Source organism: Macaca nemestrina, chromosome X (genome assembly GCF_043159975.1).
Source record: "Macaca nemestrina isolate mMacNem1 chromosome X, mMacNem.hap1, whole genome shotgun sequence".
NCBI classification, from domain to species: domain Eukaryota; kingdom Metazoa; phylum Chordata; class Mammalia; order Primates; family Cercopithecidae; genus Macaca; species Macaca nemestrina.
Window position 1 is genome coordinate 113242914 of NC_092145.1, and position 57015 is coordinate 113299928.

General features: G+C 49.4%; 2 protein-coding genes and 1 pseudogene across 9 annotated transcripts; 2 read left to right on the plus strand and 1 right to left on the minus strand.

Moving 5' to 3' along the window:
• Positions 1–4064: 4064 nt before the first annotated feature.
• Positions 4065–45622, minus strand: LOC105463760 (RNA binding motif protein 10). Of its 8 annotated transcripts, none has more exons than XM_011711060.2 (24): positions 45490–45622; positions 43143–43284; positions 21373–21556; positions 19617–19847; positions 17703–17772; positions 15824–15897; positions 14326–14412; positions 11746–11806; positions 11415–11591; positions 10872–11029; positions 10600–10697; positions 10403–10490; positions 9509–9695; positions 9264–9403; positions 9044–9161; positions 8868–8959; positions 8575–8739; positions 5674–5823; positions 5511–5576; positions 5248–5436; positions 5086–5160; positions 4701–4807; positions 4491–4620; positions 4065–4404 (listed from the first exon to the last, which is right to left on the minus strand). In XM_011711060.2, the coding sequence occupies exons 2-24, from the start codon at positions 43157–43159 to the stop codon at positions 4279–4281; spliced, it is 2790 nt and encodes a 929-aa protein (XP_011709362.1). In that variant the 5' UTR covers positions 43160–43284; positions 45490–45622; the 3' UTR covers positions 4065–4278. The 8 variants fall into 8 exon arrangements, with proteins under 8 accessions (XP_011709362.1, XP_011709354.1, XP_011709342.1 ...); XM_011711052.2 differs by having other exon boundaries at positions 10869–11029; XM_011711040.2 differs by having other exon boundaries at positions 45459–45588.
• On the plus strand, positions 33081–33969 carry LOC105464078 (inositol-tetrakisphosphate 1-kinase pseudogene; annotated as a pseudogene).
• A 491-nt stretch (positions 45623–46113) lies between the features above and the next one.
• On the plus strand, positions 46114–48761 carry LOC105463793 (NADH:ubiquinone oxidoreductase subunit B11). The gene is made up of 3 exons (XM_011711099.2): positions 46114–46518; positions 48234–48364; positions 48537–48761. Exons 1-3 carry the CDS (start codon positions 46114–46116, stop codon positions 48658–48660), a joined length of 660 nt encoding a protein of 219 aa, XP_011709401.1. The 3' UTR covers positions 48661–48761.
• The last annotated feature ends 8254 nt before the right edge of the window (positions 48762–57015 follow it).

A 57015-nucleotide genomic window follows, 5' to 3' on the forward strand; every position in this document is an offset into this window, starting at 1 on the left:
TCCATGTTTACATATATTACTATAGTAGAGACAGGATTTCGCCATGTCCGCCAGATTGGACTCGAACTCCTGAGCTCAGGCGATACGGCTTGCTCGGCCTCCCAAAGTGCTGGGATTACAGGCGTGAGCCGCCGCACCCGGCAAAATTCTTCAGCCTTTTAATAAATGGAGTCTTGGCCGGGCGCGGTAGCTCACGCCTATAATCCCATCACTTTGGCAGGCCGAGGCAGGATGATTGCTTGAGCCCAGGAGTTCAAGACCAGCCTGGGCAACAAAGTGAGACACCCCCACCCCCCACCCCCTGCCACACACACCACCACCAGCACCACCACCACCACCAGAAAAATAGACAAAGGAGAGGGAGCGGGAGGGTGGAAGAGAGGGTTGTACTATTTTGCATTGCCTCCAGCAATGTATGAGAGTGCCTCTTCCTTCGCAGCTTCACCGAGGATATGGCTTTTTTTTTTTTTTTTTTTTTTTTTTTTTTTGAGACAGAGTCTCACTCTGTCGCCCAGGCTAGAGTGCAGTGGCACGATCTCAGCTCACTGCAACTTCCACTGCTTCCAAGCAATTCTCCTGCCTCAGCCTCCTGAGTAGCTGGAATTACAGATGCCCACCACCACGCCCAGCTAATTTTGTGTATTTTTAGTGGAGATGGGGTTTCACCATGTTGGCCAGGTTGGTCTCTAACTCCTGACCTCAGTTGATCCACCTGCCTCAGCCTCCCAAAGTGCTGAGATTACAGGCGTGGGCCACCGCGGGCAGCCTAACACTAGCTTCTTAAAATAGACATCTTTTCTTTTTTCTAATATCTAGAAAAACTTTAATAAGAAAGGAATTAACTTAAAGGAATCCTTGGGAGTTTGGTAGAATGCATTTAGAAAAACCATCTGGGCCAGGCAAGGTGGCTCACGCCTGTAATCCCAACACTTTGGGAGGCTAAGGCGGGTGGATCACCTGAGGTCAGGAGTTCAAGACCAGCTGGCCAACATAGTGAAACCCCATCTCTACTAAGAATACAAAAAATTCACTGGGTGTGGTGGTGCACACCTGTAGTCCCAGCTACTCAGGAGACTGAGGCAGAATTGCTTGAACCCAGAAGGTGGAGGTTGCAGTAAGCTGAGATCGCGCCACTGCACTCCAGCCTGGGTGACAGAGGGAGACTCCATGCAAAAAAAAAAGAAAGAAAGAAAGAGAGAGAGAGAGAGAGAGAGAGGGAGAGAAAGAAAGAAAGAAAGAAAGAGAAAGAAAGAAAGAAAGAAAGAAAGAAAGAAAGAAAGAAAGAAAGAAAGAAAGAAAGAAAGAAAGAAAGAAAGAAACACATCATCTGGGCCCTTTTTTTTTTTTTTTTTGGTGGGGAAAGGGAAGATCTTCACTACCATTTCAATTTCTATATTACTACTTGCTCCATTTGAGTAATCAGTTTCTCCATGGAACAGTTTTGGCATTTGGTATTTCTCTAGGAATATATTCATTTCATCTAGATTTTCAGATACATTCTTTATTTTTAAAACCTCTGTTGCATTTGCATCTTCTATCTTCTTCAATTGACCAGTCTTGCCACAAGTGTTTCCTCTTAATTTTTGTTTTCAGATTCTGCTTTTGGTTTCTATTAATCTGACATTTTTTGTTCTCTGTATCATCAATTTCTGTTCATTATTTCCTTCTTATTGAGGTTTGCTGTGGTGGTCTTTTTCCAACTTCTTGTATAGTTTACATATGATAAAACACTCAGATTTTAGTTATACAGCTTGTTGGACTTTTTTTTTTTTTTTTTTTTTTTTGAGACGGAGTCTCGCTCTGTCGCCCAGGCTGGAGTGCAGTGGCCGGATCTCAGCTCACTGCAAGCTCCGCCTCCCGGGTTCACGCCATTCTCCTGCCTCAGCCTCCCGAGTAGCTGGGACTACAGGCGCCCATAACCGCGCCCGGCTAATTTTTTGTATTTTTAGTAGAGACGGGGTTTCACCGTGGTCTCGATCTCCTGACCTTGTGATCCGCCCGCCTCGGCCTCCCAAAGTGCTGGGATTACAGGCGTGAGCCACCGCGCCCGGCCTGGACTTTTAAATAGGTATACACCCATGTGACCAGCACTGCAATCAAGACACACAAACTTTTCATGATTCCAGAAAGCTACCTTGTAACCCTTTCCAGTGACGCCCTCCCCACCCCAACCCTCTTCTACTATCACCATAAAATTGTTCTGCCTGACTTAGAACTTCATAAAAATGGAATGAAACATTATGTGCTTTTTGTGTGTCTGGCTTCTTTCACCATATGAACAATCTCACCATGTGAGGCTCATCCTTTGATATCTGTATCAGCATTTTGTTCCTTTTGATTGCTGAGCTGTAGTCTATCCTTTGAATATACCACACTGTATCCATTCTTCTCTAGTTGGACATTTGGGTTGTTCCCAGTTTTTGGCTATTAGGAATACAGCTGCTACAAATATACGTATGCAAGTCTTTTGTTGACATGTTTTCATGTATTTGGGCTAAATATCTAAGAGTAGAATTGCTGGGCCATAGGTTAAGCATACTTTAACTTTATAGGAAGCAGCCAGTTTTCCAGAGTGGCTGTACTATTTTGCACTCCTGCCAGTTGAGGTATGAGGGTTCCTTGTTGTGGGATTTTGGGAGCAGTGCTCTGGGGTGGGAAGAGGGAAGGGAACGTGGAGGCATCTCTGCTAAGACACACCCATCCTGAGACTAGGGCAGCCTCTTTTTTTCAAGACGGTTTCACTCTTGTCCCCCAAACCGGGGTGCAGGGGCGCGATCTCAGCTCGCTGCAACCTCCACCTCCCAGGCTCAAGCAATCTTCCCACTACAGCTTCCCGAGTAGCTGGGATTACAGGTGTGCGCCACTACAGCTGGCTATATTTTTGTACATTTTTTTTGTAGACGGGGTTTCACCATATTGCCCAGGCTGGTCTCAAACTCCTGAGCTCAAGTGATCCATCTGCCTCGGCCTCCCAAAATGCTGGAATTACAGGCGTGAAATCACTGTGCCCAGACTTTTTTTTTTTTTTTGGAGACAGGGTCTGGCTATGTTGTCCAGGCTGGTCTTGAACCCCTGAGCTCAAGTGATCTGCGTGCCTCAGCCTCCTAAAAGTGCTGGGATTACTTACAGGTGCAATTCACTGTGCCCAGGCCCAAGAGGCCTCTTTTTATTCGTTTCCTTCACCCCTTTTTTCTCCCATCCCCTTCCTTCATCGGGCAACACCCGCCACCCCAGATCAGCACCATCCTACCTCTAGGGGTCCCTTCTTTCTAACCCCACCTCCCATGACTGGTGCAGGGTGGTGTCACAATGTATATTAATAAATGGGGGAGGGGCTTTGCACCAACTGGTCTTCTAGCACCATCCCCCTTTCACACTGTGGCCCTCTGAGGCCTGGAAGAGGGCAGCCCCAGCATCACAGTCCACTGTACCCAGAACCTCTGCTGAGAGCACAAGCACATACTTGGGAATCATGCGTTGCAGTGACTAGAGGGGTGGGGTGCTGTGGTAACAACAGAGAAGGTAGGCCTGAATCGTTCTCAAGGGGCATCCCTGGGACCTGGCCTTGGATTTGCAGGCCAAGCTCCACTTCCCCCACTCTGAAGTCATCAGCATGTTGAGGGCTCTGGGCCAACTGGTGCCTGAGTACCTGCTGTCTTCTACTTGGAAATGCCTGAGGGCATTATCCCCAGATCTAGGGACACAAATTGCAGTTTAGCCTTGGGACTGAAGGCTAAGTACAGCTGGGGGGCAGCAAGGACAGGGGATGGGGATTCCCAGTCCTAGCTCTGATCGGGGGGTTTCATGCGTGGTGATACTGGATTTCCTGGTACAGCATAACCTGCTGGACCCAACAAGGGAAAGGGGTCACAAGCAGGATATCATGGGTTGGGGTACAGGTCAGAACCCCATGTTCTAGTAGCCACTATGTTCCAGACACTGTGAGTGCCACCACTGCCATCCACCTTGGCCTGATATAAGGGCCCCTGTCCATCTGCTTGGGTCCCCGTGTCTTTATAAACTACACAACTGGGCTAGAGCACGAGAAAGAGGAGAGGCCAATGTGCAGGCTTTTCAGCTTTTATTACAAAAAAGGACATGATGCCAGCCCAATTTTCCAACAAAAGTCACCACCTCAGTTTGATTTGGTCAAGCCCTCTCTGGCTGGGGAGTGGGCTGGCCGACAAGAGCAAGGCTCCGTCCCAGCCATCCAACACTCTGTCCTTCCCTGCCCCAGGATGGACACCCGACATGTGGAGAAGTTGCTCTTGAAGCTGCTCACTGGGCCTCGTTGAAGCGGGTCACCATTGTCTTGTGCAGTGTCTCCTTGTAGGACTCGGTTGAGGTGACCCCGTAGGAGCTGCCCCGTGCACCCAGGCCGGAGCCCCGCACCCGTGTTTGGGCCTGTGTGAGGGAGGCAGGCTCTGTCAGGCTGGTGAGGGATGCTGTGAGGGGTGCTGGGGGATGGGACAGGACTGCCTGAGACTCACCTCGATGGGCGTTACAATGCCCTGCTTCTTGCGGCCCAGGCCGCTGCCCTCTTTCCAGCCCATGGCCTGGAGCATGCGACTGCCAATGTTGTCACTGCCCAGCCCGTCCCGAGTAGGCTGCTCGAAGTCTCTGCAGGGGCGGTGCACAGCATGAGTGGTTGGCCTGCCAGCCCCAGGCCCCAGACCCCCTCACCTGGTCCAGCCACTCACACGGAGGCTGTGGATATGCCGCCGTACTTCCTCCTCTTGGGCTCTGGCGGCTCGGGGATGCCATACTTCTCTCTGCGTTCAGCTGCACGGTCCCGGTACTTCATTTGCTGAAAGTTTGTGTGTGTGTGTGTGTGAATGTTGGGGAGCTAGTCTCTTTTCTCAGGCAACACAGGCATGGGGAGTGGGGTCCCACAGGGTGTGCCATCTGGCTAATGAGGCTCAGGTCCTGAGGGTCAGGCCATCACGGGCACAAGCAGCCGAGGTAGGAGAATGGGGAAGAAGGCTCATGGGGTTACCACGTGAGAAACTGAACTCCAGCTGCCTGAGGTGATGGGGACTTGGAAGGGACAGAGGGGAGGGAGCCCAGGGGCAGGTCACACCTCACCTCCATGTCATTCTTCTCTAGTGCTTCTAGCTCGTTTTCTGACAAGTGGGCTCGCCGGTGAATCTCAAGGTTTTGCTGTAAGGGGGACAGGATAAGAAATGAAGAGGTTGAGCCTCAGTGGGCCAAGCCCCAGCATGCCCGGCCAATCATCCACTCAGTTACCTTGTGGAGCCCTGAGAGCTGCTGGTGCCGGATGAGCGCCTCTTTGCTGGGGAACTGGCGTCGGCAGAGCAGACAGGCCAGCTTCTGCCAGTCGGTGAGCTTCTCCTCCCGCTCGGGGCCCCCACGCTCCTGCTCCTCCTCACTGTCACTCTCCCCGCTGTAGGCTGCCACCAGCCCTCTCGGAGGGCTCTATAGAGGGTGAGGGTGGGCGGTCAGGCCTGGCCAGATCAGAGCCCCCGCCCCTCTCTGCCTTAGGCACTCACTGGGCGGTCGTCACTGGCCAATTTCGGGAGATCCATGCTGGTGTGCTGTCTCTCGGCTAGTGCTCCCTGGGGTGGAGGGACACAGAAATTCAGGGACTCCGCAGAGGGCCCAAAGGAAGGACAAGATTGTGGGGCAGGGTGCAAGGGGGTGGCCCCAACACACCTTCTTCTCGAGGATGGCATAGCCAGCATCTGCAGTGGCCGACTCCCGCCTCTCGTCATCTCGCAGGGAGCTGATAGGCTGGAAACTATTTTTGAAGTTTTCTTTTTGTTTGTTGAGACTGCGGGCCCAGCGTTCCATGTCCTTGGCAATCTGGGGGTGAGAGTGGAGGTGAGGTTCCCAGAACGCTTATGCCCCTGGGGCTACCAACTATCCGCTGACCCACTGCCCTGCATCCTCAAACACAGGCTGGCCACTATCCCTAGTCTGAACCACTGCAGAAGGCTTCATCTGGCCTCTGGGCTATGGCTCCTGACCCCTTCTCCCAGTAGAGCACTCTTTTACGAAGTATAAGCCACTCCCACCCCAAATACAATGTCCTTAAAACCCTTCCTTCGCCTCCCACCACACCAAGAAAAAACCCAAACACTAGCAACCACAGCCTGCAAGGCACTCGGCACCTGGCTACTCCTGACCTCATCACTGAACACACCCCGTGCCCCTACCCCCACTGGTCTATAATGGTGAGGTGGCAGAAGCAGTGTGGACAGGGTGGCGGGTCCATCTGGGAGGCAGATGAGGGGAAGCTGAGGCAGAACAAGCAGAAGGTGAGGGACATAGTAGTACAAGTTCCTATTTTCCGTCACCAGTCACCAGTGCTTGTTGTCAAGCCCCTCTCTGGCTGTGTTCTCTGCTATGGTTTTTGTCCCTCAAAGTTCATGTGTCAGAAATGTAATCCCTAATGCAACAGCGTTGACAGGTGAGCCTTTATCTCGGCTGGGTGCAGTGGCTCACACCTGTAATCCCAGCACTTTGGGAGGCCGAGGCGGGTGGATCATTTGAGGTCAGGAGTTCGAGACCAGCCTGGCTAACATAGTGAAATCCCAGCTCTATTAATAAAAGTACAAAATTAGCTGGGCGTGGTGGCGGATGTCTGTAATCCCAGCTACTCGGAAGGCTGAGGCAGGAGAATTGCTTGAACCTGGGAGGCAGAAGTTGCAGTGCACTAAGATTGCACCATCGCACTCCAGCCTGGGCAACAAGGATGAAACTCTGTCTCAAAAAATAAATTTAATCCCTAATGCAACAGTGTTGACAGGCAGGGCCTTTCAGAGGTGATTAGGTCACGAAGGCTCTGCCCTCCTCAAGAGATCACGGCTGCTTTTTAAAAAAATTGTCCAAGTTTATGGGGTAACAAGTGCTTTTGTAGCTGGGCGCCGTGGCTCATGTCTGTAATCCCAGCACTTTGGGAGGCCGAGACGGGCACATCATCTGAGGTCAGGAGTTCGAGACCAGCCTGGTCAACATGGTGAAACCCCGTCTCTACAAAAATTACAAAAAAATTAGCCGGGCATGGTGGCGGATGCCTGTGATCCCAGCTACTCGGGAGGCTGAAGCAGGAGAATTGCTTGAACCCAGGAGGTGGAGGCTGCAGTGATCCAAGATTGCGCCACTGCACTCCAGCCTGGGCGATAAGAGTGAAACGCCATCTCAAAAAAATAAAAAAATAAATAAATAAAATAAACAAGTGCTTTTGTTACATGCACAGATTGTATAGCGCTGAAGTCAGGGTTCTTAGAGCATACATCAGCCAAATAATGTACATCATACCCATTAAGTAATTTCTCATCCTTCACCCTCTCCCACCTCCTCCACCTTTATATATATATATATATGAATCATATATATATGATTCGAGAAGGAATCTCGCTTTTGTCGCCCAGGCTGGAGTACAATGGCATGATCTCAGCTCACTGCAACCTCCGCCTCCTGGGTTCAAGCGATTCTCCTGCCTCAGCTTCCTGAGTAGCTGGGATTACAGGCGCCTGCCACCATGCCCGGCTAATTTTTGTACTTTTAGTAGAGACGGGGTTTCGCCACGTGGCCAGGCTGGTCTCGAACTCCTGACCTCAGGTGATCTGCCTGCCTCGGCCTCCCAAAGTGCTGGGATTACAGGTGTGAACCACCAATCCCGGCCCCCCTCCACCTTTTGAGTCTCCATTTAATGCCATCACTGAGAGTGGGTTCCAGATAAAAAGGGGGAGTTTGGCCCAATTTTCTCTTGCTCTAATGCATGCTCTCTTGCCCTTTGCGCATGTTATGATGCAGCAAGAAGGCCCTCACCAGATGCCAACACCACTGGGCTTCCCTGCCTACAGAACTGTGAGCCAAATCAATCTCTTTTCCTTATAAATTACCCAGTCTGTGGTATTGTTATAGAGCAGCAAATGGATGAAGACACTCCTCTTCCCCTCACACATACCCACGCTGTCACATTTGTTGTGCATTTCCATTTTATCATTTTAAAATGCATAGGAATGTTTATCTGTGTATAATTTGAATTTATATGCATGACACAATGCCACATTCTATATTTCCATGTTTCCCCCGCCAGCACAGCACCATTTTTAGAATTCACCAGGTTGCTGAGGGAACACTTTGTGCTTGCTTGTAAATGCTACACTCACAGTGTCACACCCTTTCTCCACAGACAGACACTGAGGTGCCCTCCATTTGCCCACTCCCACAAAACACTGCAGGGCTTTTTTCCTGCCCACCCCTTTATGGGCCTGTGAGAATTTCTCTGGCATATATATACATATCCACCAGCAGCATGTGAGGGTCCCCACCATGGGACAGAAGACACCTGACAGGGCTTACTCGGATGGCACAAGCCACCTCCTGGAGTTGGGCAACCCTGTCACGCACTGAGGAGACTGCTCTGGCTCAAGGCCATTCAGCAAAGAGCAGAGCTGGAGCAGGAGCATGGTCTGCTAAGCAGTCACCGCCCACATCCACACCCGCCTGCCATCTCCCTCGGCAGGAGAGGGCGAGAGCTGACAGAGTGCCGCTGCTGGAAGACACCACACAGTCAGCCAGTGACTGCTGGACCCCGGTGTTCACCTGTTGAGCTGTCTTGGTCTTGTGCTTCTCCTTCTTCTCTTTGCCCTCCTTCGAGGGTGCCCCCGTCTCCTTATGCCCATCGGCCGACTGCTCCAGGGCGGGAACATAGGTCCGCCTCTCCCCATCCCAGTACAGGTACTGCTGGCTTTGAGCATTGTAGTAATACTGAGGGAGGAGGAGTGAAGAAGGGATGTGAGGGAAGACCTTGTGAAGGGAACCTGCAGGGCCAGCTGCCCCCGATGCGACCTGACCCGACCCCATCCCTCTCTGCCCTCTCTGGGCTGCCCTATCACCTGGGAGTTGGGGTCATAGTAGAGGCCGGTCTGGGGGTCATAGTAGTAGCCGGAGGTCTCATCGTACTGGTAGGTGGAGACATCGGGAACAGCTAGGGGGTGAGGGGAGCGGGGTCACACTCTTCCCTGCTTTATTAAGAACTCCCCATCCCTACCCACAGGCTGTGGGTACTCACGGTACTGGCTGTAGGATTCCTGGGCAGTGGGGCTGGTGGCCGGTGGGAGAGCAGAACTAGGATGGGTAGGGCTCTGGAGCTCAGATTTGAGCACAGCGGGTGACATGATGGTATACGACTGGTCATGGGGCCAGACAGGAGAACAGGGCTCAGTGTCTGCCCATGCCACCCCTGCCACCTGCCTGCCTCCCTGGGATACATACCCACAGGGCTCACTCACCTGGCTGTTGGCAGCAGTGCCCTGGCTGCTGCTTGCCTCGGCTGATTGTTGGTAGATGCCAGGGGCAGCACCAGGCTGGGCGCGAGAGAAAGCCTGCATCGACACAGAGTCAGCCCCAGGCTCTAGGGAGGCCTCAGGACCTGTAAGGAAGGACAGGGAAGGGAGAATGCCTGTGAATAATGGGGCCGGGGACTCTATGCCTGCTGGCCCCCACCACAGCTGCAGAGAGAGATGCTGGGGCTCACCCGCTCCGGTGGGGTCCCCTTTGGTTCCAGTGATGCCAGGGCCCTTGGTGCCCTTGAGGTAGCCATGGGCATAGAGGGAAGACTCTGTGCCCTGGCTGTTGCCATAGCCCTCATCCTGTTGGTAGTAGCTGTAGTCGACCGGCGGCTCCTCGGAGGTGGCCCAGGCACCCTCCCCACCTTGGGAGGCCTGAAGGGCAGGTGGGAGGGGTTCATTAGAACAGGAAGGTGTGGGGATGGGGAGGTGGGGAACCTGCTAGAAGCATCTGTCCCACACGTGGGGCTAGTGTTTCTACCTGACAGAAAAGCATGCAGCCTAAGACAAGTGGAAAGCAAGGGTTGCCTGGCCACAAGAGAACAAATAGGCCAGTGGCAAACACAAGACATAAAAACAGACGAACGCCAAAATGTTCCAGGGCTGATTCTGCTGATTCTGCTGTGTGTGGTGTGTGTGTTGGGTGTCAGGCCAAGGAAGACACCATCTTCTCACTTCTTTATTCTCTTCTCCCAATTTTCTCTCAACCACTTATACATTATTTTTATTCGGGAACATATGATATGTGTATATCATATATGTATATATTACATATAAGGATATGTGTATATCATACCAATTCAGGACAATAAAAACCCCACCAAACAGAACAGAATGCCAGGCACAATGGCGTCGTACATGAGCGCATGGGAGGCAATTGGGAAGAAAGCTACGGTGATGATGAAGGGGAATGTCCCAGGGGGTCTAGAGAGCCAGGAGCAAGGTAGAATGGCCATGCCAGCTACTGGGAGAGGGTTTTGCATCCATGGATAGCAAGCCAGCCTTCCTGCTTCAGAGAGGGTGCAGGAGGGTTGAGAAAGCCCAGGTCTCAGGACGCTGGGAGGCACAAGGGGTCTGAGTACCTGTGAGATGGCCCACTGGGCCGCAGCAATGGCAGTGCTGGCCACAGAGGCAGCACTGATGCGACTGCCTTCATTGGAGGCCATGTCCCTGAGGAGGATGTTAGAGACTGGGAGTGAGATGGGAGGCCCCAAGCGGTGGGGGGGAGTGGGAGGGTGGGGAGGGGAAGGGTGGGAAGGCACATAGGTGGGGCCCTGACCTCTTAGAACCCTTGGCAAACTCAACATTGATGGTCTTGCCGTCGATGGTGAGTGGTGGGTGCAGGGCTTGCAGGATCTGCAGCAGCTGGGCTGCCTCCTGTGGGAGGAGGTGAGGCAGGGACAGAAGGGTCAGGCCCGGGGAGGCCCCCGGCTCCATTGCCCGGTTTCCAGGCTGGGGGCCGCGGTAGGAGGCTGGGGAAAGGGACCCTCCTCCCCACCCTGGGGGCCGGGACCCTGGCTGCCCGGCCCCCAACTGTGCCGCCCTCACCACGATGGTGGAGAGCTGGATGAAGGCAAAGCCGCGGTTCAGTTGGGTCTGCTTGTCCTTTATGACGCGCACGTTGGAGGAGGACAGCACTGCGTAGGGTGCCAGGGCCCCCAGGATAGAATCCATGGTGCTGTGTGGGTTCAGGTTGCGCAAAATGATGGCTGTGGGAAGGGGCCCAGTGTTAGAGGACGCCCCCGGCACTCTTGCCAGCCCTGCCCTTCAATGCCCCCCACCGCTCCCTTTCCTCTGCCCCCACCCCCCCATGCCTCTGCAACTGCCGCTTCCCTCACTGCTTCCTCCGGGATCAACTCTGCTTGGCAGTCCAGGTGCCAGGCTGGCTGCCTGTCTACTGAGAACCTTCCCGACACACCCCCAAAGTCAGGTAGGATATTGCCACTCCCTCTGCTCTCCCTACATCAAATGTCTATCCCCGCACCAAGTGGAGATTCCATGAGGATGAGGTCCTGCTCACTGCCATTTCTCTGGTCTTGGTGAGCCCAGCCCAGACACCCTAGGGCACAGAGGAAGAAGGAACAACTGACTCACTGTCATTGGCGTTCTCTGAGCTTGGCTCTGAGCCTTGTGACAGGGCTTGGGAGGCCAGGACTCCCTGGGCCTGGTAGGGCTGCGGCAGGGGAAGCAGGCCCTGGCTCAGCTCCCGGCCACCCAGTGGCAGTGTCTGCTGATCCAGTCTCGTGCCGAGGGGCAGCTTCTGCTCTGCCTCTGTCAGGGGCGGTGGGAGACAGGCTGGTGATAAGGGGGAGGCTCCATGACTGGTCACCCTCCTCCCTATACCAAGCCTTGAGCACAGACCCCTCACCTTCCCTTCTCCCCAATTGCCCCGCCCTGGGGAGTGCGAGGGGTAGGTGGGCCTCACCTGACTTGGGCACGCCACATTTGAAGCACTTCTCTCGGCGTTTGAAGTTCTGGACGCCACACTGTGAGGCACAGGCCAGGCCGTCAGAGGGAGCAGGGATTTCCCACTGCACCCTCCAAACTTGGATGCAGAGATCTCCCAGGGACCCCGCAGTGCCCCAGGAAGGAAAGTCCCCAGGCAAGGGTGGCAGGTGCCTTCTGAACCTTCTGATGTGGTTCTCAGTACTGTGCATCTTCCCTTTCCAGACTCTCATTTGTTCTCTGTGCCAGCCCGCTCAGCTCAGGAATGAACAACTCCCCCCTTGTTACAACAACTCCCTCCTCTCCTTCCTCTGCCTTCTTAAGGCCACCAACTCCCAGGACTGTTCCCCGCCTCACGTATTCAATCCCTTTATTAGGTTCCTCTCCCTGAAACTTGCTTCTCTATTCAGAAACCTTTCAGCGTTTCAGCCCTAGAAGTCAGTAGCCTCTGGCCAGACCTGCACCCCTCCTCTTAGCTCTAGGACTGGGTTGGATCCTGCTTTGCTTGAGAAATTTTCCTTGAATGTTCCAGCATCTGGATACCCAGCTTCTACTACATTCCATCTCTATTCCAGACTCAGGTACTAAGCACCAGTCCTGGGCCAGATCCTGCTGCACATGGCCAGAACATGGTCTCTACCCTCATGGCCTAATAGCACGGGGGCAGATGCAGCATGAAGAGGGGCAGGTCGGTCTGTGTGGACCATCCAGCAGGGGCTCGGGGAGGGAAACGGGCTGGGGGTGGGGTGCCACTTACTTGGCAGGGACAGTCCCTGCACAGAAGCAGGGACGTCTGACCTGGGATGCCCAGAAGTTTCATTTTGTTAAGCCTTGCTGGGGAGGAATTGTTATCGGAGGGAACACTGGACTTTCCAAAACTGGTGTGGGAGAGTAAGGGGAGAAGCAAAAGCCAAGGCCAGGGAAGGAAGTCAGTTAGGTAATGGAGGATCTTATGCTTAAGCTGAGCTGGGGCTGGTTAAGCAGAGGATGGGCGTGGGTGGTCAGAGGTGGTTTTGAGGAATGTTCCAGGTGAGGGCATGGGAGAAAGAGGACAAGAGGCCGGCATACCAGAGAGGGCTCCATAGCGAGCGGGTAAGAGCGTGACGATTGGCATGAGCAGCGGGAATGGTGAGGGAGGGAAGGTGGCGTTTCTGTGATAGAAGTGACAGGACCTGGTGGCCAACAGGATGCAGGGGAGGGGAAGGAGTTCATGAGAATTCCCTGGTTTGGGGCTGGGCGTGGTGGCTTATGCCTGTAATCCCAGCACTTTGGGATGCCGAGGCGGGAGGACTGCTTGAGCTCAGAAGTTCAAGACCAGCCTGGCAAACATGACGGAACCCTCTCTACCAAAAAAAAAACAGGCAAAAATTAGTGGGCATGGTGGCATGCGCCTATGGTCCCAGCTACTCTGGAGGCTGATGGCTTGAGCCCTGGAGACAGAGGTTGCAGTGAGCCCAGATTGCTGCACTCTAGCCTTGGTGACAGAGCCAGATCCTGTCTCAAAAAAAAAAAAAAAAAAAAAAAAAAAGAGAATTCCCTGGTTTTGAGGCTATCTGGAAATACAGGAAGGCGTTCCACTGTCACTTTGTCTTTCTCTCTCCAGAAGCGTTGAGCACCAATCCTCTGATAGGCCTTTTTTTAAAAAAAAAAAAAACAGATGCGCCACTCTCCCTGACTAGGCAGAGTACTTCCTGGGGAGAGGGTTGGGGCCTCTACAAACTGTAGAATCACAATGCTGGCCCCAGGGCAGACCTGAAGCCACTGTGGCATCCAAGTTCCTGTGATCAGGAGCAAGGCACAGGGCACAGCTAAAGGTTCACCCATAGTTCCACCTCTCTGAGCCTCAACTTCCCCTTAGGGAAGACAGAGGTGACTACAAAACCATAGCCTCCAGTTTCAGTTTTGACGTGGCCTGGTCAGAGTGGCCTTCAGGCTTGAGCTACCTGATATGGGCTCTCAGAACGCTCTGTGCTTTGCTTTCATGATTAGTTAACAATTCGACTGTGTTAACTGTGGGCCAGGTGCTGTTCTGAGTGTTACCCTCTCATTAACAGAGCTGAATCCTCCCAACCACCTTTTGGGAGAGGTGTCATTAATATTCACATTTTAGAGATGGGGAAAGTGAGGCAAAGAGAGGCTAAGCACCTTGGCCAAAATCAAGGCCAATCTAGGATAGTCTCATTTCAGCCAGTCTGGCTCTGAAGCCCACATTCTCCACAACACCACTTCAAGCCTACACTGTCACTAATTCATCATCCACGTATATATTTCCTTAAAGTCTACTGGAACTCCAGGCAAGACTGCATTTTAGGAGGACAGAGCCTGCATCAAGTGAACGCTCACTACACATTTGTATATGGCTGGCTAGGAATGGTGACTACTCAAGCTGAGCGATCAAGGGATAGAGAATGAGAGAGAGAGGGAGGGAGGGAAAGGAGAGAGATTGGGGGAGAGGGAGAGATGGGGGGAGAAAGAGTGGGAGAGGGAGGGAGGGAGGGATCGCCGCCACTGCTGTGTTGCTGTCTCTGTCCATGACAACTGCTGCCCACCGCCCCTGTACCTTATTGCACAGCCAGTCCTCATTGATCTTGGGCTTGGGGTCGCTGTAGTGCATCGACACCTTCTGGCCCAGGATGTTGAGGGAGTGCTGCAGGAAAAAGCAGAGCACAGTGAGGCCCAGGCAGCAGTGCCCCACGCACCGTTTCAGCACAGGAGAAGAGAGTGAGCGAGCCCTTCAGCTGGATGGATGAGGGACAGGGAGCGGAGGGAGGTCGGAGAGCGGATGGAGGGAAGAAGGGAAGTAGGGAGGGAAAGCGCCACAGCTCTCGGGCGCAGCTGTTTGCTGCTCTGCCGGGCACACGCACGCACACATGTGAACACACACCACCAGGCACACAGTGTTCGGCTGACCGACGCTTGCCGGACAGTGGGAGAAACCCCCACTCGGCCCTGACACTGCCAGGCCACACCCAGGGCCAGGACTACACAGGTTACACTTGGGGGGTAAGGGGAGACAGGGAGGGGGAGGGAGAGGGCAGAGAAAGAGAAAGAGAGCGCAGGTGCGCTAGTGCTGGAGAAGGGGAAAAAGAAAGAGCCATTTCGAACAGATGGAAGTTTCTGCCGTGAGGCCGTCTTCCCATGGATGGCTGGGTCCTGGGCCCGTGGCACTAGCCTACCGACCCTGAGGAGACGGCCTCAGGGCCGCCTCTGCCGGGATCCCCCATTCTACCACCTCTGCCCCTTCCTCCCCTGAAACTTCTCTCCAGTGCCCTACACCAGGGATCTGGGCAGGGGTGGGTGTCCAGGCAGATCTTTGGGTTTCGGAGGTCCCAAAGCTGCTGAGTTGGGATCCCGAGGCAGGCTTGGGGAAGAGGCTCCCCCGGGGGCTGACTGTGCACGGGTCCTTGCCGAGAAGACGGAGCTGCCTGAGGTAGTACCTCCTGTGAGCGTGGAGATGTGATAGGAAGGGTAGGGGCGGCGAAGTGAGGCCAGGGTGTCGATAAAACTATCATACTCGACAGGAACTTGAGATCAACAGAGCAGTGCTGTCCCCTTGCATGAAAATCAAAGGGCCAAATTCACATGCAGGGAGGGGGCTGACAAAATGAGTCTTGCTAGTGACTGTGCCAATAGCTAAGCTCCTCACTGGCAGGACTTCCAGTGGTCCTGAGGGTAGAATGAGGTCCTGGCTCTGGCTAACCCCAGAGAGGGGTGCCCCACCCCCACCCCCGCCCGGGGGGAGTGGGAAGCTAGGTGAAAGAACCCACCCTGGCAGCTGTTTCTCTGAACGGTCAGCTGGGAGAGGTGAAGGGGCAGCGCTAGTGCCTGGTGGTAGGAAGGGGCCAGTGGTGAGTGTGGGCTCTGGATGGGAAGCCCAGTGGGGTAGCGAGAGATGGGAAGAGGAGATAGTGAGGGTCAGGAAGGGAAGAGAGGGGGCAGGGGGAATGGGACACAGGGCCACAGGGCAGGGAACTGTGTCCATAAGAATCAGGCGATGGGGAGCGCTCGATTACAAAGTAGTATTTGTTTGGGGGGGGGTTCAAGTGCGGCAAAGCAACCTGATTGGCTTCCATCCATCGTGTAGCGTCCTGCAAGTGACTAAACTCGACGAAGGCGAAGCCCCGGCTCTGACCTGGAGACAGCATTCAGATACAGACGCAGTGGGTTAGTCAACAGCTTTGGACACACGGCGTTCCCGGGGGCGGGACCCGAGGGGAGAGGACGGGGGCAGAGAGAGGGAAAGGGGAAGAGGAGAAAGGAAGAAAGAGAAAGAGGCAATCAGAGAGAGAAAGACTAGCAGGTGTGGGGGGCAAGGTAGATGGCCAGGTGGGGCAGGGAAGGCGGAGGGAGAAAAACAGAGACCAGAGGTCGGTAGTGGGAGAGACACACACACCAACTGGGAAGAGAGAAAGAGATGGGGCTCGGGCAGACCTGCCGAGCCAGCCTGGGGTGACAGAGACGGAGAGAAGCAGCCGGGAGGGAAAGAATACGAGAGATCTGCCTCCAGAGAAGGAGGTAGGGGACGGTGGGCAGGCTGCTGGCTCCACACAAGCCACAATACGTAACTCCAGGGCGGACCCGGCTCGAGGCCAGGGGCACCCAGGAGGGGTCCTGTAACAGGTGTTGAATCACAGGAGCAAAAGAGAAGCTGGGCCAGGCTGCTCTGTGAGGCTAGGAAGGCTCTTGGCCCATTGAGAACCAGGGGCGGTTAAAGACACGACCTCATCTCAGCCTCACCGCAGCGCAGGGGAGGCGGGCCTCGCTAGGGAGCCACCTCAGGGCCACAGGGTGGAGACTACAGCCACAAACAGTCCAGGTTCCCCTGGACAAAAGGAGAATGGTGGCCAGGATTGGCCAGGAGGACCTTAGAGGTAAGAATCAATGGGTGCCTGGGAGAAGCGCCCAGGGCCATCGAGGGGTCTGCACCTGTAACACCTTGGGGAGAGAGAGACCCAGAAGCTGTCCATGTGTGGTGTAGTTGGGGTGATGCAGAGCAAGACCTACATGCAACCAAGACTCCAGGCTTAGGAAAGGGATTCAGGGTTGAGGCCTCAGGATAGCATGTCCTTTAGAGGCAGATACACGGGGAGGGCTTGGATGAGAGGGGCTTGGGGGGGGCATGCTTAATGTTCAAAAGAATAACCGTTAGGATGCATAGGAGGATGGAATGAATAATATAAGTGGGGGGGGCAGAGAGAGAAAGAGAGAGAGGGAGAAAGGGAGAGAGAGAGAGAAAGAGAGAGAGAGAGATGGAGGTGTGGGGAGGAGAGACTGAGAGATGGAGAGAGAAGCCCAGGCAGAGTGAGGCCCCACTGTGCCTGCCTTGGGGAGCCTGGGCAGAGGTCCTGTAGAGACAACTCCCCCCACCACCACCCTGCTAACCTCAGGCCAGCTCCAAGCAGCCTGCAAGAGGGAGGGAGGGAACAGGCGAGGCCAGGAAGTCCTGGCTGTTCCTTGGGATGTGTCCTTGGATAAGAGCCATCCCCTGCTTCCCCCTTGGGACACACACGTGGGACCACCACGTCAGAGCTACTTTCTGGTCAGAGGCTGTTACCAAAAAATGTAGGGGAAAGTGAGGGGCAGAGGAAGAAGAAAGGAGAGGGAAGGGAGTGTATGGGAGGGGGTTACCATCTCAGATACTCAAGAGTCCCAGAGAGGAGATGCCTGGGAGCCTGGCCCTGGCCGTGACCCCGGGGAGCACCCAGCTCAGCTCAGAGCTGCACCCCTGCCCCGACAGCCCCATTGAAGAGGCTTTTGGCTGGAGCTGTGAGGAGAGTGTGGGGAAGGGGAGAGAAGAGAGGGCACCCCCCACACTGCCCATTCCCAGCTGTGGCAGGAAGGTGGTGGAGGGAGTCGGGGAGAAGGCAGAGGTAGGAGGGAGATTCCGAGGCTGAGGCTGGCCACTGGAAGGGGAGGGCACTGGGAACAAAAGCTCACCTGAAGATTTGTTCCGCATCAGCCGAACCTCCCGTGCTTGCACGCCGTGGGACTGCAGCTGGCCACGGATCTATATGGGGAGATACAGAGTGGGGCAGGCTCAGCACAATGGGGCCGCTGGGTACCTGAGGCTGGCTGGAGGCCTCTGGATCCCAAGGGGTCATCCGTGATGTGCACACAGTCTCCTCTGCCTCTTTCGCAGCTTTTCCCTGAGTGACAACAGCCCTAGGCCCACACCAGTTCACAGTCTTGACTTTCAGCCCCAGACTTGCAGAAAGTGAATCAAATGAAGAAATGGGCACAGAGCAAGGTAAAGCATGGCAGCAGGACGACCCTCAGGGACACAGAGAACAAGAAAGCAAGTGAGCCAGCCATTTAAGAACGGTGGGCAGGGTGATCTGACAAAGGGCTCAGTGGCAGCCACGAAGTAAGGAAACCTGGGAAGTAATTCTTGCCCTTGGCAAGGGGATAACCCACGCCCCCGCCCCTGCCCCGCTGACCTGCAGCTTGCGTCAAAAGAGATCCATGACATAAATGCCAAACTGGGGAGGACAGGAGTCTGAGCAAATCCCAGCCATGTACCCTAGACCATGACTGCAGCAATAACTTAGGGTGGAGACAAAAAGCAAAAAGATATAGTCCTGGGGATTGCTTCCTGGATGGAGTAGGCCAGAGCGAGACTGCAGAGGCAATTCAGGATTTGGAACAGGTGAGGCAGGGTCTCTAGGCCAGTGAGGTCTCTCACAGAGGACCAGGAGCCTATGCCAACCATTCTTGGGAAGGAGTCTTCATGTCTCTGGGCCTCAGTTTCCCCACCAGGTTAAACAAGACAGGAGATTAGACTTACACACACCCATACACAGGATGAAAAGGAAAAACACACAGAAGAGCTTATCAGGACTCCAAACTCAGGGAAGGCTGAGGAAGCAGCAAAAAGTGCGCTCTGGGGTCCAGCTGCCTGGGTTCAGACTCCAGCTCCACTCCACCATTCACTGGCTGTAAGACCTCAGGCAAGTCACATTCCCACTCAGTACCTTCCCTGTTGGGATGCCATGGGGACTGAATCACACCTAACACATGGCCCATCCTGAGATACATTCTCAACAAATGTCAGTAACCAGCTACTGTCTGACCCTGGACAGGGCAGGTGGGCCAGACCTTAGAAACCCTCAAATACACAAGTGGAATTTTCTCTGCTACAAAATGAGCAGCTAGCAGATTTCAGAGGAGGGCTAGGGGGTGAGGGAATTTCAGAGAATTCATGGGGGTGGGGGGTGAGGGGCGGCAGAGTGGACTAAGAAGGACCAGGATCAGGGAGACTATTCTTGGAAGTTATTCTGGTAGGCCTCATGGGGCTTCAGTGTGGCTGTCATGAGAAGTATGTATGAAAAGGAAACGCGAGGAAAGGGAGGCAGGCGGGGAGGCTGTTAACAGCCACCCAAGGCTCTGAGGCCAGGCCAGGCTGCTGACAAAAGAGGATGGGGAAAAAGGAGAAGGAAATTTCAGAAAATCCCACCCCTCCCCCAATGGTTGCAGGGCCCCAGTGTCATCTCTGCTACCAGCAATAGCCAGCACTGGCCCGGTGAGTATCTGGCCCTTGATGCACACATGCAAAATGGCTGGACGACCAGTGGAATGTGCAGGACTGCTCTTCTCCCGCCCAAACCCACCACTGCCGGATACCCACAGCCGCTGCCCCTTGGCCAAGCCGGCCTCTCTGACACTCCTCCCTCCAGACCGGGGGGCCAATGGGACCTGCCCACAGAGGACGGATCAGTGCTGGGGGATAGTAGCTGGAGGGGGAGAAGGGATGAAAGGCACTGAGGTTGCGGGTGAGGGAGGGGTGGGGAAAAGTTGAGGGCCCTGTAGGAGACCCAGCCTGGCCTCCTGCCCGGGGCCATGGGGGGCACGTACGTCATCCTCAGTGGCTGCCTGTGGCAGCATCCTCAGCATGACGATGTTACTGGCCTTCTCCTCCTCCTCCTCATCCTCCTCCTCCTCATCCTCCTCCCCTTGCTCGGTCCGATAGTCCTGGTCCCGATAGTCGCCGTCTCGGGGGAAGCCTGGCGGGCCGGTGGGGCTGTGCCTGTGCCGCCGCCGCCGCCTACGCTGAGTCTCGGAGCCCGGGGAGGCCTCGTAGGAATCCTGGCCGACAGAATGAGATGAGTGACACCAGACGGGCAGTCAGTCTGGGCAGGCCTAGGAGCTGGCCGCTGGCTCTGTGAGGCGGGCAGGCTCTGAAAGCCAGGGATGTGCGGGCTCCGGCTAAAGGCTCAGGCAGGCAGGGTGGGCAGGCCCTGGCCTGCAATCCTTCTGGGGCTGGAAATTCTCCATGGGGTCCTTTTGGGGACTGCCTTCAGGGGGTGGGGAGAGGTAGGTGGCAGTATTGGTGTTGGGGGGGATCTCTCAAAGGTAGCTGACAAAACATAGCTTAAACCTCCTTGAGGCAAGACGGCCTGGGGTCAGCACACCAGACCCCACCCTTGATTTCCCCCTCCTCTCTGGCCAGCTCAGGGGGTGTGCTCAATTGCTCACTGTACCACCGAAGGCTGTGTGTCTCCTATGGTTCCACCCTGCAACTAAGCTAGGGGCATAAGAACAGCTTCAGATCTCAGCCAGAGCCAGCCAGCAAGAGCTGGTAGAGGTGGTGTGAGGGCTGCAGACACTTCCTCCTCAGTCCCTGATCCTCAGCCTTGGCCAGTCCTCCACCACACACCACGCTCAAAATGGTATGGCTGCTGGGCTCTGGGTTGTTGCCCATTCATCTATTCCAGGACTAAGCAGACCAGGCCTCGGGCCAAAGCCCTCCTACCCACAGTGGGGAAGCGCCAGATAACTTAGTGCTCCATTCTTACCCTGGCCAGGGCCCAGTGCTCCTGGAGACGTCTGGGCACAGCTTGACAGCTGCCACTGGAGAAGCCAGGCAGTCCACCAAAGGAGTTTTGGCCCTGGACCCTCCAGAGGGCAGTGGGCAGCTCACAGCCTGCCCCCTAGGGCTGGGCTTGCAAGAACACCCTTCCCAGTCTGCTGGACAGGAGAGCTGCCTGCTCGTGTGGACCAGGGCCCTGACTGCCCCTCCAACTGGGATTCCCCTAAGGCAAGCCTGTTTGTTCCCCTCGGGTAGGGGCTCCTGATGGTGTAAACATCATGCCTCATCCCTTAGGCTAGGGTGAACTACCCAACATGGCACTGGCTTTTCCAGAAGTATCCTTCCCTTCTGTCTAGGGGCTCTGTCACCACTGGGAATGTCCATGGCTGGCCTCCCAGAGCTCCTCAGCTTGGTAGTCTGCATTCCCCTGGTTGTCCTCCCAACCCCAGACGCCGGGTCCCACGGAAGAGGCTCTTCAAGTGCTCAAGTTGGCTGGGAGTGGGCAGTATAGGGTTCACAGTGAGCCATGGGCCCGAACTGAACAACAGGGAGAAGGAAAGAGTGGTGGCCAGGGGCCCTCAGAAGTACAGAGCCAAGCATGTGGAAGCCAGGGAGACCCAGGTTGGGAGAGGAGCCCTCAGAGAGGGGAGTGGGAACAGGCCCTCCAGGTGAGGCAAAGCCACCGAGCACAGTCTGAAGGCATGGGAGTGGAGAGCCGCCTGCACACGGTGCTGCAGCCAGACACAGAGGGCCCTCGGGAGCCCATCCCAGTCAGGCCTGGCGCAGCTCGCCCCTCCTCACCTCCGCACTCTGCTCCTCAGATGAGTCGTCATAGTCGTGCTTGCCCTCCTGGCTGCCGTACTCGCGGGGATATGAACGGTAGTCCATGTCCCGGTAGTCGTGGTCTCGGCTGCGGTTCTCCCCACCATCATCCTGCGAGCGGTCAGTGGCTCCATAGCGCCCAGTCCTGTCACCACGACCACCACTAGTGGAGGAAGAAGGATGGGGAGGGATCAGAAGGTTGCCCTTTCTAAAAGGTGCAAGAGGCCCAGGTGACGTGTTCTCATGGTTATAGGGTTTCGTTGTTTTGGAGGAGCATACAACAGAAGTGAGGTGCCCTTCTGATCCTATCAGATAAGGAAGTACATGCTACCACCATGACTTAGCTCTGGTGATGTTAACCTTGGTCGTCTGGTTAAGGCAGTGTCTGCCAGGTTTCTCCCCTGTAAACTTTCATTTTCCCTCCCTCTCCTCTATTCTTTGGAAGCCCTCAGGCCTGCCCCTGAACAGGGATTCCTAAATATCTACTCCACATCTCTGAAGTGCAACCCGCCTCTCTCTGGTCCTATGTCACTCTCCGGTCCATGCCGCTGGCTTCTCTCATGAGCACCTTGGTTGTGGCCTGGCTGGTCTCCTCACTTCTACCTGGACCTCCCCAGTTCAGTCTCTACATCCCAAATCCCAAATATGAGTGCTCTCTAAGGCAAAGCCACTCAAACCCATCTCAGTCCCTTCAGTGGTTCCCCCTCAGTCTCAGGATCAAACACCAAAATGCTCACCAAGGTCCCATGCAGTTTGCAGGATCCCCAAGGGTGAGGGCCCTCCTCCCTGTCTTGCACCACGTCCCCTACCCCTGCTTCACTGTCACCTTGCCGACACTAGCAGCTCTTTCATTAACATTTCTCCTACCGCAATAACTGTAAAATAATTATCTCAAAGCTGATTTCATCTGCATTTTTCTTTTCTCTTTTTTTGAGAATGGATCTGGCACTGGTGCCCAGGCTGGAGGGCAGTGGCATGATCAGGGCTCACTGCAGCCTCAACTTCCCAGACTCAAGCCATCCTCCCAACTCAGCCTCCTGAGTAGCTGGGACCACAGGCACGTGCCACCACACCCAGCTCATTTTTGTATTTTTTGTAGAGATGGGGTTTTACCACATTGCCAGGTTGGTCTCAAATTCCTAGGCTTAAGTGATCCACCCACCTCAGCCTTCAAAGTGCTGGGATTACAGGCCTCCACCACTGTGCATGGCCTAATCTGTGTTTCTTTGATGAGTTAAAAAATTACTAGAATATGGGCTCCAGGAAATGAGGGGACCTTGGCTCACTGCCATATTCCCTAGCACTCAGTAGGTGCTCAACAATTATTTTGAACAAATAATGACTAAAAAAGCATTCTAAAAGCAACCAATATATGTTTACTTAAAATAGAAAAAACTAGATGACATAGAAGAATGCTACTATACTAACAGGATTCCAATTCTGGTTGGGAACAACATGAGAATGTCCGTTATCAACAGCATTCTTAACATTATTCTAAAGACACTAGCTAAAACAATTAAACAGGGAAGGAAGAAAAAAGGTTAAAAGCTGGAAAGAAGAAGGTAAAATTACCATTATTTGTAAATGATAAGAGAATATACCTGCAAAGCCTAAGAGAATCAACTGAAAAAACTGTTATAAATAATAAATCAGTAAGGATGCTGGGTACAAATTAATGTAACCACTGTTTAGAAAATAGAAAGGTCCCAAGTACAATTCATCAAAAAGGTTAAATACCTAGACATGTGCAAGATATTATGACTATATTTCACATATATACCAGTATATATTTCAAACAGATCAAAGATTTAAATATAAGAAATGAAACCACAGGCCAGGCGTGGGCGGCACTCTGGGAGGCTGAGGTGGGCAGATCACTTGTGGTCAGGAATTCGAGATCAGCCTGGCCAACATGGTGAAACCCCATCTCTACTAAAAATACAAAAATTAGCCGGGTGTGGTGACACGCGCCTGTAATCCCAGCTACTTGGGAGGCTGAGGCAGGAGAATCCCTTGAACCCGGGAGGCAGAGGCGGCAGTGAGCCAAGATCAAGCCACTGAACTCCAGTCTGGATGACAGAGTAAGACTCTGTCTTTAAAACAAACAAACAAAAAAAAAAAAACAAAGAAAGAAATGAAATCATAAAAGTAAAAGAAGAAAATATAGAATAATTGAATAATTTCTTTATAATCTTGAAATGGGGAAACCTATAATCCAAATCCAGAAGCCACAGAAGAAAAGATTACTAAATTCAACTACATAAAAATAAAATACTTTTGCTTGGACAGAAAAACAGAAAAACAAAAAACATCATTAACCAAGTCAAAAGACAATAAACTAGGAAAAACTACGGGGAAAGGAAGTGAACAGAATTCACAGATAAAAATATAAACTATGTGTATCTGAAAACATGCTCTATCTCACTTACAATGAAAGATGAAAATTTTGCTAGGTGAGATGGCTCATCCTGTAATCCCAGCACTTTGCAGGGCCAAAGTGGGAGGATGGATCGCTTGAGGCCAAGACCAGCCTGGACAACATAGCAAGATCCCGTCTTTACAAAACCACCATCAATCACCACCACAACGTATTAGTTGGGCATGGTAGTGCACATCTATAGTCCCAGCTACTCAGGAGGCTGAGGCGAGAGGACTGCTTGAGCCTAGGACTTCTAGGTTACAGTGAGCTATGAGTGTACCACTGCACTCCAGCCTGAATGACAGAGTGAGACTCCATCTCAAGAGAAAGATGATAATTAAAACTACATTGGATAGACTGTTTTAAAATAAACTTTATTTTACTTATGACAAGGTCTCGGTCTGCTGCCCAGGCTGAGTGCAGTAGTGCAACTATAGCTTACTGTAGCCTCTACCTCCTGGGCTTAAGCAATCCTCCCATCTCAGCCCCAACTAGCTGGGACTACAGGAATGCACCACCACATCCAGCTAATTTTCAAATTTTTTATAGATACAGGATCTCACTGTGTTGCCCAGCATGATCTTGAACTTTTGGACTAAAGTGATCCTCTCGCCTCAGTCTCCCAAAGTGCTGAGATTACAGACGTGAGCCACTGCACATGGCCTAAAATAAACTTAAAATTTTAATTTCTGTATATTTTTTCTAGATTTTTTTTTTATTGTGGTAAAATATACATTTACCATTTAACCATCCTTTTATTTTATTTTATTTTTTTTTGAGATGGAGTCTTGCTCTGTCACCCAGGCTGGAGTGCAGTGGCACAATCTCGGTTCGCTGCAACCTCTGCCTCCCAGGTTCAAGCGATTCTTTTTTTTTTTTTGGTGACGAGTTTTGCTCTGTTGTCCAGGCTGGAGTGCAGTGGCACAATCTCAGCTCATTGCAGCCTCGGCCTCCCGAGTAGCTAGGACTATAGGCGTGTACCACCACGCCCGGATAATTTTTGTATTTTCAGTAGAGACAGGGTTTCACTACGTTGGTCAGGCTGGTCTCGAACTCCTGACCTCGTGATCCGCCTGCCTCGGCCTCCCAAAATAATGGGATTACAGGCGTGAGCCACTGTGCCTGGCCTCAAGCAATTCTTGTGCCTCAACCTCCCGAGTAGCTGGGACTACACGTGTGTGCCACCATGCCTAGCTAATTTTTGTATTTTTAGTAGAGATGGGGTTTCACCATGTTGGCCAGGCTGGTCTCGAACACCTGACTTCAGGTCATCCACCTGCCTTGGCCTCCCAAAGTGCTGGGATTACAGGTGTGAGCCACTGCGCCCAGACTTTTTTTTTTGTTTGAGACAAGTTTCACTCTTGTTGACCAGGCTGGAGTCCAATGGCGCAATCTCGGCTCACCGCAACCTCCACCTCCCGGGTTCAAGCGATTCTCCTGCCTCAGCCTCCCGAGTAGCTGGGATTACAGACCTGCACCACCACTGGCTAATTTTGTATTTTTAGTAGAGACAGGGTTTCTCCATATTGGTCAGGCTGGTCTCGAACTCCTGACCTCAGGTGATCCACCTGTATCAGCCTCCCAAAGTGCTGGGATTACAGGCATGAGCCACCGCGCCCAGCCAACCATTCTTAATTATCTAATTCAGTGGCATTAAGTATACTAACAATGTTATGCAATCATCACCTTTTCCAGGAATTTTTCATCATCCCAAACAAAACCTTTGTACCAATTAAACAATTCTCACCCCACCCCACAGCCTCCATTCTACTTTCTGTCTCAATGAATTTGCCTATTCTAGGTACTTCATATAACTGGAATCATATAATATTTGTCCCTATGTGTCTAGCTTATTTCACCTGGCATGTTTTCAAGGTTCATCCACAAGGCAATATGTTAGAATTTCCTTCCTTTGTATGGCAGAATAATACTCTTCTACTGTAGTATGCACACATCACATTTTGTTCATTCATCTCTTTATACACAGATGGGTTGCTTCCACCCCTTTGTTATTTTGGACATTGTGAATAATGCTGCTATGAATACTGGTGTCCAAGTATCTGTTTGAATTATTTCTTTCAATTCTTTTGGGTATGTACCTAGGAGTGGAATTGCTGGATCACATGGTAATCCTATGTTTAACTTTTTCTGGAACTGCCAAACTGTTTTCCACAGCAGCTGTACCATTTTACATTACATTTTACATTACATACAACCCAGTGTTGCACAAGGGTTCCAATTTCCCCACATCCTTACCAACACTTGTTATTTTGCATCTTTTCATGTGCTTACTGGCCATTTGTATATCTTTATTGGAGAAATGTCTATTCAAGTCCTTTGCCCATTTTTTTTTTGTTTTGTTTTGAGATGGAGTCCGACTCTGTCACCCAGGTTGGAGTGCAGTGGCATGATCTCAGCTCACTGCAACCTCCGCCTCCCAGGTTCAGCTTCCCGAGTAGCTGTGATTACAGGCGCCTGCCACCACACCCGGCTGATGTTTTGTATTTTTAGTAGAGACAGGGGTTTCACCATGTTGGTCAGGCTGGTCATGAACCCTTTGCCCATTTTTAAATTGGGTAATTTTGTTGTTGTAAGAGTTCTTATATTCTGGATGTTAATCCCTTACCAGGTATATGATTTACAAATATGTTTTCCCATTGTGGGTTGTCTTTTCACTTTCTTGATAGTGTCTTTGGAAGTACAAAAGTTTCTCATCTCTTGTTGTTGTTACTAGCAGTCCCTGAACTAGAATAGGTTCAGAGAAACTTCCAAAAGTTTCTAATCTTGGCCAGGCATGGTGGACTCACACCTGTAATCCCAGCACTTTGGGAGGCCAAGACGGGCGGATCACATGAACCCAAGAGTTTGAGACCAGCCTGGGCAACATAGCGGAACCTCATTGCTATAAAACAAATAAAAATAAACAAAAGTTTCTAATTTTGATGAAGTCAAACTTCTTATTTTGAAATAATTTTACATGTACAGAAAAGTTCAAAGAATCCCTGTATACCCTTCACCCAGCTTCCCCTAATATTAACAAAACTAGGGCAAATTTGTCAAAACTAAGGAATTAACTAAACTACAGATTATATTAGGATTCCACCAATTTTCTCGCTAATACCCTTTTTCTGATCCAAGATTTAATCCTAAATATCACATTACATGTAGTTGTCACATTCCCTCAGTCTCCTCTGGCCTGTGAAGGTTTATCAGTCTGTCCTTGTTTGTTTTTAACAACCTTAACAGTTTTGAACAGCACTGGCCAGGTATTTTGTAGAATGCCCTTTAACTGGTTTTGTTTGATGTGTTCTGATGATTAGACTTGAGATTATGGATTTTTTTTTTTTTTTTTTGGAGAAGCATACAACAGAAGGGAGATAGTGAGATGCCCTTCTGATCATATCACAAAAGAGAGTACATGATAACAACATGACTTATCTCTGGTGATGTTAACCATGATCACCTAGTTAAGGTGGTGTCTGCCAGGTTTCTTCCCTGTAAAATTTCTCTATTTCTCTTTCCATACTCTATTCTTTTTTTTTTCTTTTTTTTGAGATGGAGTCTCGCTCTGTTGCCAGGCTGGAGTACAGTGGCACCATCTCAGCTCACTGCAACCTCTGACTCCCGGGTTCAAGCAATTCTCCTGCTTCAGTCTCCCGAGTAGCTGGGACTACAGGCACCCGCTACCACCCCCAGCCAATTTTTGCGTTTTTAGTAGAGATGGGGTTTCACCATGTTGGCCAGGCTGGCCTCAATCTCCTGACCTCACAAACCACCCCCCTCGCCCTCCCAAAGTGCTGGGATTAAGGCATAAGCCACCGCGCCCGGCCTCCATACTCTATTCTTTAGAGGTGAGTCTCCCAAGACCAGCCCAGTCAAAAGGAGGGTAATTGTGTTCTACCTCCTGGAGGGAGTATCTACATTATTTGGAATTACATAAAAATTATTATTTATAATAACTATTAAATACTATATTGTACTATACAATAATCACTATTATTTAGAATTCTTCTGTAAGGAAGATTTGATAGAACATTTTTATTTTAACAGATTTACAACAGTCCAATGTTTGAAAACAAACAGCAAGGCTGTGTGGAAAACAGGCACTTTCATATTGCTGGTAGGAGTTAAAAATGGAATAATACTTATGGAGGAGAATTTTGCAACAGCTGACAAAACTAAAAATCTACATACCCTTTGACCCACAGTTCTACTTCTGGGAATTTAAAGTATACATATACTTGCACATGTACAAAAAAGTTACTGTAGCACTGTTTAAAAAAACAAAGGATAGGCTGGGGGCAGCGACTCACGCCTGTAATCTCAGTACTATGAGAGGCCAAGGTGGGCGGATCACGAGGTCAGGAGATGGAGACCAGTCTGGCCAACGTGGTGAAACCCCGTCTCTACAAAAAATACAAAAATTAGCTGGGTGTGGTGGCGCGTGCCTGTAATCCCAGCTACTCAGGAGGCTGAGGCAGGAGAATCTCTCGAACCCAGGAAGCGAAGATTGCAGTGAGCTGAGATCGCGCCATTGCACTACAGCCTGGCAACAGAGTGAGACTCCGTCTCCAAACAAACAAACAAAATAAAAAAACAAAGGATAAGCCAGGGGCAGTGGGTCATGCCCCTAATCCCAGCACTTTGGGAGGATGAGGTGGACGGATCGCTTGAGCCCGGGAGTTCAAGACCAGCCTGGGTGACATAGCAAAACCTCATATCTACAAAAAAATACAAAAATTAGTTAGGCATGGTGGTGTGTGTTTGTATCCCCAGCTACTTGGGAGGCTGAGGCAGGAGAATCACTTGAGGCCAGGAGGTCAAGGATGCAGTGAGCCATGATCGCACCACTGTACCTGGGTGACAAAGCCAGACCCCTCTGTCTCTCTCTCTTTCTCAAAAAAACAAAAACAAAAACAAAAAACATCATAAAGGTAAATGAATTAAAACATGAATAGACAGATCAGTGACATAGAATCTACAGCATACAAAAACACACATGGAAGTTCAGTATAAGCCAAAGGTTATATTTCAAACTAACAAGGGGAAAATGAATTAGTCAATAAATAATAGTTACAATAAATATCTGGCCTAGGGATCAGCAAACTATAGCCAGTGGACCAAATCCGGTCTCCTTAAATAAAGTTTTAGTAAAGGCCAGGTGTAGTGGCTCACATATGTAATCCCAGTACTTTGGAAGGCCAAGGCAGGAGTAACCCTTGAGTTCCAGACCCAGCCTGGGTAACACAATAGTCAGACCTTATCTCTACTAGAAAAAGAAAAGAAAAGAAAAAAAAAAAAAAGAAGAAGAAGAAAGAAAGAAAAAAAGAAATTAGCAGTGTGTGAGGCTGAGGTAGGAGAATCCCCTGAGCCAGGGAGACAGAGGCTGCAGTGAGCTCTGATCGCGTCACTGCACTCCAGCCAGTCAGGGCAACACAGCGAGATCCTGTTTCAAAAAATAAATTAATTAAATAAATAAAGTTTTACTGGAACACAGCTATATTCATTCATTCATTCATAAATTGTCCGTGACTGCTTTCAGTTTAGTTGCAACAGAGATGGTCTTGCAATGCAATGCCAAAAATATTTACCATCTGATCCTTTACAGAAAAGTGTTGCCTACTAAGAAAACAAAGTTGTTTACTTCTTATGCCAGATAAACTCTGGATGGGTGAAAACTTAAATCCCCAAATAGAAACCATAAAAATATTAAAGAAATCTCTCTCTCCAAAAAAAAAAAAAAAAAAAAAAAAAAAAAAAAATCTCAAAACTGCTTTCTCCCATGGCTGAACTAGTTTGCATTCCCACCAATAGTATATAAGCATTCTTTTCTTTGCAGCTTCACCAATTTTTTTTTTTTTTTACTTTTTAATAATTGTCATCTGACTGGAATGAGATGGTGTCTCATTGTGGTTTTGATTTGCATTTCTCTGATGATTAGTGATGATAAGCATTTTTTCATGTTTGTTGTCCACCTGTATGTTATCCTTTGAGAAGTATCTGTTCATGTTCTTTGCCCATTTTTTAACTGGAACTTTTGCTTTTTGCTTGTTGATTTAACTTCCTTGTAGATTCTAGATATTAGACCTTTTTCAGATGCGTAGTTTGTGAACGTTTTCTCCCATTCTCTAGGCTGTCCATTTACTCTGTTGGTAGTTTCTGTTGTTGTGCAGAAGCTCTTTAATTAGGTCCAACTTGTCAATTTTTGGTTTTGTTGCAACTGCTTTTGGGGGCTTAGCCATAAATTCTTTGTCAAACCCTGTATCAAGAAGGGCATTTCTTAGGTTTTCTTCTAGGATTTTTTTTTTTTTTTAGGCAGAGTTTCACTCTTGTTGCCCAGGCTGAAGTGCAATGGTGCAATCTTGGCTCACCGCAGGTTCAAGTGATTCCCAGGTTCAAGTGATTCTCCTGCCTGAGCCTCCCAAGCAGCTGGGATTACAGGCATGCACCACCATGCCTGGCTAATTCTGTATTTTTAGTAGAGACAAGATTTCTCCATGTTGGTTAGGCTTGTCTTGAACTCTCAGCCTCCCAAAGTGCTGGGATTACAGGCATGAGTCACCGCACCTGGCCTTCTAGGACTTTTATAGTCTGAAGTCTTACATTTAAATCTTTTTTTTTTTTTTTTTTTTTGAGACGGAGTCTCGCTCTGTCACCCAGGCTGGAGTGCAGTGGCTGGATCTCAGCTCACTGCAAGCTCCGCCTCCCGGGTTCACGCCATTCTCCTGCCTCAGCCTCCCGAGTAGCTGGGACTACAGGCGCCCGCCACCTCGCCCGGCTAGTTTTTTGTATTTTTTAGTAGAGACGGGGTTTCACCGTGTTAACCAGGATGGTCTCGATCTCCTGACCTCGTGATCCGCCCGTCTCGGCCTCCCAAAGTGCTGGGATTACAGGCTTGAGCCACCGCGCCCGGCCTTAAATCTTTAATCTATCTTAATTTTTGTATATGGTGAGAGGTAAGGGTCCGGTTTCATTCTTCTGAATATGGCTAGCCACCTATCCCAGCACCACTTATTGAACAGGGAGTCCTTTCCCTCTTGCTTACTTTTGTTGATTTTGTCAAAGATCAGATGGTTCTATGTGTGCGGGTTTATTTCTGCATTCTCTACTCTGTTCCACTGGTTTATGTGTCTGTTTTTGCACAGGACCATGCTATTTTGATTACTGTAGCCTTATAGAATAGTTTGAAGTTGGACAATGTGATGCCTCTGGCTTTGTTCTTTTTGCTTAGGATTGCTTTGGCTATTCGACCCAGTAATCTTGCTACTGGGTATATACCCAAAGGAAAATAATTCATTCTATCACATGCACCCATATGTTCAATGCGGCACTTTTTTTCTTTTCTTTTTCTTTTGAGACGGAGTTTCGCTCTTGTTGCCCAGGTTGGAGTGCCATGGTGCAATCTTGGCTTACTGCAACCTCCACCTCCTGGTTCAAAAGGTTCTCCTGCCTCAGCCTTCCAAGTAGCTGTGATTACAGGCACACGCCACAACGCCTGGCTAATTTTGTATTTTTAGTAGAGATGGCATTTCTCCATGTTGGTCAGGCTGGTCTTGAACTACCAACCTCAGGTGATCCGCCCACCTTGGCCTCCCAAAGTGCTGAGATTACTAGCATGGGCCACTGCGCCTGGCCGTTGCAGCACTATTCACAACAGCAAGGACATGGAATCTGCCTGAATGCCAATCAATACTGGAAAAGATAAAGAAAAATGTGGTACATATACACCATGGAATACTATGCAGCCATAAAAAAGACAAAATCATGTCTGTCACAGTCATATGGATGGAGCAGGAGGTTGTTATCCTAAGCCACCTACCACAAAAACAGAAAACCAAGTACTGCATGTTCTCACTTACAAATGGGAGTTAAATGTTGAATGTACATGAATGTAAATATTGGAACATCAGACATTGGGGATCACTAGACCGGGAAGGTGGGAAGGTGGGCATGGGCTGAAGGACCATCTGTTGGGAACTAAGCTTACTGCTTGAGTGATGGGATCAACAGGGCCTCAGGCTTCAGTGTCACGCAATTTACTCATGTAAAAAACCTGTACGGGTCAGGTGCGGTGGCTCATGCCTGTAATCCTAGCACTTTGGGAGGCCGAGGGGGCAGGATCATTGAGGTCAGGAGTTTGAGACCAGCCTGGGCAACATGGTGAAACTGTCTCTACTAAAAAATACCAAAATTAGCTGGGTGTGGTGGTGCACACCTGTAGTCCCAGCTACTGTGCAGGTTGAGGGACAAGAATTGCTTGAACCAGGGAGGCAGAGGTTACAGTGAGCCGATCGCCCTACTGCACTCCAGCCTGGGCGACAGAGTGAAACTGCATATGAAAAAAAGAACAACCACCACCTGTATGTGGGCCGCGAGCTCCAGCCGGGGGTCAGGGCCACCCCGGCCTGGGGCAGGGGCGGGGAGGGGGATGGTAGAGAATGTGACACCAGGTGGCCCTAATCCCACACCCCAGCCCTTTCCACATCCCTGCCACCAGGGGGTACCCGCATACTCCCAGTGCTCACTGGCCAACAGACTCGGCTTATGGGCGATTTCCTCAGGACCCAGGCTCCTTGCCCAAGGAGGAAGATGGCAGACCTTTCTGAAAGGGAAGAAAGTTGGCTACTGGCTGCGTGAGAAGAAAATCAAGAAGCTCAATTTCCAGGCCTTGGCGGAGCTGTGCAGGAAGCGAGGGACAGAAGTGCAGCTGAGGCCAGGAGCGGCGGCTCACGCCTATAATCCCAGCACTTTGGGAGGCCGAGGCGGGTGGATCACCTGAGGTCGAGAGTTCGAGACCAGCCTGGCCAACATGGTGAAACTCTGTCTCTACTAAAAATAGAAAAATTAGCCATGCCCAGTGGCAAGCGCCTGTAATCCCAGCTACTCGGGAGGCTGAGGGAGGAGAATCGCTTGAACCCAGGGGGCAGAGGTTACAAGGAGCCGAGATCACGCCACTGCACTTCAGCCTGGGCGACAGAGTGAGCCTCATCTCAAAAAAATAAAAAATAAAAAAAAAGAAGTCATGCAGCTGAACCTCAGCCAGCCGCCAACTGAGGAACAGGGACCCCTGGAATTCATCATTCACAAGTTGACCAGTGTCATCCTTGAAGCCGACCAGAATGACAGCCAGTCCCTGGAGCTGGTGCACAGGTTTCAGGAGTACATCGATGCCCACCCTGAAACCATCGTCCTGGACTCCTCCCCTGCCATCAGAACCCTGCTTGACCGCTCCAAGTCCTGCAAGCTCATCTGGAAGATTGAGGTCTACATGGAAGATAGCAGGATCTACTCACTGCCCTTCATGGAGGGGCCTGTGCGGGGATGACACCATGTGGCTACTGGAGAAGAATGGCCTGGCTTTCCTGTTTATTTGCAAAACCAGACTGGCTCACAGCACCAACTCTCACAAGATGGCTATTGCATTCAATCAGGAGAGCCTGAACGGCATCCAGTCACCCTGTGTGGTCTAGAATTTCATCAACCACAACACCGTTCTGTACAAGGTGTTCATGGTCGGCGAGTCCTACACTGTGGTCCAGAGACCCTTGCTCAAGAACTCCACGGACACAATGTGACCGCGAATCCATCTTCCTCAATAGCCACGAGGAGTCAAAGCCGGAGTCATCATTGGTCCTGACGGAGGTGGACAAGATTGAGGGGTCTGGTCTGTTCAAGAGCAGCCGAGCAAAAAGATCATCTGGGAACTCCCCCAGGCCCTGTGGCAGGTGCTGGGAATATTGCTGCTCGGCACCGACATCATCATCAACAACCAGATGGGGCAGCATGCCGTCATCGACATCAGCGCCTTCACAGGCTACAAGGGTGTGAGCGAGTTCTTCAAAGACCTCCGGAACCACATCACCACCATTTTGCAAGACCAGAGCACAGCCACAGCAGCCATGGGGGATGTGGCCCTGCTGAGGCACAGCAAGCTCCTGGCTAAGCCGGTGGGCAGCCTAGCAGGCGAGCAGACATGCAGCGCCAGCCCCGGCTGCTGCAGCAGCATGATGGGCCAGGACGCACCCTGGAAGGCCAACGCCTATGCAGGTGGTACCTCCAAGCTGCCGCACCCAAGACTTGGCTGCACTGCTAGCATGTCGCCCAGCTTCTAGCAGCACTGCGTGGCCTCCCTGGCCAACAAGACCTCCTCCCAGTAGCCATGGAGCCAAGATCCAGAGGGGTGGCATGGGGCATACCCGCTGGGCTAGCAGCTCCCAACGGCACTGCTACTACTGAGAATCCCCAATGATCTGACTATTCTTTTTCTTAACTTTTAACCTGATTTTCTGACGTCATGATCTAAATGAGGGTTGAGGGAAGATGGAAGAGAACATCAAATAGTCCAGCGTTGGGGAAAAGGGCCATCCCACCTGATTCCTGCTGTGCAGACTTCTTCACTGAGTTAAAAAAACAAAACAAAACAAAACAAAACCTGTATGTGCATCCTTTAATCTATAATAAAAGTTGAACTTTAAAAAAAAGAAAATAAATATTAGAAAGAAATCATAAGAAAAAAATGTATCTTTTAAAGAGTGGGGTAGGTCTTCCTCAGCAAGCCACATCCCAGCAGTCATAAAAGGAAAATGAATAAATCTGGCTTTGTAAAAATTATAAATCTCTATAGAGTGTAAAAAATACGAGAAACTTAGAAATAAATATGTAATAAAGCAAGTATGGTAAAACGTTCATAGTAGAATCTAGTGGGCCGGGCATGGTGGCTCACGCCTGTAATCCCAGCACTTTGGGAGGCCGAGGCAGGCGGATCACCTGAGGTCAGGAGTTTGAGACCAGCCTGACCAACATGGAGAAACCCCGTCTCTACTAAAAATACAAAATTAGCCAAGTGTGGTGGCGCATGCCTGTAATCCTAGCAACTTGGGAGGCTGAGGCAGGAGAATCACTTGAACCCGGGAGGTGGAAGTTGCTGTGAGGTGAGATTGTGCCATTGCACTCCAGCCTGGGCAGTAAGAGTGAAACTTCATCTCAAAAAAAAAAAAAAAGAAGAGGAAAAAAAAAGAATCTAGTGGATGGGTATATATGGTGTTCATTGTAAAATTCTTTAAACTTTGCTACATGCTTGAAATTTCACACTAAAATATGGAAAACACCATAAAGATAAGTAACAAATGTGGCAAATATCCATTAAACATGTTTCCAAACATTTTGGTTGATTTCCTTTTTTTTTTTTTTTTTTTCAAATTCCACCTCAAGTTTATTTTTAAGGATTAGTTGAGCAAGTTTGGAGTTAGAAGTGAGAGAATCGTGTTTAAAGGAAAGGGTAGGTCATCCACAGAACAGCGTTCGGTCATTACGAAAAAAAAAATACTTCTTGCTTTTATAGTACCATCTTCCTCCATTAGGCCTACCTGCATACTATGCTTCATCAACTCTAAGATCACCTCACAACTGTACCATTATTTTAGGCACCACTAAAAGACAATGTATGGCTAACAAAACTATGACAAACCATTGATAATATATCCAGATTTCAGATATGTTACAGTGCATCTTAGTTGATGAAACAAAAATATACAAAACATGAGACACAGTAAAAATGAAAACTACCACTTCATTATACCTTTTCACAAGCAAATAGTGCTCAAAAATGTGAACAGCCAGACACAGTAGCCCACACATGCAATCCCAGATACTCTGGAGACTGAGGCAGAGGATCACTTGAGCCCAGGAGTTTGAGACCAGCTTGGGAAACACGGCGAGACCCCACAGAAAAAATTAAAGCCAGATGTTATGGCACACACCTGTAGTTCCAGCTACTGGGGAAGCTGAGGCAGGAGGGACGGCTTGAACCCAGGAACTGGAGGATGCAGTGAGCTATGATCACACCACTGGACACTGTCTCTTTAAAAAAATGTGGATTTCCATTTTTTTAAACAATTACTTGTTCATGTATTCATTCAAGAAATATTAACCCAACATTTGCTATACGATAAGTACTGTTCTAGGTGATAGGGATACTGCTGTGAACAAAATGAAGTCACTGTTCCAATGAACTCAGCTTGGAACCCAAATTGTTTCCTTTTTTCTTGAGATGGAGTCTCACTCTGTCGCCCAGGCTAGAGTGCAGTGGCACGATCTCAGCTTACTGCAACCTCCACCTCCTGGGTTCAAGCAATTCTCCTGCCTCAGCCTCCCGAGTAGCTGTGATTACAGGCGCCCACCACCACGCCCAGCTAATTTTTTATATTTTTAGTAGAGATGGGGTTTCACCATGTTGGCCAGGGTGGTCTCAAACTCCTGACCTCATGATTCACCTGCCTCCGCCTCCCAAAGTGCTGGGATTACAGGCGTGAGCCACAGCACCTGGCCCCAAATTGTTTCCTTACAGTAAATGCCTGGAGAAGAAATCACTGTTAGTGGTATGAGTAGTTTTAAGGTTCTTGATACAATCGATTTGAACTGTAGTCATCAAAATTCAAGAACTGGGGCCAGCACAGTGGCTCACGCCTGTAATCCCAGCACTTCAGGAGGCTGAGGCGAGTGGATCACCTGAGGTAGGGAGTTCGAGACCAGCCTGGCAAACATGGTGAAACTCTGTCACTACTAAAATACAAAAATTAGCCGGGCGTGGTGGTGGGCGCCTGTAATTCCTGCTACTGAGGAGGCTGAGGCACAAGAATCCCTTGAGCCTGGAAAGCAGAGGTTGCAGTGAGCCAAGATCATGCCACTGCACTCCAGCCTGGAAGACAGAGTGAGACTATCTCCAAAAACAAAAACAAAAAAAAGGAAAAAAAAAAATCAAGAACTGAACAGATACGAATAAATTTATAAATTTTCAGATGAAATTATCCTGAACTCTCTTGACATCCAATATCCAAACTAAATAAATTCAGGTATTGAACTCTTGCTATCTAAACTCAGGAAGGGAACATATTTGGATAGAAAGGAATACTTTTAATTGGCCACCAGAGCACTCTGAACAAACACCTTCCAAAGGCATACCCCTTTTATAAAGCATTTCTAGGATGCTGGACTGAATCGTCATATATGAGGATCTTCACAAAATGAGTATTTCTAGAAAATATAAAATGCTAAAATTGGCAGAAGAGATGAAATGGTAATCAAAAACCAGCTCATCAGATGATTTTACATTTTTTGAGACAGGGTCTCACTCTGTCACTGAGGCTGGAGTGCAGTGGCATGATCACGGCTTACCACAGCCTCAACCTCACAGGCTCAGGTGATCCTCCTGCCTCAGCCTCCTGAGTAGCTAGAACTATAGGCACCTGCCACCATGCCCAGTTAATTTTTGTATTTTTTGTAGAGACAGAGTTTTGCCATGTTGCCCAGGATGGTTTCAAACTCCTGGGTTCAAGTGATCCAACTGCCTTGGCCCACTGCGCCCAGCCTCCAGATGCTTTTAAAGGTAAGTTCTACCAAGTTTTTCAAGGTACAGATAATTCTTCTACAAGTTTCTCCAATAAAGAGAGAATAACAAAGGCTGCCCAACTCATGTCATAAGGCTACCTTGATTCCAATGCCAGATAAATACTGAAAATAAAATTATTGGACTACTTCACTGATAAATACAGGTGTAGATATCCTAGATGATACAACAGCTAATAAAATCTAACAAGGTTTTAAAAATATACATAAATCACTAACATTTCTGCCAAAAACTCATGAGTAAGCATAAAAAAATCCAAACTGAGAGACATTCTACAAAACAACTAACCTTAAAACATGCTTTCAATATAATCCATAGGTTCAGGAAAAAAAAATGACAAGGTCATAAAAGACAAAGATAGAATAACTGTTTCAGATTAAAGGAGACAAGGAGCTCAATGCAATACATGATCTTGGACAGGATCCTGGGTTGGGGAAAACCGCTATAAAGGACATTACTGAGAAGAGTGATAACATCTGAATATGGGCTTTATATACGATAAAAGTACTATATAATTGTTAAATGTCCTGATATTGATAAGTATATTGTGGTTATGGAAGAGAACACCTTTGTTCTTAGGACATACATGCTGCCAGACTTAAAAGGTCATGTCAGACTGGACGCGGTGGCTCACGCCTGTAATTCCAACACTTTGGGAGGCTGAGGCGGGCGGATCACCTGAAGTCGGGAGTTTGAGACCAGCCTGGGCAACATGGAAAAACTCTGTCTCTACTAAAAATACAAAATTAGCCGGGCGTGGTGGTGCATGCCTGTAATCTCAGCTACTTGGGAGACTGAGGCAGGAGAATTGCTTGAACCCAGGAGGCAGAGGTTGCAGTGGGCCGAGATTGCACCATTGCACTCCAGCCTGGGCAACAAGAGTGAAACTCTGACTCAAAAAAAAAAAAAAAAAGGCATGTCTGCCACCAACTCAAACGATTAAAAAAAAAATTGTGTGTGCATGTGTGTGTGTGTCTATGTAAAGATACAGCGCTATAGGGTGGGCCAGGTGCGGCAGCTCACGCCTGTAATTCCAGCACTTTGGGAGGCTGAGGCAGGCAGATCACCTGAGGTCAGGAGATCGAGACCAACCTGACCAACATGGTGAAACCTCGTCTCTACTAAAAATACAAAAATTAGCCAAGCGTAGTGGCGGGCGCCTGTAATCCCAGCTACTTGGGAGGCTGAGGCAGGAGAATCACTTGAACCCGGGAGGTGGAGGTTGCAGTGAGCCAAGATCACGCCATTGCACTCCAGCCTGGGCGAAAGAGTGAGATTCTGTCTCAAAAAAAAAAAAAAAAAAAGGATATAGAGTGATAGAGCAAATGTGGCAAAATACTTACAAAAAGTAATTCTGACTAGAGGATATATGGGAATTCATTATACTTCTTCTTGCAACCTTTCTGTAAATTTGAGATATTTTCAAAGTAAGAAGTCATAAACATAAACATACATACCATGATCAAGTGGGGTATAGCTCAAGAATGCCAAGGATACAATTTAATGCAATTTATGAAATTTTTATTTATTTTTTTGATATGGAATCTCGCTGTTGCCCAGGATGGAGTGCAGTGGCACGATCTCAGCTTACTGCAACCTCCACCTCCCAGGTTCAAGCGATTCTCATGTCTCAGTCTCCCCAGTAGCTGGGGTTACAGGCATGCATCACCACGCCTGGCTGATTTTTGTATTTTTAGTAGAAATGAGATTTCACCATGTTGGCCAGGCTGGTCTTGAACTCCTGGCCTGAAGCGATCCACCCACCTTGGCCTCCCAAAGTGCTGTGATCCACCACCATGCCAGGCCACAATTTATGAAATTAATGGACAAGGGGAGAAAAAAAGCACAGGATTTTGAAGTTTAATACTTATTTATGGTCAATCTTAGCAAACGAACATCAGATAATTTTCTTGATTTATTAAAGGATACATTCTAAAAACTTACTGCATGCATCATACTTAATGGAGAAACTTTAGACACATTCCCTTTCATTCCTCCCCCTTCTTCCTACTGTCTCAACTGCCATGTGCTGAGGATGGCTACACAGAAGGGGCTGCCTGTCAGCCCTAGATTAATTGCTCTTCTGCAGACTGCCTTTGTAGGAAAGAAAAGTAAACTATCTTGTCTAAGCCATTATTCTTTGGATTTTCTGCCACAACTAGCCAAAGTAAATCTTAATTTGTGCACCCAGAATCACTTATACTATTTAATATAGTACTAAAAGTCCTGGACAATGCTATAAATGAAGAAAAATAAATAAGTGACAGGATAGATTTGCATACAATATGACCAACTACTTAGAAAGAACATCAGAATCAACAATGAAGTATTAGAAATAACAAGGGCATACAGCAGGGGTAACTTACAGAAATCAACAGCTTTCCTCTACCCCAGCAAATACCAGCATGAAAAATATTTTTCAAAAAATAAGATAATGGCCTGTAATCCCAGAACTTTGGGAGGCCAAGGTGGGTGGATTGCTGGAGCTCAGGAGTTCAAGATCAGCCTTGGCAACATGGCAAACTCCGTCTCAACAAAAAATTAGCTGGGTGTGGTGGCAAGTGCCTACAGTCCTAGCTACTTGGAAGGCTGAGGTAGGAAGATCACCTGAGCCTGTGGAGGTCACCACTGCACTCCAGCTTGGGTGACAGAGCAAGACCAAGTCTCGAGAAAAAGAAAAAGATAATGAAAGTGACTGAAGTACCTAGGGATTACTTTAAAAAAGAATACATAAGACTTGTATTTCTATTTATGAAAATGAAAGCTTTTTATGCTCTTCACATAAATTTCAAAATATTCTCTACACAGGTCTTAGATGAGATGACTACTTACAAAGATGATTTTCCCCAAATTAATAGAGAAGTTCAGTGCAATATCTATCAAAATTCTTGTTGTTGTTGAGGAGCTTTGATAACTTTTGATATAGAATAAAGCCCCACGAATGATTAAATCAACTTTGAAAAATAAGTGCAAAGGCGCTATTAAGACATTCTATAAAGCCATAATAATAAAAACAGTAAGGTGCTGGCACAAGAATGTGTAAATAGACCAGCGGAACAAATTACATCGCTCAAGACGAATCCATGTACATGAGGGAACCTGAAATCAGATGCGGTACCACAGATCAATAAAGAAAGAATGGACTACTTAGGAGGTGGTACTGGAAAAACTGCCTACTATATGGAAGAAAATAAAACCGGAGCCTACCTTATGCCATATTCAAGAGTGGAATCTAGATGGATTAAAGATCTGAATGCAAAAGGTAAAAACTATACATTAGGCTGGGCGCGGTGGCCCACGCCTGTAATCCCAGCACTTTGGGAGGCCAAGGCGGGCGGATCACAAGGTCAGGAGATTGAGACCATCCTGGCTAACATGGTGAAACTCCGTCTCTAATAAAAATACAAAAAATTAGCCGGGTTTGGTGGTGGGCGCCTGTAGTCCCAGCTACTTGGGAGGCTGAGGCAGGAGGATGGCGTGAACCCGGGAGGCGGAGTTTGCAGTGAGCTGAGATCCGGCCACTGCACTCCAGCCTGGGTGACAGAGAGAGACCCCGTCTCAAAAAACAAACAAACAAAAACAACTATACATTAAAAGGTAAGGCAAAAAAGGTGATGTTGGGCAAGGCGCGGTGGCTCACGCCTGTAATCCCAACACTTTGGGAGGCCAAGGCAGGTGGATCACCTGAGGTCAGGAGTTCAAGACCAGCCTGACCAACATGGAGAAACCCCATCTCTACTAAAAATACAAAAAATTAGCTGGGCGTGGTGGTGCATGCCTGTAATCCCAGCTACTTGGGAGGCTGAGGCAGGAGAATCTCTCGAACCCAGGAGGTGGAGGTTGCGGTGAGCCGAGATTGTGCCACTGCATTCCAGCCTGGGCAACAAGAGTGAAACTCTGTCTCCAAAAAAAAAAAAAAAAAAAAAAGTGATGTCAGCACATCAAAATTAACAACAGGCATCTACTCTTCGGGGAATTATTAAGTAAAATGCAGTAGACATGCCCCATGATGCCCTTGCCAGCAACTGGAAACAAAGCAGTAACATACACACGGCAATACAGACAGATGTCAAAAATACAGCACTGTGCTGGGTGCAGTGGCTCATGCCCGTAATCTCAGCACTTTGGGAGGATCACGTGAGGTCAAGAGTTCGAGACCAGCCTGACCAACATGGAGAAACCCCATCTCTACTAAATATACAAAATTAGTCGGGCATGGTGGTGCACGCCTGTAATCCCAGCTACTTGGGAGGCTGAGGCAGGAGAATTACTTGAACCTCGGAGACAGAGATTGCAGTGAGCCGAGATTGTGCCATTGTACTCCAGCCTGGGTGACAAGAGTGAAACTCCGTCTCAAAATAAACAAACAACAACAACAAAAAAACAGCACTGTTGGCCAGTTACAGTGGCTCATGCCTTTAATCTCAGCACTTTGGGAGGCCAAGGCAGGAGAATTGCCTGAGCCCAGGAGTTTGAGACCAGCCTGGGCAACATAGAGACACCCTGTCTCAAAACAAAAAACAAAAAACAAAAAAAAATCCCACTCTAAGTAATACAAAGTTCAGGAAACAAAATGAAAACTGTGGCACTATGCCATGTGTGTCAACTGAAAACACAGTCGCTCAAAACAACACTTCATATTTCCATTTTCTATGAAAATGTATCTATATGATACATTTATATATGTATGTATATTTATATGATACATGTATCTATATGATACATTTGTATATGTATGTATATTTATATGACACATGTATCTATGATACATTTATATGAAAACAATGTATATAATAAATTTGATACATTTTCTATGATATGTATCATAGAAGGATACATATCAAACTCACAGAGCAGCTGCCCACAGAGGTGCGAATTGGGAATAAAATGAAAAAATAAACGTGGCAAGAGGAAGCCTTGTGCTGACCTATGACAAAAACCTACCTTGAACTGGAAAGTATGATGAATTCAAACCTCTGCACTTGAGGGCTTTTAAAAGTCAATGGATTTACTTGGTAATAAAGTTTGAACAAAGTATGTATGTCAGCTACTCAAATTCAGAAATGGCCACAGTGCACTTCTAGTGAATACCATCCAAAATCAAATGTCTTTCAAAAAACATTTCTAATGAAAGCCAAGACTGAATAACACTAGGTGATGACCTTATCTCAAATTTGGGCTCACTTTTCAGAAAACAAAATATTACAATTCTACATTTTTAAAAGGGGTGGTGGTAGAAGAAACCCTTTGTAAGACATTTTAAAAATTATTTTCTCTTTTTATGAAGCTATCGACTCTTGAGTCTTAATAGAGGCTTTCTGGGAGAGTTAAGTCTGCTTTTCTAGGCAATCTTCAAGTGTCATGGCTGGGTTACCTGCCTCGGAATCACCTGGATGGCAAGGGATCACTGAATTTTACTCAGGATTTCTGTATTTTACCCAGTGTTCTGGCTATTCCTTGTTCATAGCAGAGCTGAAGAAATAACTATCTGAGAGTATCCATTCCAAGCAAGTATCATGCCAACTGTAGCCCATACTGTCCCTGGAATCTCCCACTATCTAACCTGACTTGTTCCCTAGTGGTACTGGGCAAATCCTGACTCTGATGGTGCCATTCCCACCCATCCCTCATACCCCAGGCTATAGCCCCAACCTCAACCTCCCACCTGTTAACTGCATAGCCTCACTGCGACACCATGAGTACTGAGAAGGATACAATCTCATGTCTCATTCATCACTGCACTCTCAGAGCCCAGCACAAGTCCTGGCTCACAACAGGTGCCAAATACCTGTCTGCTGAAAAGAAACTCCTCATCTGCTATTGCTGTTTCCTCTACCCAGAAGCCCCAACCTAGCACCTTCTTGGATCAATTCTCACATAGAGGCAAGCCTAGGCTGTTTGGGAGGCTGGGAACGGGTAACTCACCGTCTTTCATACTCCATGTCCTGATAGGGCCTTCGGGGGCTGCTGGGGCCCCTCCTCAGCCGCTGGCTCCGTTTCACTTCCCAGCCACCCCCGCTGCTGCTACCATGATCTGCCAGCCTGGGTGATGCTTCCTGCAGGGACTCTGCGGAGAATAGAGGGAAAAAAGGGGTCAAAACAGTTGGGACAGAGAAGGCCTCCTTGAGAAACCCTCGTTGTCAAGGCTCTTTGCCGCCCCTTAGCCCAGGGACATTGTCTTCTAGCTCCCAGCACTCCTGTGCATCACAGTGTGAAGGTAGCCCCTACTTGGCCTGCTCCTCCCTTTCCCCGAAAACATGAGGCTAGAGCCCACTGCCTTAAAAAACAGCAAAGACGGCCGGGCGCGGTGGCTCAAGCCTGTAATCCCAGTACTTTGGGAGGCCGAGACGGGTGGATCACTAGGTCAGAAGATCGAGACCATCCTGGTTAACACGGTGAAACCCCGTCTCTACTAAAAAATACAAAAAACTAGCCGGGCGAGGTGGCGGGCGCCTGTAGTCCCAGCTACTCGGGAGGCTGAGGCAGGAGAATGGCCCGAACCCGGGAGGCGGAGCTTGCAGTGAGCTGAGATCCGGCCACTGCACTCCAGCCTGGGCGACAGAGCGAGACTCCGTCTCAAAAAAAAAAAATAAAAATAAAAATAAAGAAAACAGCAAAGACTTCAGCAGACAAGGGGCATCTTGCAGAGAGACCTGGCGGGGCCACCCACGGTGTGATCAGGGCTTTGCCACCTAAGACAGGTAGACAAATTCAAGCCTGGGGCTGCATCCCAGGGTGGCCCTACGGATACTCTCAGGGCTGAAAGTCTTGCCTGAGATTCAGCACATCAGGCAAGACTTCACAACAATGGGGGCCCCAGGCACCCACCAGGCTCCTTCCATGGGCCCCAAGGGACCATCTCATCCTCCCAACAAGCTGCTGGCTGTCCCCTATAAGGCAGCAAAAGACCATGAAAGGTTCTTGGGGGTGTGTATGAAGGGGCTAACTTGGCAACGAGACAGCTGCTACCTCCCTGGGCTCCTGGCCAACACAGCCTTGGCCCTCACACAGCAACTGGCTCAGCCCTGAGCCCTGTCTCCTATGTGCAGCCAGGTCCCAAGGTGATTCCCTCCCCAGGGCTCAAGCCCGTTTTCCAGAGGCAAAAGGGGCCCTTTTGGAGGCTGTTCTGAACCACCGTGCTCTTCTACTGGGATGGAGCAGCAGCCACTTCATCCAACCCTCAGGGCTGTGGTGAGAACTCAAGGAGTCCTGAGAACCCTGTGACCCAGCCAGAGGTCAGGATGAATCCCAGATCTTCAGGCTCCACCCTCTGAACAGGAATCAGGTAAAGCCAGGCAAAAATAGCACCTGCCCAACACTAGGTTGCTGCCACGCCTTTGCTCTATGCGCGTGCACATACACACACACAGACACACGCACATTCCAACTTTCTCTTCCTCCTCAAGCCACAGGGAACCCGAATTACCTGCTCCCAGGTGGGCAAGAGTTAGAATCACACCAGAGGCACTGGCGGCTGAGAGCACAAAAACCCTCAAGAGACTCTGGCAAAGGGGCCAGAGTCACACAGTAACATCCACCACAGCCAAGGGCCAGTCACAGACACGAGCCCCAAATAACTACGGGCCCACATCACAGAAGGAATCCACAGTAAGGACCACAATTACACACTAGGTCCCCTTTCCATGGATGAGCGTCACTCTCACAAACTCCCCAAAAGAAGGGGCAATGAGTCACACACACATTCCCTGCATCCCCCTCCCCACCCAGTAAGTGGGTTAGGGTCAATCACAAGACAGTCGTCCCCCAAGCCCCGCCCCATGGATAAGGATCTGAGTCACAGACACTCTCCCTCAAAGGGTAAAGACCAGAGCCACATCCTCCCTCTGATCCCCCAGGAATAAAGACCAGAACCACAGAATATTTCCCAATGGATCGATAAACACCAGAGTAACACAGAGCAGCATCCCCTCTCCTATGCACAAGTCGCAGACAACCGCTTCCCCACTGATAAACTTCGGTGTAGCCGACACAGTGATCCACAGTAGCCCACTCCCATTCGTCCCTCCCTTCCCCCAACCCGCACGCACCCATCCCATGTCCCAGTCGCGCACGCGCCTTTGCTCACACCAAAAAAAAAAAAAAAAAAAACCACCAAAAAAAAAAAAAAAAAAAAAACCCCTCCCGGGTAGAGACATTGCACGAACCCCTCCGTTCCGCGCATCCCACCGACCCGAAGTCCGCCCTCGCGCCTCCTCTACGTCCCCGCCCCGGGCCCCTTACCTCCGCCCCCACGACCAGCGTCGACGCTCACCTTCTCGGCCCGGGCTGTCAAGGGAGGGCTCCCAGACATCACCTCGGCCCGCCGCCACCTCCTCCAACTCTCCCAGCTCAGCCGGAGCCGGAGCGCGCAACTACCAAGTCCGAGACTGCAGGCAGATCGGGGGGAGGGGAGAAGCGCCAAGCGCGCTGCCCTCCCAAGGAAACTCACTGCCGCCTACTCCCAGCCGGCCAGTCACCAGCTCAAAATGGCGACGACGAGAAGGGAGTCGGCGCTCCGACCACCAACCACCTACTAAGGAAGCGCGCTCTGGCCGGCCCCGGCGATTGGTCACCGCCCGCCAGGGGACAGCCCTGGCCTCCTCTGATTGGCAAGCGCTGGCCACCTCCCCACACCTCCCCACACCCGTGCGAACGCTCCCCTAGTGGAGAAAAGAAGTAGCTATTGGCCAATTCGGCAGGGCCCGCTTTTTAGAAGCTTGATTTCCTTTGAAGATGAAAGACTAGCGGAAGCTCCACCTCTTTCCCCAAAGGGCGAGGGAACTCTGGGCGATTGGCTGGGAACTATATCCACCCAATGTCACCGATTTCTTCCTATCCAGGAAATGAGCAGATCCATCAATAAGAAGTTTCTCAGCCTGGCCGAAAGGGGGAGAGAATGGTTGGCCCCACGAAGCCACGACAACTGGAGGCAAAGAGGGTTGCTCAACGCCCCGCCTCACTGGAAAACAAAATCAGATCTGGGACCTATATAGCGTGGCGGAGGCGGAGCGATAATTGTCGCGCTCTCACCCACTGCAGCTGCGCACAGTCGCATTTCCGTCCCCGCCCCTCAGACCCTGCAGCACCATCTGTCATGGCGGCTGGGCTGTTTGGTTTGAGCGCTCGCCGTCTTTTGGCGGCAGCGGCAACGCGAGGGCTCCCGGCCGCCCGCGTCCGCTGGGAATCTAGCTTCTCCAGGACTGTGGTCGCCCCGTCCGCTGTGGCGAGAAAGCGGGCCCCGGAACCGACCACACAGTGGCAAGAGGACCCAGAACCCGAAGACCAAAACTTGTATGAGAAGGTAAGAGGCGGGGGGGTGGGGGGGGGGACGGAACCCTGAAGGGGTCAATCCGGATCGGCAGGTGGGGCGCTGTAGAGGACGTTCTTAGGCAGTAGAGGCCTGCGCGGCCGGCGAAAGCCTAGAAGACTTGGGAATTTTGCCTATCTTGTGTTCCTCCTTTATCTGTGGATATCCGCGTTCCAGGGCCAGAGGCAGGACTGGTTTTATTTTGCAGACAGAAATCACGCCTCAAGTGGACAGCGCTCAAAACGCATTAGAAGCAATATAGTAGTACAACAACGATAATACTAAACACCGATATGGTACTTGCTCGTTGCTGTCTGTGTTCTTTTTTTTTTAGAGACGAGATCTCGCTCTGTTGCCCAGGCTGGTCTCGAACTCCTGGCTCAAGCGATCCTCCCGCCTCGGCCTCCCAAGGTGCTGGGATTACAGGCAGGAGCCACCGCTCTGGGGCCCATCTGTGTTCTAAACACTTGATGTGCATTAGCTCATCTTATCCTCAAAACAAACCCCATTTCGAGGTAGGCACTATTATTATACTCATCCTACAGATAAGGAAACTGAGGCACAGAGCTGTTAAGTAGATTGCCCTAGCTCACATAACTGAATAAATGGTGGAGGTGGAACTGGTATTTGAATTTAGGGCTACCAGGTCTGCTGTGCTGTATTAATAGCAGACGCTGTGAAATCAGGCAGCACTGACAGTTACCTACCCATGTGACTTTGGTGGCATAAACCCTTGGTGCCTCAGTTTCTTTGTCTGTAAGATGGGAACAGTAATAGGACACCTAAAAAGTAAGACACCCCACCTGCCTCATGTGATTAAATGAGTAAAAATGGTCGGAACAGCAGCTGGCACTTCGTAAGTATGTACTCAGCACTAGAATGTGTTATTATTGCCATGTTTCATCTCACTGAGATTTTGTGAGGTTTGTCTATGTGAAAAGACTGGCACATAGTAAGTACTTCAGCAATACTAATCTCTGGTTAAGGGGCTTGGATGTATAGGATGCTCGTTCATTCTGTAAATATGTATTGAGGGCCTGCTGTGTGCCAGGCTCAGTTCAGAGCCCTGGGGATACAGCAGTGTGGAAATCAGACAAAGCCCATGCTCTCATAGAGCTTACATGATAGTGCAGAAGACAGAAAATAAACACGTAAAATATTAAAAAACAATAATACAGAGTAGTATAATAGATAGTATAATGTGAGAATGTATGATATACAGAGAATGGGGAAGGTGTGCTACTTAGGTAAACATAGGCTAGAAAGAGACAAGGAAGAGAGGATGTGAAGACAAAGTTAGGCAAGGTAAGTGGATAGAGGATGACTTGGGTGTAGGGGGCTATTTCATTAGGTTGAGCCATAAGAAATTGCCAGTATTCAACTATTTGTGACCTATAAAAATAGCAGTTTCCTATGCTTCAACTTTGAAAGACAAGGTAACTAGGGAGTGCCTCCTGAAGGAAGTGGTGATGAATCCAAAATGTTGAATGAGGAGACAGATCCAGCCATGACTAGAGCTGGAAGAAAGGCTTTCCAGGCAAAGACAGCAGCAAGTGCAGTGGTTCTGCGGTGGGAAGGAGCTTGACATATCCCAAGAATGGAAACAGAGGAATTTAGTGAGAGGGGCGAATGGAGACCAAGTTATGCAGGGCCAGAATAAGGCTTTGTGGAGCAGCAGGAAGCCCTCATTGACCTCTCTTTCTCCACAGAACCCAGACTCCCATGGTTATGACAAGGACCCCGTTTTAGACGTCTGGAACATGCGAGTTGTCTTCTTCTTTGGCGTCTCCGTCGTCCTGGTCCTTGGCAGCACCTATGTGGCCTATCTGCCTGACTACAGGTGCATGGGGTGTCCAAGAGCGTGGGATGGGTAGGAGCCCGAGGCAGGGATGGAGGTTGAAGGGGACTCTGCAGGAGTCTTATTCCTGCACCATTGGGAATAGGGAGCTGAGATGAGGGATTGGTGTCAATTGAGGCTCCCTCACGTCTACCCCTGCTATTTGCACTGCCAGGATGAAAGAGTGGTCCCGCCGCGAAGCTGAGAGACTTGTGAAATACCGAGAGGCCAATGGCCTTCCCCTCATAGAATCCAACTACTTCGACCCCAGCAAGATCCAGCTGCCAGAGGATGAGTGACCAGTTGCTGAGTGGGGCTCAAGAAGTACCACCTTCCCCACCTCCTGCCTGCCATTCTGACCTCTTCTCAGAGCACCTAATTAAAGGGGCTGAAAGTCCAACTCGCTAATGTTGATTGTGTTGTGAAGGGGATATGGGGTAGGGGTGTCAGAAGCTTTAAAAGGGCTGCTGCAGCCTTCCCTGGGTGTTCTGGCTATATATTGCTGTGTGACAAACACCTTAAAACTTAGTGGCTTAAGACCACAATTCAGTCTTCTCTTTCATGGCCCTGTGGGTTGACTGGGCCCAGTAAGGTGGCTCTTCTTGGGGTCTCAGGTAGTTGTAGTTAGATGGTGGCTGGGACTGGAGTCATATGAAGGCTCAACTGGGCTGGGTGTCTAAGATGGCTTCTTCACTCACATGTCTGGCACTTCAGTCCTCTTCCATATGGCCTCTCTCCAGCAGAACAGCCTTGACTTTTTTTTTTTTTTTTTTTTTTTTAGACGGAGCCTTGCTCTGTCACCCAGGCTGGAGTACAGTGGCATGATCTCTGCTCACTGTAACCTCTGCCTCCCGGGTTCAAGCGATTCTCCTGCCTCAGCCTCCAGAGTAGTTGGGACAACAGGCGCCTGCCACCACACCCAGCTAATTTTTTGTATTTTTAGTAGAGACAGGGTTTCATCATGTTGGCCAGGATGGTCTTGATCTCCTGACCTCGTGATCCGCCTGCCTCGGCCTCCCAAAGTGCTGGGATTACAGGCGTGAGCCACCGTGCCCAGCCTCTTTTTTTTTAAGAAGGAGTTTTGCTCTTGTCACCCAGCTGGAGTACAATGGCATGATCTCGGCTCACTGCAACCTCCGCCTCCCAGGTTCAAGCAATTCTGCTGCAGCCTCCTGAGTAGCTGGGATTACAGGCGCCCACCCCATGCCCAACTAATTTTTCTATTTTTAGTAGAGATGGGGTTTCACCATGTTGGCCAGGCTGGTTTTCGAACTCCTGACCTCAGATCATCCACCTGCCTCAGCCTCCCAAAGTGCTGGGATTACAGGCATGAGCCACTGCACCGGGCCTAACCTTGGCTTCTTACATGATGGCTTGGGGCTCCGCTGGATGAGAGTGTGGCACATGGGAAGAAATTGTTGGCACCTATCTTTAGAGCCAGACCACCTCACTGGGACCTCCTATGTTTGAAGAGAGGCCAGGGCAACCAGGGATTAAGGTGGAGAGTGAGTGCAGGGCTTTCTGTTGCTAAGGGTGGGTGTTTTGTCTCTCCTCCCTGTGTTCTCTGCTTCTCTCTGAGCTTTGGGTTTTGCCCCTGTCCTGTGTGTTTTGCCCCTGTCCTGTGTGTTGGTGAGTCTGGATGCCTGTGTTCCCTTCTGCCCCAAATCTGGATGACTTCTAACTCAAGATATGCATCTGTATGTGTGTGTATGTATGTGCATGTGGGTCTGCTTCTCTCCTCACCCCCTTTCCTCTCTTTGTCTTTCTGTGTCTCAAAATCAAGAAGTCTTTTCTCCCTTACTTTCTTCCTCTGTGGAAATAGGCTGTCTCCTTGCACCAGGGTTGCTGTCTCTCAGTCTGGCAGATGGAGTAGGGGACTTGTTCTGGCCCTGGCTGAGTTTGTTTCTTTCAGAGGCATCTCTGTTAAGTGTGGGCTTCTCTTCACCCTCCTGGCATCTCTTCCTTCCACAGCCCCCACATTCAAATCACCACCTCATGTATTCAGTGCTACCATCTCTGTGCTCGTCCCTGCCTGGGGCTTCGAAGGGTATAGGAGCCTCCAGCCACTGGCTACAGGAAGAAAATCTGGCTTGCCAAATTCACCACTAGAGGCAATGCCCTACTTCTAGCTACTGGGTCTCAGGAGAGCCCAAATCCACTTACATGTGGCTGAGGGAGGAGCCATATCTGCATGAGCCTTCCTGCAAGTGAGGAAGACCCTGAGGGCTCCCAACTCGAGTGTACCACAAAGCAGAGAGTACTGATGTGTAAAGGGAGTACTCTCTACCCTCCCCCCTGAAGTTAGTGGGACTATGGAAGTGAAAGGGGCATGTTACCCCAGCCACCAAGTACCTGGGTATATTGGAGCAATAACCCCTATAATAAGCCTCAGCCTGGTACCCAGAGAGCACATTCTCTCCACTCCCCACCAGGATGTAAATTCCAGAAGGGCAGGTATTCACATATGTTCTATTCACTTAGAGCAGTGACTGGCACGGTATGTGCTTGATAAACATTTGGTATTGATACCTCCTGTGTAGGTTACATCCCATCCCCATCCTTGCCTTCTGGCTTACACCCCCTGAGGATGAACACTTCTCATTCCCCTCTGCGCTGCCTCATCAAGCTCTAGGGCTCTCCAGAAGCCTCCATTCTGGTCAAACAAAAGGCTGCACTTAGACTTAATCCTAAAATCCAAGCCCTGGCCCCATTTTGACTACAATACTACCTTCCCCTCCCTCATCGTGACCCAGCCACACTGGCTGACTCTTTATAAATGATTGAATTAAAATATACATGCAGAAAAGCACACAAAGCTCATTTACTTTTTATAAATTGGGCACACCCATATAACCAGCACTTAGGTCAAGAAACATACTTTGGGAGGCAGAGGCGGACTGATGTTTTGAGCTTGGGAGTTTGAGACCAGCTTGGGCAACATGGTGAAACCTCGTCTACAAAAAATACAAAAATTAACGAGGCTTGATGGTCCCAGCTACTAAGGGTGTTGAGGTGGGAGGATCGCTTGAGCCTAGGAGGCAAACGTTGCAGTGAGCCGAGATCACACCATGCCACTGCACTCCAGCCTGGGCCACAGAGTGAGACCCTGTCTCAAAAACAGACAGACAAAAATCACAACATGGCAAACCCCAGAAGCTCCCTTCAGGTCTTCCCTCTTCCCCACCAAAGGTAGCCATTCTCCTGACTTCTAACAATGTTAGGTTACTTTGGTCTGGTATTGTGTCCAGTTTCTTTCATTCTGCACAATGTTTGTGAGACTGATCAACATCATCACATACGTGAGTAGTTAGTTCATCCTCATTGCTGTAGTCTATTTCATTGTATGAACAGACCAGACTTTAGCCATTCTTACGTTGCTGAGCATTTGAGTTGTTTTATATTTGGGGCTATTAAGAATTTTTTTTTTTTCTTCTGAGACAGTCTTGCTCTGTTGCTCAGGCTGGAATGCAGTGGTGTGATCTTGGCTCAGTGCAACCTCCACCTCCCGGGTTCGAGCATTTCTCGTGTCTCAGCCTCCTGAGTAGCTGGGGCTGCAGGCGTGAGCCACCAGGCCCTGCTAATTTTTGTATTTGTAGTAGAGATAGGGTTTCACCAGGTTGGCCAGGCTGGTCTTGAACCCCTGACCTTAAGTGATCCACCTGCCTTGGCCTCCCAAAGTGCTGGGATTACAGGCGTGAGCCACTGTGCCTGGCTAAGAATAATTCCGTGAACATTCTTGTACACATCTTTTGATAGACATATGCACTCATTTCTTGGGTATATACCTAGGAATGGAATTGCTAAGTCATTGGGTAGACATGTGACCAATCAGCTTCAGTAAATCATGCCAATTTTCCAATCTACACTTTCCCAGAGGTGACTCCCCATCATTCGGCGTTTCTGGTCTTTTTCACTGTAGCCATTCTGGTGGATGACCGAACTTTTTTTTTTCTTTTCTTTTCTTGAGACAGGGTCTCGCTCTGTTGCCCAGGCTGGAATGCAGTGGCACGATCTCGGGTCACTGCAACCTCCTTCTCCCATGTTCAAACGATTCTCCTGCCTCAGCCTCCTGAGTAGCTGGAACTACAGGCACCCACCATCATGCCCGGCTCATTTTGTTTGTATTATTTTTTAGTAGAGATGGGGTTTCACCATGTTGGTCAGGCTGGGGATGGCTGACCTTGTAAGGACCACATTGGGATGAAAAGGGAGGGACTGCCTACTGAGTGCCAAGCCCCAACAGTGTGCCCCAACGGTGTGCCAGGCACTGGTGGATATCAGGGTCCCTGCCCTTAGGAATTTCCCAGGATGAGGGCGGAGGCTGGTGGGGGTGGTCCGAGACCTTAACACAATGTTTTCACCCTGCTGTTCGACCCCAGGGACCTTTGAACTTTCATATTTTGGACGCAACTTTGTTCTGCCAACATAACAGATACCAGCCTCCTTTATCCTTCAATCTAATAGGACATTACCCAGAAAATAAAAATAGAACATCTTACCAGATTCACAGTGACTATTACCAATAAATGTAAGCACCGCAGAATAAACTGACAGCAGCCAAAACTGTGAACTTGAAACTGTATTGAGGGAAAAATTGATGGAAGTTTTTGATGTTCTCAACAAAATGTGGACCTGCAAATTTTGATCCTGAAATATTGGACTCAATGGAAACTGTCCACAAACAAAGCTCAGAATGACAGGAGGTATTCATTCAACAAATATTTATTGAAGTGCCTACAGGACCCCAGGCACTCTGTTGTTTTGTTTTTATTTTTGTTTTGAGATAGGGTCTTTCTCTGTTGCTCAGGCTGGAGTGCAGTGGCATGACCATGGCTAACTGCAGCCTGGACCCTGGACTCAAGCGATCCTCCTGCCCAGGCACTGTTATAGCCAAAGGGGACACAGCAGGGAACAAAAGATTTAAAAATGCCCGCCCTCATGGAGCCTGTATTACAGCTGGGAGAGACAGAAAATAAACAGCGCAATTAATTTGTATATTATATGTATGTAGGGAAGTGGTAAGTATGGATTAAATTAAAAATAAATCCAGGGGCTGGGTGTGGTGGCTCACACCTGTAATCTCAGCACTTTGGGAGGCTGAGGTGGGCAGATCATTTGAGGCCAGGAGCCTGAGGCCAGCCTGGGCAACTGGGCAACAGGGCGAAACCCTGTCCCTACTAAAAACACAAAAATTAGCTGGGCATGGTGTCACACGCCTGTAATTCCAGCTACTCGGAAGGCTGAGATGGAGAATCACTGGAGCCGGGGAGGCGAAGGTTGCAGTGAGCTGAGATTGGGCCACTGCACTCCAGCCCAGGTGACCGAGCAAGACCCTATTCCAAAAATAAATAAATAAATAAATCTGGTAAGGGGGTGTCAGGGAGTTGGGGGGAGGGGGAACCTGAATTTAAATAGGGTAGTCAGCAAAGTTCATTACTTGAAGGAAAAAAATGTGAAGGAAGCCAGAGATGAACACACAGATGCAAGAGCATTTCTGGCAGAAGGAACAATGGGTACCAAGTTCCAGAAGCAAGAATGTGCCTGAGATGGTCAATGAGCAGCCTGAGGCCAAGGAGCTATCTGAGGGAAGCTGTTACTGCTTGAATTTGACACAGATAAGAGAATCAATATATGGATTAAATCTTTATTGTAAAAATTAACCAGAAAATGATCATAGTGAAAATAACTTCAGAGAAATGAAAACAGTCAAAATTGGTTTTGGGTTAATTGCACCACTGCATGGCATTGATCAAGGAATTAAATTGGCTCAGGAGAATTCACTCCGGTTCAAAGTTGCTCACTAAAAATTCACCTGAGTTGAGTTGGTCTAATTCCAATTTTATTTTTTATTTTTTAATTTATTTTTTTGAGATAGAGTCTTGCTCTGTCACCAGGCTGGAGTGCAGTGGGCGTGATCTCAGCTCACTGTAATGTCACTGTAATGCCTCCCAGGTTCAAGTGATTCTCCTGCCTCAGCCTCCGGAGTAGCTGGGACTACAGGTGCACACCACTACGCCCAGTTAATTTTTGTGTTTTTAGTAGAGACAGTTTCACCATGTTGGCCAGGATGGTCTCGATCTCTTGACCTTGTGATCTCTGCCCGCCTCGGCCTCCAAAAGTGTTGGGATTACAGGCGTGAGCCACCGCCCCGGCCTTTTTTTTTTTTTTTTTTTTTGGGGGTATGGAGTCTCGCTTTGTTGCCCAGGCTGGAGTACAGTGGCATGATCTTGGCTCACTGCAACCTCCACCTCCCAAGTTCAAGCGATTCTTGTGCCTCAGCTGCCAGAGTAGCTGGGACTACAGTCGTGCACCACCATGCCTGGCTAATTTTTTGTATTTTCAGTAGGGACAGGGTTTTACCACATTGCCCAGGCTGGTCTCAAACTCCTGGGCTCAAGCGATCCACCCACCTTGGCCTCCCAAAGTGCTGGGATTATAGGTGTGAGCCACCGAGACCGGCCTTAATTCCAACTAAATTAAATTAATTAATTAATTAATTTTTGAGACAGAGTCTCACTCTGTCGCCCAGGCTGGAGTGCAGTGGTGTGATCTTGGCTCACTGCAACCTCTGCCTTCTGGGTCCAAGTGATTCTTGTGCCTCAGCCTCCTGAGTAGCTGGGACTACAGCTGAGCACCATTATGCAGGGCTGATTTTTGTATTTTTAGTAGAAACTGGGTTTCACCATGTTGGCCAGGCTGGTCTAAAACTCCTGACCTCAAGTGATCCACCCGTCTCAGCCTCCCAAAGAGCTGGGATTACAGGCTTGAGCCACTGCGCCCGGTCTGATTCCAATTTTAAATGTTAGTATTCGTAAGCAGGGCCAATACTTTAGAGGTCACTTGCATGTGAGTCAGAGGGGTGAATCCAGGGCCAGTTGAAGGCACAGGATCCAGGCAAAGCAGCTGGGAATCAACAACCATTACCTATACATAAGTGTGAAGAAGGATTCATTTGCTCATTCAATCATTTATTCATTCATCTCACAAATATTGATCAAGTACCTACTATGTGACAGGGATATAGCAGTGAATGAAACAGGCAAAAATTCCTGCCCTCTTGGAGCTTTCTTCCAGTGCAGGGGACAGATGATAAATTTAAAGAACAATTAACAATTTGGAGTAATGATAATAGCTAAATAAGTAAAATATAGGCCAGCCACCATGGCTCATGCCTGTAATCCCAGAACTTTGGGAGGCTGAGGGGTGCAGATCCTTTGAGCTCAGGAGTTCAAGACCAGCCTGGGCAACATGGCGAGACCCCCATTTCCACTAAAAATACAAAAAATTAGCTGAGCATGGTGGCATGTGCCTGTGGTCCCAGCTACTCGGGAGGCTGAGGTGGGGGGATCACAGAGGTCTAGGCTGCAGTAAGCTGAGATTGTGCCACCGCACTCCAGCTTGGGCGACAGAGTTAGACCCTGCCTTAAAAAAAAAAAAAAAGTAAAATATATAATATGATAGTGATATATGTTGAGGACAAAAATGAAGCAGGGAAGAATATAGTGAGTATTTGTGTGTGTATGTGTTTGTATGTGAACGCACACCTGTAGTCCTAGCTACTGAGGCAGGAGGATTCCTTGAGCCCAGGAAGTCAAGGCTGCAGTCAGCTATGATCCCTGCCACTGTATTCTACCCTGGGCAACAGAGCAAGACCCCCATCTCTTAAAAAAAATTAAATTTAAAAATGACGTTTGATGAAGACCTGAGGGAAGTGTCTAATTGAAGAGAGAACTTTGAAAGAGTAAGACTTTCAAGACAGTCTAACACAGGGGTTAGGGGAAGGTCCGCTGGAGCCATACTGCCTTTGTTCAAATCCCAGTTTCCTCCATACTAAATGTGTGACCTCATACTCCTATTTTCCCCCTCTGTAAACTGGGGCTAATGATATTAACTACTTTGTAAGGATATCGAGAGGATTAATCTGAGTGCTTACAACGTTGTTTGACACAGATTAACTGTTTGTAAACATTGGCTGGCTGAATGAATTAATCTTCATATTAATACTGTAATCATGGAAGTTTTTAAATTAAAAAAAAAAAAACTTCTTCAAAAATGAGATTGTGGTAAAATGGTTTGGGGAATGTTCAAACTGTGGACCCCAAGATGGAAGGTGGTTTTGGAACCCTGGCAGTCACTGCTTCGAGGTTTTGGCTCTGTTATTGAAAGTGTTGGGGCAGGATGTGTTGGCTCACGCCTATAATCCCAGCACTTTGATAGGCCAAGGCGAGTAGATTGATTGAGCTCAGGAGTTTGAGACCAGCCTGGGCAACATGGCAAAACCTCATCTTTGAAAACTTTAAAAATTACCCAGGTGGTAGCGCACACCTGTGGTTCCAGCTGCTTGGGAGGCTGAGGTGGAAGGCTTGCTTGGGTCCGGGAGTTCAAGGCTGCAGTGAGCCGTGATTGTGCCACTGTACTCCAGCCTGGGCGACACAGTGAGACCCTGTCTCGAAAAAAAAATGGTGGTATATATTTACATATTTATTTAGCTATTGTCATTACCCAAAATTATTTGTTCCTTTTTTTAAAAAAAATTTTTTTTGGTCGGGTGCGGTGGCTCACGCTTGTAATCCCAGCACTTTGGGAGGCCAAGGCGGGTGGATCACCTGAGGTCAGGAGTTCAAGACCAGCCTGACCAACATGCAGAAACCCCG

Bases quoted from the DNA above. Each gene is read 5' to 3' on its own strand.
- LOC105463760 (XM_011711034.2), bottom strand. From the start codon at position 45,528: ATGTCTGGGAGCCCTCCCTTGACAGCCCGGGCCGAGAAGGTGAGCGTC. The intron at 9,696-10,402 runs GTACTCAGACCC...CCTGCCCTTCAG, and splicing joins CCCAGTGGGCCATCTCACAG to GCCTCCCAAGGTGGGGAGGG. The intron at 4,808-5,085 runs GTGAGGTGTGAC...ACAAACTTTCAG, and splicing joins TAGAGAAGAATGACATGGAG to CAAATGAAGTACCGGGACCG.
- LOC105463793 (XM_011711099.2), top strand. From the start codon at position 46,114: ATGGTTGGCCCCACGAAGCCACGACAACTGGAGGCAAAGAGGGTTGCT. The intron at 46,519-48,233 runs GTAAGAGGCGGG...CTTTCTCCACAG, and splicing joins ACCAAAACTTGTATGAGAAG to AACCCAGACTCCCATGGTTA. The intron at 48,365-48,536 runs GTGCATGGGGTG...TTGCACTGCCAG, and splicing joins GCCTATCTGCCTGACTACAG to GATGAAAGAGTGGTCCCGCC.